Consider the following 59612-nt stretch of genomic DNA (forward strand, 5'->3'; position numbering starts at 1 on the left):
TACACACACACGCACCATAGTAACAGAGTAGAATGTCATGGACACAGAGGAATACATGAAATACAGCTTAACAAAATTTGACATTTTGGAAAATTAAGTTTCTTAAAGAGTATGTTTTTTTTAAAGTTTTTTTTGAGAGTATGTTTATTTATTTGCTTTTAAAATACAGTACCAGTCAAAATTCAGACACACTTTCTAATTCAATATTTTTTCTTTATTTTTATTGAGGGACACTTTATGTCTTAAAGCAGGGGTCACCAAACTTTTTTCTCTGGGGGCCACATTGTCATTCCTGACTGTGATGGGGGCCGGGGTCGGGTCAGCTATATCACATAGAATTGTATGACCCAGACAAATATGACCACCAGCAGGCCTCATTGTATAGTAGAGATTACTAGCCTGGCACGGCCATCCCCACTACTATATCCACACTACTATATCAACACTTGATTCCTGGCACATATTTGTTTATCTTTACTAGTGGTTTGCAAAAGTAGTAATCAAGTCCACACTTTGTTTTAATTTGAAATACCACTGATATTCCATTTATTTATTTTCTAATAAAAATAATATCAAAGCTGTCAAGGTAAGAAACATCTGCCTATTTGAGGTGATTGACACTGGCAAAGGTGAGTGGAAAATTATAAATTGTAGGTAGGCCTGTTGATATTATTAATAATATAAATAATAATTGTATGCAGCACTTAATAAAGGTCAAATAAATAGGCCTATAAAATAAATACATTTTAAAAAACAGTGAAAATATAATAATATGAGCAATAGATCAATAGATCACAGCAGTTGTGCTGTGTCCTGCACGTCATTGCTCTCATCCATGGCCAAAGCTTAAAACTCGAATTCTGACGCTTTCTCATTCAGCTGGTCATACACGTTGTCCCCCAAATCTTCGGTTCGCCTGGTCATAGTAGGTGCGGAGAGACTCACCGCGCTGAGCGCATCCTTCTTGTCGGGACACACCTCCTCGGCCACAGCAAGCATGCATACTTTAACAAAGTCCCCATCAGTAAACGGCTTTCCATGGGTAGCTAGTAAGTGAGCTACCTTATAGCTAGCTCAGACAGCAGCCTGGTTGATCTGGGTTTGGTGAAGGAATACATTCTGTTGTGCAGCCAGTCCACATTTCATCCTCCGAATCCTGTCTTCTCTTATTTGCCCTCGCAAACTAGCATACTCTTTGTGGCGGGTTTCATAGTGACGACGCAGATTATATTCTTTGAAAACCGGCACACTTTCTTTACATACAAGATAAACTGCACGGTCCTTACACTGAACGAAAAAATAATCGGTGGTCCACTGTTCTTTAAAAACTCTGCACTCTCTGTCAGCTTTTCGCTGACCGCTAGCCATTTTGTTGTCCTGAACACTGACAGTTCTCTGCGCATGCGCTGCCTGTCACTGCTTGATCGCGAGCATATGACGAAAATTCAGAAAATATGAATAGTTCATTTTATAACTAAATATCAATTTTAATTGATAAAATCAACAAAATACAAGATGCAGACATGTTATTATTTGCCAAAAATCAATTTAAAAAAATAGGCCATGACCACTTTTGGGGATTGCCTCATAGGGCCGGTTCAAGTGATGGGGCAGAGGGGCTGGGGGGCCGGTCAAAGGGGGGTGGCGGGCCGGATCTGGCCCGCGGGCCGTAGTTTGGTGACCCCTGTCTTAAAGTAACGATGGATGCCATTTCTCTTTACTTAGCTGAGTGATTCTTGACATAATATGGATTACTACAGTTGTGGAATAGGGCTATTTACTATATTTTTATTATTTACTATTTACTGTTTAATCTGAAATGCATTAAGAAGGTACGAAATTCCACAATTAACTTTTGACAAGGCACACATGTTACTTGTAAAGCATTCCAGGTGACTACTTCATGAAGCTGGTTAAGATAATGCCAATAGTGTGAAAAGCGTCATCAAGGTAAGTGGTGGCTACTTTGAGGAATCTAAAATATGAAACATATTTTGCATTTTTAACTCTATTTTGTTTTCCACATAATTCCATATATGTTCCATTGCTTTTTGTTTATTGTTCTACAATGTAGAAAATAACCAAAATACAGAAAAACCTATGAATGAATACCATGAGCATCATGGGGAACCTGAGGGAAACAGTATTTCAATGCACTGTATACAATACTTGTATATGGACATATTGACAATAAAGCTCCCTTGAATCTTGAATGAGTAGATGTGTCCAAATGTTTGACTGGTACGGTATGTATATATACAGTATAAACTAAATGGCCAAAAGTATGTGGACACCTGACCATAATGTCCATATGTGGGTCTTCTCCAAACTGTTGCCACAAAGTTGGAAACACAATTGCCTTGAATGTGTTTGTATGCTGTCGCATTAAGATTTTCTTTCACTGGAACCAAAACACCCCAAACATGTTTCAGCATGACATTGTCCCTCTTCATAAAGTGAAGACCATGAAGACATGGTTTGCCAGGGTTGGTATGGAAGAATTCAACTGGCCCTCTCAAATCAACTGAGCATCTTTGGGATGAATTGGAATGCAGAGTGCACTTAAGGCCTCCTTGCTTAAGACCAGTGCCTGACCACATAAATGCTCTTTTGACTGAATGGGCACGAATTGTCACAAATACCCTCCAAAATTTCATAGAAAGAATTCTCAGAAGAGCGGAGACTATTATAGCTCCAAAGGGGTGCCTCACAGAGATGGTTATCTTCAGGTATGGAATAGTACTGAGGGCCCTTATCATCCTGGAGTTGTCGAACATCTGCAAAGCAAGTTTATTCCTGTTATATACAGTATCTATTTACAGTTGTTCCCTCAACAATTTTACTTTTTCACTGCTTCAGTCAGGGATGAGTTTCTTCAGACATGCAAGTTAGGCATCTCCGAGTTAAGAATTTTCAAACAACATGCTTGAAGAGTTCTGTGGAATGCGATATCATCGTCTCCTCTCCTAGAACTGTCTCCATTGTGTAGTCAAAACCTGTCTTGTGTTATTTGTGAGGGGATGAGATAAAAGATGACCCTCTCCTGAACTCTCCATCACACCAGCATGGCCACACCTGAGTGCAATCTACTACTGATCGTTGGCTCAACTTGTTAACAGCCTGTCACAGTGGTATCTGTATAAAAAGCAGCATAGCATACGGAATGACAGTTTGAGATCACTGATAGGGCATGTGACCTGCTCATTGAGTCACATTGAGTCACATGTCATGCAAGTATTCATTCATAGTTATGCATTCAAATTCTATTCTTTGTCATGAATTCAGGTAACATACGGCTGTTTATTACAGGCAGGCTGGCAAACAAATCCAAATCGTGACGCAAAGTCAGGGTCAATAAACAGGCAATGGTCAGGTGAGGCATAAATAGGCTATCACAGGCAGAGACAAAGAGTGTAATTCAAAGTACAGAACAATATCGTCAACCAGGAAGTCAGCATGAGTACAAAGGCTCGGTAAAGTCAGGCAAGGGAATACTGAGCGTTTACTTTGCAATGTGTGTGTGTGTGTGTACAGAGAGTCCTTATATACACAGTGGTGATTAGATGAGAGTGGGAACAGGTGTGGCAGTAATCAATATTCTGGAGATAGAGAGCGGTGTGGTGCAGGTTGGTTGTCATTGTCCATGGTGGCCATGTTTAGAGGTTGCTGCAAACTCTGGGAAGTGGAGTTTTGAGTGTGAGCAGGTGCAGACGTGACATTCTGCAATCACAGACCAACAACAATCACAGCACAACATTAGCTGAGGCACTTCAGTAAAGGTCTTAACTGTTCAGAAACATGAAAAATTATCATTGTCACAACAGAAATTTCACAGTATATTTTAGGAGCATTGCCTATGTTTGTCATAACTTATGATTGACGGTGTGTCACTGACTCCATTCTGCTGTAGGTTTTTTTTTACATTATTGCACATTTTCATAATAGATAAACTGCTGCAAACTAGGCTGTACACAAAAACTGCTTTCACTGCATCTCAAATTACATGGAAACCTGTCCATCTATGGCACAAACATTTAAGTTGGATAATTGATTGATTTTAAAGAGTGGTAGGCATCAGCATGACATAATGACTGTACAGAAGTAACCCTTCAAGGTAATTGTCAAGATTCTACAGATACTTCTGTCAAGAGCAGAACTGATGATCTTAACCTAAGCTCTGAAGTTGGGGCAACCTTGAGGCTATGATGTTGCAAACTCAAGGCTAAATATACACTTGTGTTCAAAATAATAGCAGTCCAACACGACTAACCAGATCAATCACTGTTTTTGGTGGAAATTATATTACTACATGGCAAATAATTTACCAGTAGGTGTAGTAGAGTCATAGAAAACCAACAGACCCAACATTCATGATATGCATGCTCCTGAGTCTGTGTAATTGAATAATTAAGTGAAAGGGACGTGTTCAAAATAATAGCAGTGTGGAGTTTAATTAGTGAGATCATTCATTCTGTGAAAAAACAGGTGTCAATCAGGTGGCTCTAATTTAAGGATGAAGCCAGCACATGTTGTACATGCATTTCTCTCTGAAAACCTGAGAAACATGGGTCATTCCAGACATTGTTCAGAAGAACAGCGTGCTTTGATTAAAACGTTGATTGGAGAGGTAAAACGTATACTGTAAAGAAGTGCAGAAAATGATAGGCTGCTCAGCTAAAATGATCTCCAGTGCTTTAAAATGGACAGCAAAACCAGCGAGACGTGGAAGAAAACAGAAGACTACCATTCGAATGGATCGAAGAATAGCCAGAATGGCAAAGACTCAGCCAATGATCAGCTCCAGGGTGATCAAAGACGGTCTGAAGTTACCTGTGAGTACTGTGACAATTAGAAGATGCCTGTGTGAAGCTAATCTATCGGCAAGAAGCCCCCGCAAAGTTCCACTGTTAAAAAAAAGACGTGCTGAAGAGGATACAATTTGCCAAAGAACACATCGACTGGCCTAAAGAGAAATGGAAAAACATTTTGTGGACTGATGAAAGTAAAATTGTTCTTTTTGGGTCCAAGAGCCGCAGACAGTTTTTCAGACGACCCCCAAACACTGAATTCAAGCCACAGTACACTCTGAAGACAGTGAAGCATGGTGGTGCAAGCATCATGATATGGGAATGTTTCTCTTACTATTGTGTTGGGCCCATTTATCGCATACCAGGGATCATGGATCAGTTTGTGTATATCAAAATACTTGAAGAGGTCATGTTGCCTTATGCTGAAGAGGAAATGCCCTTGAAATGGGTGTTTCAACAAGACAACGACCCCAAACACACCAGTAAGCGAGCAGCATCAGGGTTCAAGACCAACAAAATGAAAGTTATGGAGTGGCCAGCCCAATCCCCGGACCTTAATCCGATAGAAAACTTGTGGGGTGACATCAAAAATGCTGTTTCTGAGGCAAAACCAAGAAATGCAGAGGAATTGTGGAATGTTGTCAAATCATCCTGGGCTGGAATACCTGTTCACAGGTGCCAGAAGTTCTCAGAAACCGTGGTTATACAACTAAATATTAGTTTAGTGATTCACAGGAATACTAAATCCTTAAGATTTTTTCAGTTTATACAGTAAATATTTGGAGTTTGTAATGAAAAATGCAGACACTGCTATTTTTTTGAACAGCCCAATGTTCATTTTTCTTCATTTTCTGTAAAGTAATTAAAATATTGATACATTTTTCTTCATGTTTTGATGTAGAATATAATGTGCATTGTTCCCAATGCATGGAAATAAAAACTATTATAAGGATTTTGAGCTTTACTCACGTTTTTAAACACACTGCTATTATTTTGAACACAACTGTACTTCTGCCAAATTTTTCCTTTGTTTTATGGGACATTAAATTACACAAGTCAAACTCAAACTATGTGCCCAGTCCATGTGCACATTAACTTAGGTGGATGCAGTCTCCAGCCTACCACACTTCCATGTCCAACAGGGAGAGATATTTTATGGGTAATTTAAAGAAGAATGTGTTCCTGCAGAAATAATACTGTTCATATTTGAGGCAGAATACTTTTGCTAATCAGTCAAATGCTGCCAGTTTCTCTCATATGAACCTCATATAAGAATATTAAACAAAAAGCAGCAGCAGTGCCCACAAGATGTCAATCTTCAGAATGAATGAATGAGAGTTTCATTTTACCAAGCCATTAAACAGGTTCTACAAAGAAAATGATATCCCAACAAATCCAGAGCATGATATACCCTGCTACCGTTACTGACTGGAAGCGTGGATAATGGAAGGGAACAAAGTTTACATATGCTACAGAGCTTTAACCATCAACTCCCAGAAATTTGATAACATGAGAAATGCTAATCTTTGACAACACAGTTCCAGCTTCATTTCTACTCTCTGACAGTGAAATGGACTTAGTTTGGTTTTGGCCTTTTCACTGAACCCTAAAATAAAATTCTACTACATATACTCTTTGTTCGAGCAAACACATCAGCTTCATTTTTGAATGGCTGAAGAGGAGCAAGTGAAAGGCAGTAACCCACACAAGCACAGTGGGGAATGAGAGAAACTGAGAAAAAGGAATAAAGAAAAGAGAGAAAGAGCTTGCTGTCACCTAGACATGGCTTTACGAATGCTAATTGCAGAGGCTTAGAAAGGGTCCTATTGATGAATCAGCACAATGAAGAAGGCCAGGAGGAAGCACTGGAATCTCATTATTAGATTTTCCCCCCTCAGACCCCTTTTTCTGCATTGTTTATCTGCTGTTGTCTTTGGGAGGGAAGGAGAAGCTGATGACAAAGTGATTATTGTATGTTACTTCCTGAATCAGAACCAAATGGTTGGTCCAAGCAGAGTGATACCATAGACATCATGGCCATTGAGTTACAAAGAAAGAAGAAAAATCTGTCCTTGTTGAGATTAATAAAGCAATGGGAATAGTATACATGTCAACTATATGTGAGATTCAACTGTCCACTGAACTTACATTCTTTAATAACAATGAGTTAATCCTCAGATCAAAATTTACTCTGTAGGGATCCATACCTAACGAGTGATGTGCTGTATTGTCAAAAGTGTGTTGTATTTCTTGCTGTGGGTTTGTTTGAATTAAATAACTTGATGAACATTTTTAAAAATGTTTAAAAATCAAAAGGCTTCATGGAGTGTTGCAATAAAACATAATTGTGCCATATACTAGTTGTTGTCTTGTCATATCCAGAGTTCAGGTTTCTAAATACACACAACACTGTATCATGGTATTTAATTAGAAAAAGTAAATGCAGCACAATTTTCTAATTTATTTTGAGACTGCATTCTTGTTTGTAGATTCTTTTGCCTGACTAAACACAACTTGTTGTCATTAGTTGTATCATTTAAACATGTAAAGGAATCTGCTCTGAGATTCTGAGCTCAGTTACTGATTGGCTATGCTATAGTGCCCATAGGTGTGAATGAGTGCATGAATGTTGTCTGGCGATGGACTGATGTCTTACATGGGATGTGTTCCTGCTTTGTACCCAATGTTCCCAAGGTAGACTCTGGAACCACTGAGACCCTGACCCAGAAAAAGCACTTTTAAGATGAATGGATGAATAAAACATAAAACAAATTGTGTTATAATAAAATTATTTGATTGCATTTCATTACCTTTAAATAATGCCAATATTTGCCTTGCATTCAGTAGCCTGTATTTTTAGTGCCATTATTAAGTTCTGAGAAGTGATGAGAGGAACAATGGGAGTTTGTCTGAATTAAACATCTGGAACAGGGGATGGACTAGCCTACTGTGTGTGAGAGAGAGAGAGAGAGAGAGAGAGAGAGAGAGCATCCTACTGATATTGGATAGAAACTCTATAACTGTATGAGCTGAAGTGGCTCAACAGATCAACAAGCAATTTATTTTTAAAACAGCTGAGTACTTTTAATTTAGGACTTTAAAGGAAGAGTGACAGAAGACAGCAGGCATAACAGGTTTGACACAATATTCTGATTAGCTGTTATATGTATTTATTAAATCAGTACTTAGTGTAATATCAAAAGTAGCTGTCATGAATGCATGTACATTGAATTTTGCATAAAAACTAGCTACATATTGGACTTAAAATGGATTTTAATGTAGATAATTGTCATTTCATCACTTTTTCATTTAAATCTAAGGTGAATTGTTTGTGTTGGAACCTGCATAACAGTATACTCTGTAGACCTTAGGTACCACTAGAATGAATGTGGATATTGTTGACTTGCAACCACTAAAGGAAATTTGTTTTATACAGGAAAAGGTACGTGTAATTATGAACTGTGCAGCTTTTATAGTGGTGACTACCAGTTTTCTTTCTTGGACTGATGCAGTTAATCTCTACAACAATAAAGGTAATGTTAAAGCTCATTGGAATCATATGAGAATTGTTGAAATATAAATTCTTAATTTTCTTTATTTTGCCACATGGCTCTAATTTTCAGACAAAGATAAAGAGCTGCAGTATCTTATGGAACCACCAGTGTATGCTGAGATAATAGCACACCGAGGAAAGAATGCAACCCTGCCATGCGTTCTTCGAACTGTACCTTCTCACTACAGAGTTAAGTGGACAAAAGTTGAACCTCTTCATACAGGAATGGAAAATATTATTCTCATCAGTAATGGGCATGAGGTTAAGCACTACGGCACATGGCAGTCTAAAGCAAGTCTTCGACGTATGCATGTTTTGGATATCTCTCTCTGCCTAACTAAACTAGAACTCCAAGATTGTGGTCTCTACCAGTGTGAACTGATCAATGGCATTGATGATGAGAGTGTCACCATTACTCTAAGCATTGAAGGTATAGGGAAGCAATGTCTAAATATCCAGTGTATCAATGCATTGCATATGCTAAAAAATCCCCCCCCCCCCCGACCTTAACAATATAAAACACTGTTTATGTTTCAGGGGTTGTGTTTCCTTATCAAAGCAGCCATGGTCGTTACAAATTTACCTACTTTGATGCCAAAAAGGCTTGTGAAGAACAGGATGCAACACTGGCAACATACACACAGCTTTACAAGGGTGGGGTAACACCATTTATCTAACATGTAAACCAATAATATTCTCTATCATATCTACTGTACACAATTCAAAGCTCAATCTTAACCTATGAGAAAGGAAAACAGCTGTAGTAACATTTTGTCACTAAATATTAGAGTGACCTGTAATTGCACTTTCTTCCACTGATGAGCCTACGGTATGCATAGAATGGACAGAAGGTCTGGAGTGGTGTAATGCTGGATGGCTAAATGATGGGACTGTCCACTACCCCATTCTGAATCCACGGCCAACATGTGGGAAAGATCTTCTTCCAGGGATCCGCAGCTATGGGCCCCGGCACAAGACCAAGGACCATTATGATGCCTTCTGCTTCACCTCTACCAATGAGGGTCAGCAAATGCATGACTCTGCAGATTATTTTACCAATTTGAATGCACATGGTACTAATATAAGAAACTGCTTGATAGTGAGTTAAAGGTGTGAGAACAAGAAAAGCATTTAACTGTTTGCTGCAGGACCCAATGATGAAGTTGGAAAAAAACACGAGTTGGTAATTTTTCAATATACTTTTTGTATATCATGCAGTCTGCCTTATTACTCTAACTTACTCTATCTTGCTATGCAAGCCAATTGTCATTTCTAAAGCAAGCCATGTCCTTATCCCAAATTTCCCTTTCTGGATCAATAAAGTCCATCCATCCATCCATCCATCTATCTATCTAGTGTTTCAACTTCTGCAGGGAACGTGGCCACAGAAATCAACTTGAGGATGACATGCAGGAGATATGATGGGCTCAGTAAGGCGAGGAGAAAGATAATGCACTGTTGTTTGAGTAGACAAGAGAGAATCCATCCATCCATTATTTGTCACTGCTTATCTTGTAAAGGGTCACAGGCAAGCTGGAGCCTATCCCAGCTGACTATGGGCGAGAGGCAGGGTACACCCTGGACAAGTCGCCAGATCATCGCAGGGCTAACACTGAGACAAACAACCATTCACATTCACACCCATGGTCAATTTAGAGCCACCAGTTAGCCTAACCTGCATGTCTTTGGACTGTGTGGGAAACCAGAGCATCTGGAGGAAAACTGGGTAGACACAGGGAGAACATGCAAACACAGAAAGGCCCTCATTGGTAATGAAAACGAGACAATAACAAGGGTCTAGAACACGATAAGGCAGGCAGAATAACAAGGCCTGGTATGACAGGCAAGACACTGAACAATACTTCACATCAAGTGAGTGTGAGAGAGGTGTTTATATAGTGTGGGTTGATTAACCAGGAAATGAGTGACAGGCGTAATTAATAGACAGGCGATAGAGGGCACTGTGGTTCTTGGGTGTTGTAGGTCAGATCACCCATGTTTGTAGTCTGACTGGAAGTGGCACTCTTTTGTGTTACTGACAGAACCCCCCCTGAGGAGCTCCCTCTAGGAGCTACATTCTTCCTAGAATGCCCCCTCCTTCTGGGTGCGGGCTTGTCAGGGTGATGGTCATGAAATTCTTGATTAAGGAGAGGGTCTAGGATGTCCTTAGCTCCTACCCGGCTTTGTTCCTCTGGTCCATAGCCATCCCAATCTACCAGGTACTCTAGCTGACCTCTTCTTCATCTAGAGTCTAGGATCCAATTTACCTGGTAGATGGGTTCTCCTTCTGGGCCAGGAGACGGGTGGTTGGGGGTGGGCATGTTCTCAGACATGGGACCCTGGATGGAGGGTTTGAGGCAGGGGACATGGAAGGTGGATGACAGACGACTGTGAGGTGGGAGCTTAAGTCTATAGGAAACCTTGTTGATGCGCTGGAGCACCTTGTGTGGGCCCATGTAGCATGCCTGTAATTTTTGGCATGTGTTGGTTTCCTAAGGTCCCTGGTGGACACCCATACCCGATCGCCAGGAGAGTACTCGGGGTTGTTGCTCCGGTGCTTATTGGCGTATTCCTTATACTTGGCATTAACTGATGTGATGTGTTGGTGAATTTCCTCCTAAATTGACTGGCTACGGGTGAACCAAACTTCATAGCCTGTACCCGTGCTGGAGAGTCGTCCCAAGGAAACAGGGGAGGTTGGTAGCTGAGCATACACTGGAAGGGTGTAAGTTGTGTGGTTGAGTGCTTGAGAGAGTTTTGTGTGTATTTGGCCCATGGGATGAATCGGGCCCAGTCCCCTAGATTTTGCATGCAGAAGATTCTGAGGAAACATCCTATTTCTTGGTTGGCTCTCTCTACCTCATCATTTGACTGGGGATGATATCCCGAAGTGAGGCTCACTGAGACCCCTAGCCGCTCACTGAGACCCCTAGCCACTCCATGAAGCTGGCCCGCAGATGAGAGATGAATCGAGGGCCATGTTCACTGATTATGTCTTCTGGGATGGTGAAGTATCAGAACACGTGCTGGAACAATAATTCAGTGGTCTGAAATGCTGTGGGTAGGCCGGATAATGGGATGAGTCTCAGTGCCTTGGTGAAGCAGTCAGTGATGACCAAAACTGTGGACTTGCCTTGGGATGGTGGCAGGTTGGTGATGAAGTCAATTGCCAAGTGGGACCATGGTCTCTGAGGCACAAGAAGAGGGCATAGTTTGCCAGCCGGAGGAGTTTGAGGGACCTTGGCTTGAGCGCATTCAGTGCATGAAGAAATGAAATGAATGATCTCAGTCAGCATATTCTCCCACCAGTACTTGTTTCGCAGCAGTTGGTAGGTGCAATGGCTTCTGGGATGACCAGTGGCAGGAGAAGTGTGTGCCCATGTGATGAGCCTGCTCCTGAGATGATTAGGGACATACAGGTGGCCTGGTGGGCAGTTGACTGGAGGATTCTGTGGTTGTGAGTCCCTTATCTCCTTGTCAAGGTCCCAAGTGATTGCCTGGACAAAGCATTCAAAAATGTCAGGATGGGATGAGGTTCCTGGTCATGAAGAGATGGGCTGAAGATGCATGACAGGGCATCAGCCTTAGTGTTTTTGGTGCCAGGACGATAGGATATCGTGAAGTTGAAATGGGTGAAGAACAGTGCCCATCGGGTTTGGTGTGGGTTCAGTCTCTTTGCCTTCTTGAGATACTCAAGGTTTTTAATCATCAGTGAAAATGACAAAGACACTGCAAAAAAATGATATCGTAGCAAGTGAAAATATCTTGAAAATAGTTGAAATGATCTAGCATTTCCTGTTAGAAGAATACAAGACACCAATTCTGAGGTTACTGAACCTAGTACTAGATTGCAACCAACTTATTCTAAGATGTCTTATCAAGTAAAAATATCTGTCCATGCAGCAAGATAATTTCACTAGTATTAAGTAACTTTCTCCTCAAATTCAGTTTTCAATTTTTTGCAGTGGGGGTGTATGGCCCCCTCCAACCAGTGCCTCCAGTCCTCTAAGGCGAGCTTGATGGCCAGTAGCTCTCAGTTCCCAATATCATAGTTTCTCTGCTGGAGTGAGCTTTTTGGAGAAGAATGCTACCAGGTGGAGCATGGGTCTTTCTCCAAAGCACTGGGAGAGAACCCCTCCTACACCAATCTTGGAGGCATCCACTTTGACCGTGAAAGGGCGGGTCAGGTCCGGATGCTGAAAGATAGGGGCTGTGGTGAAAGCCGTTTTGAGCCTGTCAAAGGCCTCTTCGGCTGTGGGGTTCCAGTGGAGGTTGGTCCCTTCTTCAGGAGGGAGGTCAGGGGCGCCATGAGGGTGCTGAACCCTCTAATGAAACAACAATAAAAGTTTCCAAATCCTAGGAAATGTTGGTGCTCCTTCACTGAGGTGGGTATGAGCCAGGAGGTGACTGCAGTTACCTTGGAGGGGTCCATGCTGACCCCCTCAGCACTGATGATGTACCCCAGGAAAGAGATGTTACGCATGTGAAATTCACACTTCTCAGCCTTGACGTAGAGATGGTTCTTAGACAGGTGCTTGAGTACTGATCAAACATGGTTATGATGACTCTCTTCATCAGGGGAGTAGATCAGGATGTCATCGATGTAAGCTATGACATACCTCTCCAATATGTTTTGCAGCACATCGTTAATGAGGCACTGGAACATGCTTGGCGCCGAAGGCATGATCCGGTAATCAAAATGGCTGGCACTGGCACTGAAGGTGGTCTTCCACTCGTCACCCTTGCAGATGCGGACCAGGTTGTAGGCACTATGTAGATAAAGCTTGGAGAAGATTGTGGTGCTGTGGAGTTGTTCCAATGTGGAAGGCACAAGTGGAAGTGGATATTTCACTGATATCTGATTGAGTCCTCGAAAGTCGATACACGGATGAAGTCCGCCCCCTCTCTTCTCCATGGTAAAGAATCCCTCTGATGTTGGTGAAGTGGACAGATGTACCCATGTTTGAGGGCCTCCTGTATGTACTCTTCCCTAGCAGCTTGCTCGTTCTGGGGCAGAGGGTAAATGCGGCTATGTGGGGGAGAAGTACCAGGCAGAAGGTCGATGGCACAATTGTATGGATGATGTGGGGGGTAGGCCGCACGCTTTGCTCTTGCTGAAGACCTCCCCTAGGTCCAGGTAGCATCTGGGGATCCCTTCCAGAGAGTCAGGGTGAGGACGGTGGAGGAAAGATTTAACTGAGGATGTTGGAGGCAGTTCTGGAAACATGTCAGGGACCACTGAAGAATCTCCTTGTTCTGCCAGGAGATGAGTGGGTCGTGAAGCTGTAGCCATGGGTAGCCCAGGATGATGTTGTGATGCTTGGTAGCTGTGATGAGGAGTGAGATTTGTTCAGTGTGAAGAACTCCCACCTGAATATGTACAAGAGTGGTCCAGGAGGTGACAAGGCCCTCCCCTATGGGGCCTCCATCGATGGACCGGATGCTGAGCAGGCTCTGCAGTGAATTTGTGGACAAATTGAACCTCCAGATGACTGAGCTGGCAATGAAGTTTCCCTCTGCCCCGAGTCGATAAACGCAGACAGCACATGGGTAGAGGAAAACAGTTTCTGTAATACTGGAAGTTTGAAAGATCAAGCTCTAAGTGATCTCATGGGACTCACCAAATTAGCCTTGGTCTCCTTGGAGCTGGTGCTTGGCAGGCAGACTGGACACTGGATGATAGGATGACTGGAGTTCCCGCAATAGAAGCACAAGCCCTCCTTCTTTCTCCGATCTCTTTCAGAGCATTTCAGGTGAGCACAAGAAACTTCCATGGAAGAGGGAGAATCAGAGGTCATGGCATGCTTGGCTTCCTCTTGGAGGGATGGGTGGCTGGATAGCAGATGGTCTAGTGATCAGTGAGAGTGTCCAGAGTGAGACGTTCATCGCGGCATGCTAGTTCACTCAATACTGAAGGGTGAAGTCCTTGGCGAAACACTGCCTTTAATGCTGACTTATTCCATCTGCTGGTGGCTGCAAGAGTCTGAAAATCTAGGGCATAATTGGCGACTCTTCTTGAACCTTAGGTGATGGTGAGCATGCTTTTGCTGACTTCAATTCCCTCCAGTTTGTGATTGAATACACGCTTGAATAACTCCAGAAAGCTGTCATAGGAGGTGGTGTGTTCGCCTCCGCTCCTCCACACTGTGCTGGCCCATTGTAGCACTTTGCCAGTTAAAAGTGAAAGAAATCCAGCAATCTTGCATTCATCTGAGATGTGCGAGAGCGAGAAGTACATGGAACACTGAAGCAGAAACCCTTTGCAGCTGAATGCTTCCCTGACATACTTCTCGGGGCATGGAAGTGGGAGCGCGGGACTCAGAGGACCTTCAGGGTGCATTAGGAGGGCTTGTGGCATCATAACAGTGAGCTGAGCCATCTTGGTGTTGAGATCAGCAAGCATCTGCTGATGTTCTCTTAAGAAGTACCCTTGAGCAATCAAAGCAGCCTGCCGTGCCTCCTCTGCTACATCCATATGCAGCGAAGTATCCTGTCAGGATGCAGACACTTACGGATGTATGTGCAAGGGAGAGTGGGGAATGCAGACTGGCAAACAAATCCAAAACGCTAGGCAAAATCAAAGTCGAGGGACAGGCAGGGGTCGATCAATCAGCAGACAGAGTAATAAGGGCTAGACTAAAGAGTAACAAGAACAAGACAATAACCAGGTTTGAGAACACGATGAGGCAGGCAGAATAACAAGGCTTGGTGTGACAGGTAAGACACGGAATGATTCTTCACATCAAGTGAATGTGGGAGAGGTGTTTATATAGCGTGGGCTGATTAACCAGGAAATGAGTGACAGGTATAATTAATAGGCAGGTGATAGAGGGCGCTGTGGTTCTTGGGTGTTGTAGTTCAGATTGGCCATGTTTGTAGTTTGACTGGAAGTGACGCTCTCAATCGTGTTACTGACAGTTTTCATTACATTTATAAAAAGAGACTGTGCACAGTATATCCTAATTATTTCTGTTTTTTTTAAAGTTGAATGTATGTAAAAATGTATGCAAGTCTCCACCTCTACACTTAAACTGAGTCTCTTTTTACTTTCTGGTTCATGCAGGTTCAGTATTCTATGTCCCAGGGTCACTAAATTTTTTGGAAGCATCTAGTGCCTGTAAGGCGAAAGGAGCAAGCCTGGCCCGCGTGGGACAACTCTACTCCTCCTGGAAGTTTCTGGGGTTGGAACGCTGTGATGGAGGCTGGCTACAAGATGGTAGTGTGCGCTTTCCCATCATTACCCCTAAGCAGCGCTGTGGAGGAATCCCACAGCCAGGGGTTCACAGCTTTGGATTCCCTAAAAAGAGCATTAGTCTCTATGGGGCATATTGTTACAGGTAAATATCAACATAGGAATAAATCATTATAGATACTCAAGGTCTACACCTGTACAAAAGTCTGCAGGTGCCACTCTAACAGTTCCCATGCACCTTGGGAATTATTACTTTTTCCCCTTAGCAATATGAGATAACATTTTGACGTGATATTTTGGCAGGTACAAAACTAGACTTGTTCAGTGGGAATGTAGGAATTTGTGAGCCAAATATTTCAACGTTCCACAGACTTCTGTGCTGATTTTTGTCTTTAATTATGAGATCAGTGAATACTGTTTGAAGGTGTTCCTAGAATTAGTGTAGAAATAATTAATAGAGTTCTGCACCACCAGATATTTCTTAACTGACTTTGTAAATAATTACCAGATCTTTATGGTTTTCATAACATTCTATAACACTTAATAAAAATACTTGTATTATAATACTATACATGCTTTCACATGCCCATTAAAATGTAGATCTTTATGAATACACTCATGCATTATGTGTGGACAGACTTCTAAATGAACTAAAATAACATAAGGACAAACGATTGTATAGGTGATACTGTTAGTAAAATTTGTTTTATTATCATTTTTTAATAAAACTCCAGAACAAATATAGAATCCTAGAAACTGTAGTAGTATGGCACCATATACCAGATGGCTTGACTTTTTTTTTTTTTTTAACATAAACACAACAAAATGAGCAGATAAATAAAAATGTCTGTGAATTTTTTTTGTGAAGTTAGTAGTTGTAGTCTTTGTTTTATTTCTTCCAGGGTCTATTTCACACTTTATTTCCCAATGGAAAAACCCATTCACAAAATAAATTACCACAAATGATTCATTTACAAAATCAGTAAAGTGCTTCACAAATCTAAATGATGGACCTAGTGGCACTGATTAGTATATTAGTAACACATTCACAGATCTATGCTTGACAGCCAATTAGATTTAGTAACATACATCCAAAAGTCTTAATTTTTTTTTTTATTTTGAAATCATCCTAAAATCTAACTTTACTAGACCTTATTTTCCCATCTTTAGTGAGGATAATGGATCTTATACCAAGTAAGACAAATTTATAGATTTTTGTCTTATAAATCTGATTTTTGATGAGAATTAAATCAATTCATATTTCTGAACAACAAACATTTAAAGCATTAAAAGAAGAAAGATATGTACACTCAAAATGTGTAGAATCAACCAGTATGTAATGTCACAAAAAAAGCAGAATAAAGAAATAAACTCTTTAGGTCTGTATAAACATAGTTAGTTCCTATGATGTTAGGAACAGATTTCATAAAGAACTGATTATTTCCAAGAGCAAATAGGAGACCTGAAAAAAACTGAGCACCAAATTACTTGAAAATGTAAAGCTTGTGTTTCACAGCCAGGCACAAATGTATGCACACTTAGAAATTTTACTAGATTTACTTAGATATCATCTCACTGTATCTAAGGGTGCTTATTTGTTAAAGAATCAATAAAGGGCTTGTTGTTGACATAAAGCTTGGACACTGAAATATCAAGCCAGTTTTTGGTTTTGTAAGAATAGAGGCTCTCAATCAAGAGATGTATATAACCACAGTGAAAGTAGCATGCTGTTTGGGAATCTGTAGGCCTGATTTGATGATCCCTGGTCAGAGCTTTAATTAACTGAACAGTATAGTGAAATACTAGAAATTGATTCTTAAACACCAAACGGGCTGATTATAAATGTATTCTGCGTGGCTGAGGAGCACAGGTTTTACTGTGTGCAAACATCAGAATGACAGCTGCCAGAGAGTATTAGTAACCTCATTTCCGCTAGTGGATTTAAATGAAGTAAGCCAGGGCTTGCCACTGTTAACTCTCCTTTCCCACATTTACTCAGATTAAAGTATAGAACCTATGAATTTTACTGAATCCAATTTAATGCTAAAGGCATAGTTTTGCTGAAAGGTCAAGTTCTGTGGATGTGAGGATTTAACAGTCAGAGGCTACTAATAAACAAATGTGTCTGTGACTATAAATCACTGAAGATGAGCTGTTACTTTTTTAGTTTCTCATTAGACTGATTTCAGCAATGGGATGTTTCCTCTCTGCTTCCCTGTTCACCCTGGCTATGTTGTTCTGCCTGCTGGTGGCAGTAATGGGAACTTCCAGTGCAATGAAATGAAGCCTTCATGAGACAGTGCCATCAGTTTAATTCAGACCAGCTGAGGATAAATAGCATTTGCATTTTGCAGATTTTGCTAGTGCTTTAATATATACCTCTATTGTTTGGAAACTGTGATCTGTATTTACTTACTGGTTGTGTGAAAGTTATGGGTTTTTTTGTGTCATAGAATTACAAAATAATAATTCAGAGTCATTTTCTACAGAAAAACAGAAAAATGTATGAAAGAAACTGATGACTGGAGTAGAACAACGCAAGTGTGATGTACGAAAGCATTTTTGCCTGAAACACTAACAGTATGAATGAGTAATGAAGGTGTCTTAAAGGAAAGATAAAGCATAGATGGAGGAAAGATGGAGCAAATGAAGAAGCTGGTTGGTTTAAAAGCTCTGGTTTAAAACCATTGTCCTTTTGCTTTTTCTGTGGCTTCCTGGTTCTTTGTAGAGGGCAATGTAACTTGTTTTCTATTTAAATCCACTGCTTCTGTTGAAAAACAAAACAAAGTCGGAAGTCATTACCAACAGTATTATGTACACAATACATGTAGTTTTGCATAATGATAACAGATTCAGGTGTAAAGAGTTGTGAAAGAAATTTTGAATATTAGACTAAGAGTCATTACAAAACATTTTTACTTATCCAATTATTCTCTGAATTATTATTTTGTACATAATCTTCTCAATAGTAGCCAAGATTGGTGAAATAGCCATCACTGGTGAAACAGTTTCTTACTTGGTGTACAGGTGATCTGTGGCTCCTCCCACTGTCCATTGCTTTGGCATCTGATGATGGGGTTGTGCCTCTGAAGGAAACCTTCCTCACAGTGGTAACGCACCTGAGCCTTAATCACGTATCGAGCTCGTCGCTCGCCAAACTGTTTAGCATTCAAGACAAGAGGTGGCTGGCCACAAACAGCTGAGGAAAAAGATAGATATAAAAGTAAACAATTTGCTTGTAATTACATAACCAATGAGTGTGTAAATAAGTTAATGCTTATTAGTACAGTGTGCTCATAGGATCTGTATTTTCAAGGACTTGTAAGGAATAGTATGCCTTCTGTGCACACTCCCTTATCTGTGAAGAATTAAAACTGAATTACCCATTTATTTGAAGAGACAAACTCTCTGATGCAAAGTGTTGTGCAACTTCACTGGGTGGCATACTCACTGGTGCCCTTCTTGCAAGTGTAGGACAGATGGTAGTTACAGGGCACATCACTCCAGCGCCCATCATCATGCCAAACCATCACCACACAGTCCTCTCCTGATAGGAAATAACTATCAGGCTGACCACGATACCAGTTCTCATACAGCTGAGACAGAGAAGAAAAAAAAAAAAGGTTAATATTCACTCCACTGGTAGCACCATAATGATGAGCCAAAGTTAGTCATCTTTTCCCATCTGTTGTGGATTTCAGATTACATGAAAAAAGTGCCTTAGATTAAGATCACTAATTTAAGAAAGCATGTTTAAAATGTAAGACAGAGGAGGTATGTAGAGTACAAAAAAAAAAAAAGTCTGTCAGTCTGTGAGAGAGAAATTATGTGCCATCCTTTTCAATTTGTGGTCTTGGCCCAAAGCAAACCATTCTCCATAAGTCGCTTTTAAGCCCAGATTTTCAGGAAACCATTTTACCAATATGCTGCTAGGTGCTGAAAGCTATAAAACACATTTCTAAAAGCTTTTCAGAGTGTTCTGGAGTCAAGGTCAAAAGCTGAGTTGGATGTTTTTGTATGCAGTTCATAGCTTGAAACTGTTTTGCAAGGTTTCCTGACATCTACATTTCCAGTTGTACTTTTCAATGTGACCTTGGCTACAGGCTATGTTAATTGTTGGCTATATGACAAACAATGAACACTCACTGATATTGTACATGCTTGAAGACCTGAAAGTAGCGCTTGGGATGTGATACAAGTTTACTAAACACTTTAGGTGAAATGAGTGTTACTTGTATATAGACTGATCAACACTGCAAAGACTGTTGCCACAACAGAGCACATACCAGACGTAACGGACAATATCCAGTCAAGTCAGTTTAGTCCCCTACAACTGAGCTAAAAGAGCACAAAAATGGTAATTTATGTTTTTTATATGCATTTTTTTAAAGTCATAAAGACGTGTATTATAAATCAGTATGTGTGTGGTTTTTTTAATATGCATTTTTTAAAAATCACGAAGACGTGTATTGTAAATCAGTATGTGTGTGGTTTTTTTTGTTTATATGCATTTTTTAAGTCATAAAGACGTGTATTGTAAATCAGTATGTGTGTGGTTTTTTTATATGCATTTTTTAAAGTCATAAAGACGTGTATTGTAAATCAGTTTTTTTTTTTTAAAGAAGGTAGCAGAAAGGAAAGTCAAACCAGCAGTTTCTGGCAATATTATAAGACTAAATGAAAGCTGCTACAAAGGATCTGGGTTTTAATCCAACTTTACAATGTCTAACCCTTTCAGAAAACAAGCTAGCCTATAGAAACAACAGTTTATAAGCACCTTTCCCAGCACACTGTAATTAAGAGAGAAATCTGTAAGCTGCACCAGTGGATTACCATCACAATTCTGTAGGAGTTTTTGCTCTACAAAGCTTACCAGCGGGTTTCCATCAGACCAACGGAAGTCACCCTCAATGGTCCTGTCATTGAGACCAGTCCACTGGTACTCCTTATACTTATCTGTGGAAGAAAGCCTGGATGTGAGTCACACAGCAAATGCTTGATCATCATCATGCTTTCCAGGCCTAAAGACAATACTGCTTCTAACTCTGGGTTCAAAGGAGCTTTTCGGCATCATCAAGCACCCGTGGTTGCTTGCAGACAGGATAGTGGATCGTTTTTGGGAATGAAAATGGAATAATTTTGTTTAAATTCTATAAGGTCGGACAAGTCAATCTGAATGAAATGTGCCAAACTATTATTAACTAGGCTGTTTTTTTCTTGGTTAAAATCACATTTGCAGTATGGTAACCTTATAATTAACTCATTTACAAATCAATTGTGCATTACTGAACACGTCCAACAATTTGTGTGACTGCTATTCCACCTACACATTTGCCTGAAACTCCTATCTTACATACATTCAGTTCCATAAGCTTAACATAAAATATAGTAAAAGCAAACTGATGTTTGATGTCACTAATGTAGCTGTGTGTATCATATACTAAAGTGATAAACTAACTGCAATGTAAATACAGTGTCTTGCAAAAGTATTCATCCCTCTTGGTGTTTGTCCTGTTTTGTTGCATTACAAGCTGGAATTAAAACTGATTTTTGGAGGGTGAGCACCATTTGATTTACACATCATGCCTATCACTTTAAAGGTACAAATTGTTGTTTTATCGTGACACAAACAATAATTAAGATGAAAAAACAGAAATCTGGAGTGTGCATAGGTATCCCCCCCCCCAAAAAAAAAAGTCAATAGAGCCACCTTTTGCCGCAGTTACAGCTGCAAGTCTCTTGGGGTATGTCTCTATTAGCGTAGCACATCTAGCCACTGGGATTTTTGCCCATTCTTCAAGGCAAAACTGCTCCAACTCCTTCAAGTCAGATGAGTTGCGTTGGTGTACAGCAATTTTCAAGTTATACTACAGATTCTCAATTGGATTGAGGTCTGGGCTTTGATTAAGCCATTCCAAAACATTTAAATGTTTCCCTTTAAACCACTCCAGTGTAGCTTTAGCAGTATGTTTGGGGTCATTGCCCTGCTGGAACGTGAACCTTCATCCCAGTCTCAAACCTCTGGCTGACTCAAACAGGGTTTCTTTCAGAATTGCCCTGTATTTAGTGCCATCCATTTTTCCTTCAATCTTGACCAGCTCTCTTGTCTCTGCAGATGAAAAATATCCTAACAGCATGATGCTGCCACCACCATGCTTCACTGTAGGAATGGTGTTCTCAGGGTGTTGGGTTTGTGCCACACATGGCATTTCCCATGATGGCCAAAAAGATCAATTTTAGTCTCATTTGACCAGAGAATCTTCTTCTATGTGTTTGGGGAGTCTGCTACATGCTGTTGGGCAAACTCCAAACGTGCTTTCTTCAGCAATGACTTTTTCTGGCCACTCTTAAAGTGGTCCTATGGACAGATACTCCCATCTCCGCTGTGGATCTTTGCAGCTCCTTCAGTGTTATCTTTGGCATCTTTGTTGCATTTCTGATTAATGCCCTCCTTGCCTGGTCTGTGAGTTTTGGTGGGCGGCCTTCTTTTGTTAGGTTTGTAGTGGTGCCATATAATGGATTTAATGGTGCTTCCTGGGATATTCAAAGTTTGGGATATTTTTTATAACCCAACCCTGATCCATACTTCTTCACAACTTTGTCCCTGATCCGTTTGGAGTGCTCCTTGGTTTTCATGTTGCTTGCTCAGTGTTGCAAAGAGAGGGTCCTTCCAGAACAGGTTGATTTATACAGACATCATGTGACACTTTGATTGCACACAAGTGGATCTTAATCAACTAATTATGTGGCTTATGAAGTGAATTGTTTGGACCAGCTCTTATTTAGGGGTTTCATACAAAAGGGAGTGAATATCTATGCACAATCCAGATTTCTGTTTTTTCATCTTAATTATTGTTTGTGTCACAATAAAACAACAATTTGTACCTTTAAAGATGTAGACATGTTGTGTAAATCAAATGGTGCTAACACCCCAAAAAATCCATTTTAATTCCAGCTTGTATTCTGACAAAACAGGGCAAATACCAAGGGGGATGAATACTTTTGCAAGACACTGTATGTAATTAAAAAAGTAGAAACAGCCAAATTAATTTCACAGTAGGTACAGTAAGCATTTTCTTATGCCAGTTTAGACCTACGGTTGATGAAATACTGCTCTTCAGGTGACATAACAGAGACCAGGTGACCACCACACATCCGACAATGCTGCTCTGCCACCTCCCAGCTCTGACGTTTTGAGAAGTGCTTATAACAATTGCCCTGGAACTTTTCCCAGCCTGGCTCACACTGCTCCAGATCTAAGAAGGACAATAAAAAGAGGTTTTATTGTAAAATTTCAGATTCAGCATTCATAGTAAGGAGCTTGTCAATATTCTTCCTCTTAGGTTGGTGACAATGAAAAATTCATCTTCAAAAATATTGCCATTGGATATAGAAACTGGATAAAAATAATTGACCATATGCAAAAATTTGGTCATACACAACTCACCAGTTTGGCAGAATTCTCCCTCATAGGTTGGCAGACACAGGCATTTGACAGTAGTACCAGTGTCTACACAGGTGCCTCCATTAAAACATGGATTCTCCAAACAGCGATCTGAAAATGTACATTTCCCACATTTAAATTGACCAGTTGCATCCAGTATTGCTACAGAATTAATGTTATAACTGAACCACTTTGGTTGAAAATGTGCACATAGCTTGCAGTTACTGGTGAGCTGAAAGGAGAGCTAAGTGTTGGTTTGTCCACTAGGTGGAAACATATAGCTGGTGAAACTGTGGTAAAACTGCTAGGATTGTTGCAAAAAGGAAGAAAGAAATTTCTCAATCAAGGTAGCCACCAGTACTTCATGTTATGTAGGTTTTTTGTTGTCTTGCTTTTCACAGGGAGTTATCGAAGTTACTGTAATTAACCTAACATTTAATTCCAGAAAGAGGAAAGTGCTAATGTAAATTTTAAGCATCTAGATGAACAAGCTTTTCAATAAGCTACTGTTACCCAGTAGTATATTGTGAAAGTAGCCTGAAAATAACTAGGAAACACCCATCCATCCATCCATCCATACCACTTATCCTCCAGGGTTGTGGGAGAAGCTGGAGTCAATCCCAGCTGACTTCAGGCAAGAGTCAAAGTACACCCTGGGCAGGTTTCTAAACTATCGCAGGACTAACACTGAGACGAATAACCATTCACACTCACATTCACACCTGTGGGCAATTTAGTGTAGCCAGTTGACCTAATCCACATGTCTTTGTGTGAGGAAACCCACACAGGCACGGGGAAAACATCTAAACTCCACACAGAAAGGCCCCAGGCAGACATGAGGTTTGAACCCAGAACCTTCTTGCTGTGAGGTGACAGTGCTAACCACTGCACCACCGTGCCACTCAGTAATATATTAAATTATCAACAAAACAATACACAAACACAAAACTAACAAAAAATTTGATTCTAATTCTCATACCTGACATGCCTGTTCTGTCCAACACTCTGTCTGCCAGTCTGGGAGGTTGGGTTGTATGTTGTATCAGGGTTGTCAGTTCAATCTCTTCCTTGTTGTTTGGAGATTCTGTGGTGGGAGTCAATTCCTGATCTTCATGGTCTTTGTCAGTGGTTGCCATGGAGAAGGTCAGACTCTGGGTCTCCTCAGGGTTCTCAGTAGTGGGAACTGCAGTAGGGTCTGACTCTGCTGAGGTGTCAGAGTCATCTGCACTTACTGAGGTGTCACCACTGATCTCCACATCTGCCCTGAACTCCTGTGGTGGGGTAGGAGGGGTCATTGTGTCCCAGATTGGTGTTAGGGTCATGTCTGGGATCAGTGTCACCTCCACAGTAAAATGAGTGGTGCTGGAAACATTTTCAGTATCATTAACCTCTGTTGTGTTCAAGAGAAGCAGGTCTGTGGAGTTGAAGGGTATGATGGGAGTAGCACTGGGATAGGGGAGATCTGGGTATTCTGTGACTAAAGCTCCTGAGCCAGAAGAATTTTCTGTTCTTGATGAGTTATCTTCATGGCCAGTGTTGTCTTTGCTTGACACTGTCTTGGCCTCAGTGAGTGAATTTGTTGGTGTGGTATGGAGGCCAGGTGCTTTCTCCACCCTCACCTGCTCAAACTGCTTCACCTCCTCCTTTATGATGCTGACGCCAAATGTAGTACTGCTCTCTGTAACAGTAGCATCCAGCTCCTGAGAGGAACTAGGTTCTACATCCAATGCCTTTGACAAAATGGATGTGCCCAACAAGTGAGATGCAGGTGAGGTCAGAAGAGTCAACAGTAGCACATTGTCATCAGCACCAGAACCATCAATGGACTCAGTTTGGTTCTCAGATAAATGTACTGGTGTCACAGTCATTCCTGAATCATGATCACTGTCGTTATCAGCTGAACTGAGAGACACTACTAGAGATTCACCTGAAGAATGTCCTGTTTCTTGCTCCACTTGATCTATAGTACTGGAAACATCTGTTGCAACAGACTGCTCATGACTTTGTTCAAAGCCTGTAAAGTGGCATTTTAAACAGTTTTAATCATTAAGTCATTTAAATGTATTCCTGAGGCTTTGTTAATACAAAAGAGAGAATACAAAAATGTTATCTCACTCACATTTGCCAGTTCACTAATATTCTACTTGAATGTAAAAAGGATAAAATGCATTTTATTTTTATTTCCACTTACTCAGTGTAGGCTGACTTAGATCTTCCAGCAAGGAACTCTTTGTGGTGGTTTCAGATGAAGAATGTTCATACAAATCTTCTTGACTTGGGGTGGGACCAATCTTCTCTGTGAATGCTGTAGTCAGTTCTCTTCCTGAGCCCTCAGTGATTTCTGAAGAAGTGGTCTGAGTTCTGAAGTCCAGACTGATATCTGATTCCAATGCCACAGTGATGCTACCTGCTTGTGCTTCTATTACAGTGGGATGCTCATCCACATGGCTTTCATCGATGGTCTCTGGCATGGATTTAGATCCTCCAATTTCCCTAAACTCATACAATGACTCCAAGGTGTCAACTGTTGTGTTTGGTTTACTCACTGTAAATGTTTTGTTTTCTATTTGCTCTTCTGGCTCCATGTTGGTGTCTGGTATTGGGTGATAGTGTGTATAATTGTCAGTCTTCACTTCTGAATCAGCTGTTCTATTAATTTTATCTTGCTGTTCTGCTGACTTTGGTTGATTCCAGCTGGGCTCCAGGTGTATATTTGGTATGGCCTCAGAGTCAATAGGTTTGATGAGCACTTCTTGCCAGGAGCTCTGAGTCAGCTCAGGTTTCTCTCCATATATTGCTGAAGTGGTGAGGACATGTCTGCTAGCAGTGGTTGTATGAACTTTATCAAATGGTGATGGTGTATAGTCATGCTCGTTTGTCTTAACTGTGTGTATGCTGGAGAACGATAAAATCTCAACAGCCCCTTGAGCCTCTTTTTCTGTCTTCTGAGTCACAAGACCTGGACTGAACTCTTTCTCTGTGTCAGCTAAGGTCACAATGTCCTGGCTAATGTCCTCTGGCTCTGTGGCCAAGAAATTAAAAGGGTTGACTGTCTGAGAATTAAGGTCTGCTGTGAAACCCCCCCCACCAAAAAACAAAAAGAACAATGAAATTCAGATACTATATAATTGCATCAAAACTCAACAATGAGCAATATTTGCAATTGCTGTATTTTGAAACAAAACCCCTAAAAATATAAAAATGAAGGCATGTTTGTTACCTCTAAAGCAGTAGGCATCATAGCGGGTGTGAGGTTCAGGAAAGCCTGTCTGATTGCTGTAGCGATAGACTGTCTTAACGCCAGGTTCAGGCCCTCCACACCGCTCACGTGGGTTTACAATAGGATAGCGTACACTACCATCAGCTAGCCAACCTGGGCTACAGTGATCAAGACCATCATTCCATGCAGCGTAAAGCTGGCTTGTGCTGGCTAATTGTGCACCCTGTTGCTCACAATATGCTTTAGCCTCAGGCAGTGTGAATCGCTGTGAGGTAGATCCATAGAACACTTTGCCTAAAGTAAAAACAATGGCCTCAAAATAGAAACTAGAAAAAAGCATTTAAAAAAACAAAAAAAAAACCTAAATAACATTATTTACCATGGATATTCTCTATGTAGCAATAAACATCATAAAGCTCATCAGGTTCCATCATGCCATAGTTCCGGACCCCTGGCAGGCCATCCATATCTCCAAAACAGCCCTCACGAGGTATATGGATAGGGTATCTGAGTTTTTGTTAAAATTTTATTTGTTTTTAAGTATACTGGTACAAAAATGCTTTGAGATATTAATATTGTCCTTAGAAAAGAAATACATTCATGATGAATCATTTCATTCATCACCAAGCTAAACAGCAACACAGAACAAAATTAGTTATATGGTAATCCACTGACCTGACAGATCCATCTGCTAACCAACCGGCATCACACTGCTCATAGCCGCTGTGGTATGCTGCTAGAAGCTGCTCTGGAGTGGCAATCTGAGCTCCAATGTCTTCACATGCATTCTTGGCCTCACCAAAAGAGAACGCATAACGGCTGGAGGGATGTCGATAGTGAAACACAACGCCTAAGGATATTTAGATATCAAATGTTAAAAACAGAGACTTGGCTAAAGTGTTCTGAATATTAATGGTATCAATTATAATCCTAGCTTTAGGTTTAGCATATACAGTGTAGCTCACAAGGTCTGATGAAGCACAGAAGTAGCAAAGCTTTCTACTGATTGAAGGCCAACAAAACTATGTGCAAATCTTTTTTTTTTTTTTAATTAGGTAAAGATATTCATAGAGCACAATTGATGAGCCTTTTTTATGTTAAAGGTGTTATTTATTTATTTATTTATTTAACTTTTATTTGTTATAGAGGGACATTGTACATTAATTGACATTTTACAGAGAAAATGTAAATGCACCCAATTATAGCCAAAAGGCTAATTTCCATTGGTAGTCCCCCTGCCAGAAGGAGCATGGCAGTTACCTATCAATTAAAAGAATAAATTACAAAAGGAGCAAGCAAAAAAATAAAACAATTACAACAAACAGCACCCCCCCCACACACCCATTCACACACCAGAGATACACAACACACACACACACGCAATAGAGGAGCCTGAGGTACTCACATACACACACACACACATCTCCACAACACAGCTATATGCACCAGAGGCTCACACACACACACACACACACACATCAGAAGTACACACCCTCCCCCCTTCCTCCCCATCCCCCTACACACACACACACACACACTCACTCATACTGATACAACATCTCATAAACTAATGCTGACAGACTTGATTGTCTATCAGCCATTTCTTTAATCTAAATTTAAATAAACTATAAGAACTGTACTCTCTTATACTTTGTGGGATTATATTCCATTCACTAGCTGCTTTATAAGTGAAAACTGCCTGACCAAAAGTTGATTTCTTGTAAGGCACTACACAATCACCTCTAGCAGCCCCTCTAGTAACACTGGTTACAGATGATCTAAATTGCAAGAGGCAGCAAAGTGGTGGTGGGGCTAAGCTTTGTCTGATTTTATATACAAGACAACAATTTTTAAATAGAACAAGATTATTCCAACTCAGAAGCCTATATTTATTAAGTATTATACAGTGATGAAAGGATCTTGGTTTTTTATCTAGAATTTTGACAGCTTGTTTATATAGAGATATTATCGGCTTTAATGTTATGGAGTTTGCAGTACCCCATGTTGGCAGACAATAGTTAATGTGTGATATTATAAGAGAAAACATATACATCTTTGCAGCCTCTGTTGACATACAATTTCTAAGGTGCCTAAAATTTGCAAGTGTGAAGTTTATGATCCTTTTCACCTTTTTAACATGATGCTTGAAGGTCAGGTTACTATCCAAAATGATACCTAAATATTTATATTCATTAACTATTTGAATTCTTTGCCCTGAGATGAAAACGTCAGGCTCAATGTAAGATTTTTTTGTTTTGGCAAAGAACATGGCAACAGTTTTTGAAGTATTAAGTTGTAAATGACAATTATTCAACCAATTTGAAACATTAATCATAACTTTTGTAAGCTGAGCTGCAACCTCAGAATGATTCTTACCTTTAACAAAAATTACAGTATCGTCTGCATACATAAGGATCTCACAGCCTTGGCACACAGATGGGAGATCATTTATATACAGACTAAAAAGAATTGGACCCAGAATAGAACCTTGGGGTACCCCTGTTATAAGATCCTTAGTGGAGGATTTTATATTTTGTATTTTAACACATTGTGAACGATTAACAAGGTATGATTTAAACCAATTGGATGTATACTGAGAAAAATTAAACTGAACAAATTTTGACTGAAGAATGTTATGGTCAACCGTATCGAACGCTTTCCGTAAATCCAGAAATATTGTCCCAACCACCCCGCCACTGTCTATTAGAGACTTAACTCTTTCAATGAAATAGACAGTTGCTGTTTCCGTTGAGTGGTGTGCCCTAAACCCATGCTGCATCGGATGTAGGCATTGGCTAGAATTTAGATAACGCACTAGTTGGTCTGCCACTAACTTTTCTATAACTTTAGACATAACAGGGAGAATACTTATTGGTCTATAGTTTGAAACTAACTGCGGGTCATCGTTCTTAAAGATGGGAACAACAACTGCAGGCTTCCAATATTGGGAGAAGCTCCCTTGAGTCAGAGAGATATTTACAATATGAGTGATTGGTTTTATCAATGGGCCTGCACACTCCCTGATCATTGCAGAGTCCATTTCATAGATATCTTTTGAGGATTTAGGTTTAAGTGAATCAATCACTTTAAGTACTTGTTCTTCAGAGACTCTTTCAAAATTGAAACTGCGTCCTGTCTTTGATTCCTTGGCATCATATTGCTGGTGCAAGGAAAAACTATTGGCAATAGAAGCTACAGAATCTACAAAATAATGATTTAATGCTTCAGCTACATCTATTGCCTCATTTGTAAGAGTATCATTAATCATCAGTTGGATCTGTTTTCTAGCATCATTTTGTCCAGATAGTTTCTTTAATTGCTGCCATGTAATTTTAGAATTTCCCTTATTAGTTGCTATTATGTCAAGAAAGTAATTCGCCTTAGCTTTTCTAAGTTCCTTTGTCACCTTATTCCTAATTGATGTAAATTTAAGCCTGTCAGTTGTCAATTTAGACTTCAGTGATGCTTTTAGGATCTGATCGCGTTCTTTCATCATTTGTAGTATATTCTCATTTAGCCATGGGAGGGGAGCCCTTTTATTTTTATTTCTAGTCTTTTGTGAGAATTCTTTAATTAGTTTATGCAGTTTATCCACTAAATACCGGCTAGTAAAATCCAGATTATCTGATTTCATTAATTCATCCCATTTTATAATCTGCACAGCTTTTTTAAAATCTTCCTTTTTATTATTTGGTATCTTCCAATACTCCATGCTCTGTGCAGAACCAGACCCCATCCTTCCATTTACTTTTCTAGCTAATAAGATCAGATTATGATCAGAGAGTCCAGTCATAATGTTATACGATTTAATTATTCTTTCAGATTTATTACTAAAAATTAAATCAATTTGTGTACTAGAGGAATTAGTTATTCTAGTTGCTCCACTAATCACTTGTGTTAGATTAAAACTGTCAGTTACATGTTTCAGTTGTTTTCTTGCAGACTTATCTTCCCAATTCACATTTAGATCTCCTATTACAAATCACCTCTCTATTGAAGTCACACTGCTGCAACATGTCTCTAAGTTGTTCATAGAAACCAACATTTGATGAGGGCGGACGGTAGATTACAATTAAAGTTAATGACATTTCTGGCGAGAGTACAATATTTAAACACAAACATTTAAGTTCACATGGTATATCTTTGATTACATTACATCTAATTGTACCTTTTACATAGCACATAACTCCTCCACCTTTTCCATGTTTACGATCATTTCTAAAAATGTTAAAACCAGACACATTAATAGCCGCATGTGGCGAGTTGTCCTTTAACCAAGTTTCAGATATTGCGAAGAAATCCATATTTGAATCCTGTAAAACATGTTGTATTTGTTCGCATTTAGAAAGAATACTTCTTATATTTATGTGACCACCTAAGAGTCCTTTTGGTTTACTACGTGCGTCCCAAATTAATCGAGAGTTGTTTACGGTGTTAAAAACTTTCCATTTACGATGCTTAGTTATGGCTTTATTTATTCGTCGTTTTGACCTAGTTGCCCGTAGGACTTCAGTTACCACATCCCCATGATTAACGATATCCTCCAAGCGCTGCGTTGTTGTTTCATTCTCCGTCTGTCCAAAGATGGCTGCTGCGTCGGCCTCTATATTTCCCCTCCACGAGCACCTCGACTCTAGAAGCCAGTCTTCAGAGGCACGTTCAATCCCGTCTGCTCTTCCGATCTTGACCTCGGCCAATGTCTTCGCATCTCCCATGGATTTTAAATCAGCAGAAATATCCGCGTTAGTTGAAATGCAACCAAACCCGACGGAGGAACCCCGCTCCACCGAGCTTACCTGAGGGATCACCACGGTGCTCATGATGTTGTTTTCAGGTAGGCCTGTTAGTCGTCTGCTTTGCTGGATTCCATGTTGGTCTCTCATTTCACGAATGGGAGATGGACCTGGACACCGATGTATATCCCCGGACATCAGAAGGCAGATGGCAATTATAGCTGCCTCGAAGCTTTGGCGTTTAGATGCGGTTTTGATCGTTTTCCTACCATGACGTTCAGAGGCTACCGCTTGCCAACTAGGATACACTAAAGTGGACAGCAGCGTGAGGTTGCCATAGCCAAAATGTTTGTGATTAAATTTACCGAGTTTACTCCGTTCCTGAGAGAAACATTGATTAGAATACTGTCCTGAATCAACAAATGTTGTTCCAGTATCTACAAACTTTAAAAGCAGACAATAAATCAATAGAGTAAGGAGTATTCCTGAGCGACCTGCACCTGAACTACCTGTTGCGGCCATCTTGAAAATCAATGGGATGACAATCCCATTACTTATAGCTCTAAGTGTCCATGTCAGGTCAGTGGAATACCTTTCACTTTGATCTGAGCCAGATCATGAGCATCCTCCAATCCCTGCTGGACCTCACAGCGGTAAAATCCTGTATCATTGTGCCTCAGGCTGTCCAGCTGGAGAGTGAGATCATTCGGAGAGGAGGCATAGTTCGGCAAAGAGGCCCGACCTTTATAAGGGTCACTTATTTTCACCCTCTCCCCTCGTGCCACCAGGATCTCACTCTCTCGTCCAACAGAGAGCATGCTCCACTTTACCCGTGGCATAGTGTGCTCACCAAGATGCCCCAAGAAGGACGGGGGTGGCAGAGACACAAGGCACTGCAGAGTTAAGGATCCTCCCAGAACGGCCGACACGGGAAGGCTTTCAGGGATCATAACTTGTAAGAGCCTGGTTTCATCTGAGGAAAAGATATAATGTAACTTGGGATATATGATAACACAGAAAATGACTAATGACTCAATTCTTGTCATCAATTCCTCAAAACCCCCATTTAACCCATTTAGCAAAAAAATTCTATACGCATCCAAGAGGAAAATTATAATATTTAGAAAATTATCATTTAGCTGACGCATTAAAGTTGGAGAAGATCTAGCCAAGTGACTGGAAGAGCATCAGTTCATTAAATGCACAGCTCATTCATTCATTCATTCATTCATTCATTCATTCATTTTCTATACCGCTTATCCATTGCAACTCATGGGTGAGCTGGAGCCAATCCCAACTGACATTGGGCGAGAGGCAGGGTACACCCTGGACATGTCACACGCAGCTGATAAATGACAGTATTCAGCCCTGACCTTGAACTTCTTACTTTAGCTCCTACTGTGAGAAGCCTTAAACATATGTTATATATTATAGCCTCCGGAGAGGCAAGGCAGGAAGATAGTGGTCTGCACCCCCAACACATTATGTGTTGTGCCTCATTAATCGTAGCCTAATCAGTATGTGGAGCTGACACACCTGTTCCTGGTGTAGGGACAGCAGAGGACAGCAAGACAAAGGGACAGATGGCACACAGCAGTAGAGACAGGAACATCATTGATCTGAGAAGGGAACAGGGAAGAGCAAAGATAAAGTCAGTAACTTTCACAGAAAAAGTAGTGCCTGCTTATTGTGGATGAAAACAGAAAGCAATTTTATTGAATATAAAAAAATGTAAAGAATAATTAGGTTACTTAAAAAAATGGAACTTCAAAATAAGATTCACATTTTCAGAATGAGACAAAGGGTGCAAACATATTGATTTGTTGGCATTTATTAACCTTGGTTCTGTTCTAGTTTGTAGTAGAGTTTTGATTTCAAGAAAGTGAAGCATGCTTTCACATGCATGTGTCCAAAGTGAGAGAGAAAGAAAGAACTAAAGAGAGCTAAACTGTCCGTTATTTGTCCCTTTACTGTTGCCAGGTTGGAGTAATTCCTAATCTTCATCTCCTGTAGTGTATCTTACACAAATCAAGAAAATTAAACTTGTATCATTTAATAATTGTATTGTATTAAAATGAACACTGAACTATGCAGAGATATAACCCTTGGCTTAAGTGAAACAAACACTTGGCTCAAGACATTCATTCATTGGCTCAAGTCATTATATCAACCCTCTTCTCATAAGGTGTGTTTTTTCTTTACAGAAGCAAATTCTGAAAAGTTGTCAATTATGTTGAATCATTTAATGTGTTTAGCTTTACTTTGAAAGCTTTGGTCTTGGGTAATTTTCACATTTTATATATGGCTGTTGGATTAGCAGTTGGGGATTACTGGATAATGAACCTGGCAACCCTGTGGGCTTTCCAGTTGGCATGAGCTAGGACTCAGTGGGCTTTTGGTGCTCTGGGGTGTGATCTGAATTCTGATGATGAAACTAGTTTTCTGTCTTTTACCTGTTATTTGGCTAAAATCTCTTTATTCTCTATTCTTCGTGCAATTTCTACTAATACATAAGTTTATCTTGCATCCTTTAATGTACACCTTTAAATGAGTCAGAGGGGAAATTTAAATCAGACATGGGTAGTTGCTACAGAAGACTGGACGAAATGAATAAAGAAAGGACCACCTGCTAGACCGAGCACACTAGCATTTGTAAAAAGCAAATGAACTGCATGGTTATGCTATAAAGGGAAGTGCTTAAAAAACAAGTCAGACTTTACCCTTATGGACATGCAATCTCTTTTAAATGTTTGTAGCATAAGCCTGCATAAAGATAAAGAATTTCAAGTATGTTAATTAGCAGATGTTTTGTTATTACATTCTGTAGATAAATAACAAGGTAGTTAATGGGTAGGTAGGTAGTTTGTTTTAGCAGAACATGCACTGCAACATTTATAGTATGTACATTCTCAGATTATTACATTTGTCTACATTTCCATGTATATGAAGAACATACACTAACAAAGACAGGTCAGTCTGCTTAGGCTTTACTTAAACTGAGGATGAATATACTCTACAGCATAATTACAACAGTGTATAATAATTATAGTAGCATGTAGTATAATTATAGAAGTCTAATCTCTACTCTTCTGACTTTTTTCTTTCTCTTGCAGTCTTGCAGTCTTGTACAACTAACCAGATGTGAAATTAAAGACTTCAGGGAAAAGATGAGCCAGTAGAATGAGATATTGCAGTATAATATTACTCATAGACACTGGACTTAAGTTCAGTTTAACGACCTAAGTTATAATTAATAAAAAGATCTGCAGCGATACAAAGGGAGATTGTGATAAATAACATATCCCACTTCTTACTGCTGATGTGTGGTTAGTGCTAATGCAGTAAAAATGAATCCCAAACTTTTTTTTAATTATTTTTTTTTATAGACCTAAAATGTTGACTCTGGTTTTATGAATGACCTAAGCATCCAATGTCAAAGACAAAACCCCTTTAATATGATTCTGCTTCTGCTAATAGAGAAGTGATTTTTTTTTTAACCACAAATCCTTATAGTTGCACTAACATTTCTGCTTTGAATTACAGGACAGGACTTTGCCACAGTTTAAAAAGCCAGATACAGGGCTCTGTATAAAGGAAAAAAAATTAAATAAATAAAATAAAATAAAATAAAAACCCAGAGGAACTCACTCTATGTGCGTGAAAAACCTCATGCACAGACTAGCAGGACGTCTTGACATCATACTGCTCTTTACAAATGATGTGAATAAACCAGGTCAAAAGAGTGGGGGTAGACAGCAGGGCGGGAGTGGATGTCTGAGAGCACTGGAAACTGGCATTAACAAAGTGAAAAAGAGAAAGTGCTGTTCTAAGCAGAAAACCATTGGGTGTGTTATAGTCGTCCTCACCAGAGTGAATCTTGGACTTAATTTCCAGCTTGGGCTTGGGGGGAAAATTAAAGAGGAAGCTGTAATTTTCAGTGGCAGTTACCAGAAAGCCTCAGAGAAAATGAAGGCAAACCAAATGCTGGGAGAGACTCACCTAAACTTACAATCAAGCTGCCAGCTCTCTCCCCATTCATCTCAATTTCTCTCCCCAGAAAATGTGCCGCTTCCTCTGCCTTTCTTTCTTGGTCTGTCTAGCATTTACAAGATTGTCTGGTTCTAAAATGTTAAATGAGAGCTTTGGGGCAGTCAGCTTTGATCTGCATTTCTGTTCCTTGAAAGTCATTCCTCCCCAATGCTCTCAGTGCATGGCCTATATCCATGACCACATTTCCATAATCCAAGGGGAAAAGAGGTAGACTGCTTGTTCAGAGGGTGAGCAGGAGAAAGCACAGTCCAAAAACCTCAGGAGCGTTTAAACAGAATACTGAATGACTTCGGGAAACTGCAAGTCAATGATAGAGGACAGGCTTTCCTAAAGAGTCATATTGGGATGAAGAGGAAGAGCAAGATGAGCAAAGAAATAAATAGGAGTAAGGAGAAGTGTTGCAGTACCATTCCATCAGATACAACACTTTTAACTGTTACACCAGGCCATGAGACAGTTCTCCCCGGCCTTATATCCCAAGTTGAATATTATGGTTAGTTCTCTCAATGGAGTGTTATAAAATGCAGCACATGAGTTCTCCACATGTCATTAACACTGTGGAATTAAGCTTTGTCTACTGCTTTGCTAGCATTCTCAATCTCAATCTATCCTTGCCATGGAAATTCTTCACAAAACCCTGTCCACCCTTTCTAACCTCACAGCACTAGCAACCCTTTAAAAAAAAAAGACTTAGAGTACTTGAAATTACTGTTTCAGTAATATGATACTTTTCATTTTACTGAAGAGAATTAAGGTATGATTCTGACCTGTCTATTTTTTTGTATTCTATCATATAGACCCATTTTATACTGTTTACCCTTTTCTTGATTTGAACCGTTTAGGATTTGTGACATTCTTCAACAAAGTCTACAATGCATGATAAATGGGTCCTGAAACATACTGCTTATACGAAAGAGGTTATAAGAGTGAAATACTGAAAATTATGAAATGTGACAATAAGAAATTAGTTTTCATTACATTTAGCCAAATATATGTATAAGCAGGGCTTTGTGAAGACAGGTACGCTTATGGTGAAAACTTTGTGGACACTTGACCATCACGTTTATATGAGCCTATTGAACATCCCATTTCAGATTTAGTTGCCCTTCTGGGAAGGCTTTCCAGTAGATTTTGGAGTGTGGCTGTGGGGATTTGCCCATTCAGCCACAAGAGCATTAGTAAGGTCAGACACTGATGTCGGGTGAGGAGATCTGGGGGACTGTCAGTGTTCCAGTTCATCCCAAAGGTGTTCAGTGGGGTTGAGGTCAGGGCTCTGTGCAGACCACTCGAGATCTTCCACTCTAACCTTGATACACCATGTATTCATGGACCTTGCTTTGTCTACAGGGACATCATCATGCTGGAAGAGGTTGGGCCCCTTAGTTCCAGTGAAGGGAAATTGTAATGCTACAGCATACAAAGACATCCTGTACAATTGTGTTTTGTGGCAACAGTTTGGGGAAGAATTACACATGGGTGTGATGGTCAGATGCCCAAAAATATTGTGCCATATATCGTGCATATGGCACATGAGGATGAGGGGAAAATTATATTTTTAATTTTTTAAAATTAAAATAATAATAATTAATACAGTAATGGGGGATAATAAAAGGGAAAAAATGACAATATAAACTGCAGTTCTTATATTTATAGAAGGAGGAGCTGACTTGTGTCATCAATCATAATGGCAGCCTTGCATTTCTTCAATCATATTTGCATCTTTTGTTTTTACTATGAAGATAATCTGCGAGAGCATACAGATATCAATGTGGAGCTTATGACGCATGAGACTAGTTTAGAATATGTGTTGATCTGAGATAACTGACAGTTACATTGTTCACACAATCTCAGTTACATGTGTAACTAGCCATATAACGATGTTACAGTTTAGATTAACAGTTAGAATGACTGGTTTGCCCCTTAGTAAGAATCCACTGAAAAAAAATCTATGGAAATAAATCCATCATATCCAAAGTGACCATATGGAAACGAAAAAGGGGAAAACAGTATATTGAAAAAAAAAGTCTGTTGGATTTACATTTAAAAAATGTACATTGGTTGCACATAATACATTTGTTTTTATAATAATTCAATATATTGAATGTAAATAAACAATTTTGAGTAAAATGAACTTTATTGTGTGCAAACATTGTGCATACTTCTTTCATGTTAATCCAACAGACTTTTTTTTCAGTGATTGGTCTTCATGATGTTATTCACAGGAATACAGAGCAAACATGCAAGCAGTGGATAGTTTGGACAAATGAATCTGGCTTCAGATTTTTTGGACAGCTTTGAAGAGCTGGCCAATCTATGTAAGGTTGTTTCACTCTCAAATGTCAAGAACAGATGACCTCTATCTAAAAAAACTGATTCTGAGCATTTAATCATGAGCAAAACTGACAGGCTCTCAAATAGCCTCCACACTATGACCTATATAAGCGAAATAGAATATAAATAACCCAAACACTGCCTAAATCTTTAGCAGTGTATCAAGGAGGCACAGAGGGAAGAAAGAGGCTCTAGAGGGTAATGAATGCTTATAAAATGGGATAGCAATTCAGAGTAATTACAATAATGTACAAATCACACACTACCTTACAACAGGAGAGTATTTAAAAAAAAAAACAGACACACAAGCAGAAACACCATCAAGTGTAAACATAATGTAAATATATAATAATCTATAATATTATAAGCAGGCAGACCTAATGAGAATAATGTGAGTCAAAACAAACAAACAAACAAACAAACAAACCAAAAGCCTACCAAATTATTTTGAAAAATATTAATAAAAATGTGCTATATTGTAATGGACTTGCGTGTAGGTTACTTAGACTACAGAGTGGATCAGGAAAAAAGGAAAAGGACTCAGTTACCTACCGCATCCCTATACAATCTGCATCAGAGTTATGATGTTATAATCTTGATGGAGTAATGTGCTTTTCTGTAGTAGAAAGGAGAGAGAAGGCGAACCTGTGTCCTGTGTGTGCACAACCCGGAGAGTGAGAGCAGAGAAGAGAGAGGGAGGAGAAAAGAGCGTGCAGGAAAAAGTGTAGAACAGCTCTCTCTCTCTCTCTCTCTCTCTCTCTCTCTCACTCACACACACACACACACACACACACACACACACACACACACACACACACACACACACACACACACACACAAAGACAGAGGAGATTCTAGAGTCTTTTGTGGCCCCAAGCAAAAATTTCCAGGGGGCCCTACTGACCAGTGCTCATCACCAATATGTTATAAATAATCTGACACCAACGAAAAATGTATGAAACCAAAGTTTTTTTTTAATTCCATATGTGAAAATACAATGGTAAAGAACAATAAAAACAATAAACACAATAAAAAACAAAATAAATAAGCCCTCAGGCCCCGACTCTAGGGAGACCCCTGGGCCAGGGGGCCCCAAGCAGTTGCCTGCCTTGCCTGTTCACAAGCTGTGCGTCTGCACAAAGAGAGAGAGAGAGAGAGAGCGAGAGAGAGAGAGAGATCACTTTTTATTCGACCCAAGGGATGATGAGGGAAAAGAAAAGTAGGACAGTTGTGGATTGATGCAAAAAAGGCTGATTTTAAGAGAGCTATTTTCTGGCAGGTGAGCTCATCCAGTCAAAGTGAGTGATGATGATGATGATGATGATATTCGAATAGATGAGGGAAGTTCAGAAAGCGCATCCTCGTTCCTGCTGATGCTGACTCTCAGACACAATAACAGCACATGTTCACATCACACTACTCTGGACGGCGCATAATCAATTCCGCTGTAATGCAATATTGAATACTGCTTTAAAAACTTTGACCATACACTTCATACATTGGGTTAACCAGTACGTCTTCTGGGTTTTTCCTCCTTTTTTGTGTGCCTGGCATCTGTGACATCTAATCAAATTTACGCGAATGCAAATAAATACTCGCCAGAGATTCTCTGTAAATAATAAAATGTCGGTAATTAGTAGAACATAGCCTACTGTTTTGCAAAATAGTGGAAATATTAACTTCCATGAGGAGTTGCGGTTGTTCTGCAAGTCAAAACAGTGTCCCCATCCCTGTCTGGTTGGGGCGGCTGGCTCTTACCATACTGCAGTTATTTATTGTAAATTGGATAAAAGATTGTTTTTTACAGCATTATTTTTTCATGAAATTACCAAACTAGTAAGGTTTTTTTTTTAAATTCATTATCAATATCAATGTTTCTTTCCGAATGGGGTAGCACGGTGGTGTCGCCTCACAGCAAGAAGGTCCGGGTTCAAGCCCCGTGGCCGGCGAGGGCCTTTCTGTGTGGAGTTTGCATGTTCTCCCTGTGTCCGCGTGGGTTTCCTCCGGGTGCTCCGGTTTCTCCCACAGTCCAAAGACATGCAGGTTAGGTTAACTGGTGACTCTAAATTGACCGTAGGTGTGAGTGTGAATGGTTGTCTGTGTCTATGTGTCAGCCCTGTGATGACCTGGTGACTTGTCCAGGGTGAACCCCGCCTTTCGCCCGTAGTCAGTTGGGATAGGCTCCAGCTTGCCTGCAACCCTGTAGAACAGGATAAAGCGGCTACAGATAATGAGATGAGATGAGACTTTCCGAATGAGTTAAAGTTGTTTTCGCCCTACGCCTGATCTGGTGCACATGTCCCTAGATTACTGGCACTCACTCACTTATTCCAGCTTGTCCCACTTATGAGTGTGGGGTCGCTGCCATGTTGACCCTATTGATCCATATGTCATATTAATCGGAGCATATGCCCTTCCTGCCGCAACCCTCCCATTTCTGGGCTTGGGAAGCAACCATTCACACTCACATTCACACCTATGGACAATTTAGAGTACCCAGTTAACCTAACTGCATGTCTTTGGACTGTGGGGGAAACCGGAGCACCCGGAGGAAACCCACACAGACACAGGGAGAACATGCAAACTCCACACAGAAAGGCCTTCGCCAGCCACTGGGCTCAAACCCAGAACCCTCTTGCTGTGTGGCAACAGTGCTAACCACTGCACAACTGTGGCGCCCCCCTAGATTACTGGGACTCAGAGAGCTTTATCAATGTTATAGCTTCCTTCGAAGGATCCCACATGGCAAAACAAGCACATTATTGTTATCCATCAAACCACTTTTTTTTTTGCCATTTTAATTCCCCTGCAATTTTTAGTTTTTGGAAATATTGACCCCAGACCAGGTTCAACTCATCCATCCTGTGACCAAATAGTGTCCTTTGTATACAGCTTTTGGAAAGACACACTTGTTCTGTCAATTTTCTTTCTTTTTTTTCAATCCACAGGAATACATGGAGTTTTGGAAAGTTTTTCTGCTTGGTCACACTTCATCAGAAAACCACCAAACTTATGACACCTGAGGACAGCTCACTCAACACATACAAGAAATCATGAATTGACCTGCACTCATCTTTTTCTTGCTTTTCATCAATCCCTTTTTCTCCTATTGGTGGCAATGCATTTTTGGGCCTATAGAAATACACTGACCATCAGAACCTGAGTTGTCCCACTCAGTCATGATTCATTCAACAGCAATCAAACTTCATAACTCATCCAACGCATCCATCTATCCATCCATACATCTTCATACATACTCATCTTTTTTGTGTGCTGTGGTGGAGCAATCATGCACATTTTCTTCAGGAAATGCATTTGTCTATTTAAAAATTGCAGATAAAAACACATCTGCGTTCTTGGCATGGTAATGATTAAAAATTCATGTAGGCTCTGTCAGTTTAATTATGAAGTGAATATTTAGGGGACAATCCAGCAAAATCAAAAATATTGTTTAGTTTCATTTATTTAACTGCAAGTCCTTCTGAGCAATGACAAGCACTAATTATGTTAATAGCCCCCGTAGATCACTCACAGTGAAGTAAAACTTGACAAAAAAGGCCCCCTTAAATCTCTGCCATTTCAAAGTCTTTTATTTATTATATGCACAGAATGTCAAGGAGGGCGGCACGGTGGTGTAGTGGTTAGCGCTGTCGCCTCACAGCAAGAAGGTCCGGGTTCGATCCCCGTGGCCGGCAAGGGCCTTTCTGTGCGGAGTTTGCATGTTCTCCCTGTGTCCGCGTGGGTTTCCTCCGGGTGCTCCGGTTTCCCCCACAGTCCAAAGACATGCAGGTTAGGTTAACTGGTGACTCTAAATTGACCGTAGGTGTGAGTGTGAATGGTTGTCTGTGTCTATGTGTCAGCCCTGTGATGACCTGGTGACTTGTCCAGGGTGTACCCCGCCTTTCACCCGTAGTCAGCTGGGATAGGCTCCAGCTTGTCTGCAACCCTGTAGAACAGGATAAAGCGGCTAGAGATGATGAGATGAGATGAGAATGTCAAGGATGATTGCACATTGAAATTCTTGTGGCAAGGCTCAACAAAAGATATGCAAAACACAGACTTACAAAACCTGGGCAGCTAAAGACTGGAAAATGACCAGGTAACATTTTTCCAATCTTCGACGCTCCAGGTTTGGTGAGCCTGTGCCCACTTTAGTTTTATATTCCTATTCTTGGCTGACAGGACTGGTCTTCAGCTGTTTGGTGTGCTGTGCATTCTGGGATGCTTTTCTGCCTGGAAAACTGCCACTCACTAGATATTTTTGTTTTTCCAGCAACTCTGTGTAAACAGTAGAGACAGTTGTGCATGAAAAATCACAGAAGATAATCAGTTTCTCCAGTGGTTCTTGAAAGTTTGTGAACCCTTTAGAATTTTCTATATTTCTGCATAAATATGAACTAAAACATCATCAGATTTTCACACAAGTCCTAAAAGTAGATAAAGAGAACCCAGTTAAACAAATGAGACAAAAATATTATACTTGGTCATTTATTTATTGAGGAAAATGATCCAATATTACATATCTGTGAATGGCAAAAGTATGTGAACCTTTGCTTTCAGTATCTAGTGTGACCCCCTTGTGCAGCAATAACTGCAACTAAACGTTTCCAGTAAATGTTGATCAGTCCTGCACACCGGCTTGGAGGAATTTTAGCCCATTCCTCCATACAGAACAGCTTCAACTCTGGGATGTTGGTGGGTTTCCTCATATGAACTGCTCGCTTCAGGTCCTTCCACAACATTTCGATTGGATTAAGGTCAGGACTTTGACTTGGCCATTCCAAAACATTAACTTTCTTCTTCTTTAACCATTCTTTGGTAGAAAGACTTGCGTGCTTAGGGTCGTTGTCTTGTTGCATGAGCCACCTTGTCTTGAGATTCAGTTCATGGACAGATGTCCTGACATTTTCCTTTAGAATTCACTGGTATAATTCAGAATTCATTGTTCCATCAATGATGGCAAGCCGTCCTGGACCAGATGCAGCAAAACAGGCCAAAACCATGATACTACCACCACCATGTTTCACAGATGGGATAAGGTTCTTACAGTGGTGCTTGAAAGTTTGTGAACTCTTTAGAAGTTTCTATGTTTCTGCATTAATATGACCTAAAACATCATCAGATTTTCACACTAGTCCTAAAAGTAGATAAAGAGAACTCAGTTAAACAAATGAGACAAAAATATTAAACTTGGTCATTAATTTATTGAGGAAAATGATCCAATATTACATATCTGTGAGTGGCAAAAGTATGTGAACCTCTAGGATTAACTGTTAATTTGAAGGTGAAATTAGAGTCGGGTGTTTTCAATCAATGGGATGACAATCAGGTGTGAGTGGGCACCATGTTTTATTTCAAGAAAAGGGATCTATCAAAGTCTGATCTTCACAACACATGTTTGTGGAAGTGTATCATGGCATGACCAAAGGAGATTTCTGACGACCTCAGAAAAAGCGTTGTTGATGCTCATCAGACTGTAAAAGGTTACAAAACCATCTCTAAAGAGTTTGGACTCCACCAATCCACAGTCAGACAGACTGTGTACAAATGGAGGAAATTCAAGACCATTGTGACCCTCCCCAGGAGTGGTCAACCAACAAAGATCACTCCAAGAGCAAGGCGTGCAATAGTCAGCAAGGTCACAAAGGACCACAGGGTAACTTCTAAGCAACTGAAGGCCTCTCTCACATTGGCTAATGTTAATGTTCATGAGTCCACCATCAGGAGAACACTGAACAACAGTGGTGTGCATGGCAGGGATGCAAGGAGAAAGCCACTGCTTTCCAAAAAGAACATTGCTGCTCATCTGCAGTTTGCTAAAGATCACGTGGACAAGCCAGAAGGCTATTGGAAAAATGTTTTGTGGATGGATGAGACCAAAATAGAACTTTTTGGTTGAAATGAGAAGTGTTATCTTTGGAGAAAGGAAAACACTGCATCCCAGCATAAGAACCTTATCCCATCTATGAAACATGGTGGTTGCAGTATCACGTTTTGGGCCTGTTTTGCTGCATCTGGGCCAGGACGACTTGCCATCGTTGATGGAACAATGAATTCTGAATTATACCAGGGAATTCTAAAAGAAAATGTCAGGACATCTGTCCATGAACTGACTCTCAAGAGAAAGTGGGTCATACAGCAAGACAACGACCCTAAGCACACAAGTCATTCTACCAAAGAATGGTTAAAGAAGAAGAAAGTTAATGTTTTGGAATGGCCAAGTCAAAGTCCTGACCTTAATCCAATCGAAATGTTGTGGAAGGACCTGAAGCGAGCAGTTCATGTGAGGAAACCCACCAACACCCCAGAGTTGAAGCAGTTCTGTACGGAGGAATGAGCTAAAATTCCTCCAAACTGGTGTGCAGGACTGATCAACAGTTACCGGAAATGTTTAGTTGCAGTTATTGTTGCACAAGAGGGTCACACCAGATACTGAAAGCAAAGGTTCACATACTTTTGCCACTCACAGATATGTAATATTGGATAATTTTCCTCAATAAATAAATGACCAAGTATAATATTTTTGTCTCACTTGTTTAACTGGGTTCTCTTTATCTACTTTTAGGACTTGTCTGAAAATCTGATGTTTTAGGTCATATTTATGTAGAAATATAGAAAATTCTAAAGGGTTCACAAACTTTCAAGCACCACTGTATGCTGGAATGCAGTGTTTTCCTTTCTCTAAACATACTTACTTACTTAATCCTCTTTGCCCTGAGTGGGGCATAAGGCCAATAACAAGTGCCTCCACTTTTGATGGTCTTTAGCAAGATGTTGTGCCTTACCCAGGGGTTAAATTGGGATTGGTTATGTGGGGGGGGCTCTGCCTCGTACCCGCCCCTGCCCCCGCCGCCCTGCCCCAGTATACTTTTTGGAAAATAACCCTCTAATTTGATAACCATATCATATTGCACAGAGATATACACCTTATCTGTGTGTTGTAGGCCTATGTGTGTCTTGTAGTGCCCCCCTACACATTATGGCAGTTTGAATGTAGATTGGTTGGCCAATGTAACAGATTGTACAGGTTGTTGTACATTGGTTTGAAGGAAATGATTAGTGGGGGGTCTGGGGGTCCTCCCCCAGAAGTTTTTTATTATCATACATGTTATTTGCTGAATTCTGGTGCATTTTAATAAGTTGTTAGCTGACTTTACAGAGGTAGGTTGAGCAATATCATGTTAAATCTTGTCACATGCCTACAGGTGAAAAATGTGAAGGAGAAATGTTCAGTGAGAAAATTTGAAGGCTTGCACAATCTTAAACCAAAACAGTTGATTTATTTTGGAGGATAAATGTTAAATATGCCAAAACACTGTCAGTCAAATTGTCAGTCAAATATATTCATGCAGTGAATGCAACCAAATACAAACAACACTATAACATTGGAAGCATTTATTATTATTGTTATTATTATGTATTCAATTATTTATTTGGCATGTGGTGCTTTTTGTATTGTCTAGAACATACATAAGATGAGCATATTATAGCAGCAAAATAGAAGCACAATCATTTGAATGCAGCAAAAGTTTTGCTGCATTCAAATGATTGTGCTTCTATTTTAAAAGGGGAGACGGTGTACGGAGAAAATTATAAACAAGTCACAACGCTGAAACACAAGCCCCAAAACCCGCAAACCACGACTTCTGATTTTTTTTTAAAGCGAGCTCACAAAAAAAGAAACCCCAAAGTCACTTATAAAAAGCGGAATTGGCAACCCACGCAGTGTTCCAGAAACCAGAATCTCTGATCGCAAGTTCTGTTCTAAATAGCTTTGACAGGTCGTCTTGTTATCAGGAAAACTATGATCTATCTCATACAAGTCATGGGTTTATTGATTAATAAAACGATATTTAATTATTCAGAACTGAAAATCGTGAAAAGGGTTTGTTGCTTTTGATGTGTGCGTGATCATATGCCATCCGCTCCGAGCTTATGTGCCGGGGCTCAGCCCCGGACAGCCCCGGCCCAATTTAACCCCTGGCCTTACCCCATGATAGATTTAACTCGGATAGCTCAGAGGTGATGGTTCTTCTCCAAGTGGTCTTAGGTCTTCCAGGTTTCTCCCTTCCAGGGGGTGTCCACATTAGGGCAACTTTGGGGATCCGCTGTTGGTCCATACGTAAGACATGCCCAAGCCATCTCATGCATCGGTGTTTGATTTCATCAACCACGCTGCAGCTTCTGGTCTTTTTGTATAGCTCCTGGTTAGATATTACTGCTGGCCAGAAGATACCACAAATCCTTCTCAAACATCTATTGTGAAAAATGTCCAGCTTCCTCATGTCACTCTATACCAATCTCCAACATTCTGAGCCATATACAGTAACAAAACTAACTTAAAGCATATACGCAGAGCCATGGCCTCACTTTCATTTGCAAATGTCTTGAGACCTCAAGAATGGCACAGGAATAGTTTTAAGCATTAACAATAAATCTAATATAGTAATTTTTATGATTAAAGTGATTTATATAGGTAGCGGTCTGAGTGAATGACCTCGACGTCCGTAACGTCATAACAGGAAGTTTATCGGTCTCATCGCCATTTCTGTTATACTATGGTAAAACACAGAGCTGACTGCATCTCTGATCCTCCATTTTGAGCTAATTTATCGCCATGTCATGTAGATGTGTTTTTGGCTGGTGTAGCAACACGACAGAAGCTGGATTGATGTTGCATTCATGGCCCAAGAATGTTCAAACTGCAAAGATTTGGACGCATTTTGTGAGAAGTTCATGGGCACATCAGGCGGCTATGAAGTGGTCTCTCCTCTGCTCTGCACATTTTACTGAGGACTCGTACGAAACCTCTGATCTGTTGAGGAGTGTTGGCTATAAGCCCGTATTGAAAGGGTGCAGTACCAACAATTAAAGGAAAAGAAAACTACAAGAAAAGGAAAGGATTTATTTTATTTATTAATTTTTTTTAAAAGGAAAGTAAGTTCAGTTGCACCAGTCCTCCCAGAGTGAACCGAGGGTTGTTGCTAAAACCTGGGATGGAACGGGACAGGACATATCGCTCGGGTAGTTACCTCCCTGCAGTTGCTGCTAAAACCGGTGACATTCCGTTCTGTCCCGGGTTTTAGTAATTGCCTGAGCCCAGCAGTAACGGCGGACTACACAGTATGAAGAAAAGTGAATGAGTGGAACAGCCATCTTATTTCTAAACTGGATATTGCTGCCATCTCTCCCTTACGTGGAAGAAACCTCGGGGCGACACGGTAGTGTAGTGGTTAACACGGTTGCCTCACAGCAAAGGGTGGCATGGTGGTGTAGTGGTTAGCAAGGTCATCTCACAGCAAGAAGGTTCCGGGTTCAAACCCAGCTGCCGGCGAGGGCCTTTCTGTGTGGAGTTTGCATGTTCTCCCCATGTCAGCGTGGGTTTCCTCCGGGTGCTCCGGTTTCCCCCACAATCCAAAGACATGCAGTTAGGTTGACGTGGGGCGGCCTTGGGCTGAAGTGCCCTTGAGCAAGGTACCTGACCCCTGACTGCTCCCCGGGTGCTCTGGTGTGGCTGCCCACTACTCTGAGTGTGTGCGTGTGTTCACTGCTTCAGATGGGTTAAATGCAGAGGATGAATTTCATTGTGCTTGAAGTGTGCACGTGACGAATAAAGGTTTCTTCTTTAAATGCAGAGGATGAATTTCATTGTGCTTGAAGTGTGCATGTGACAAATAAAGGTTTAAAAAAAAAAGAAGTGAATGAATGGAAAACTGAATAAACAACTGAAAGTCAGATTGTTTCAAAAACAATCAGCCTTCAAGAAGTGAGAACACAGACAGGTAAGCTTCGATTCTCATTTGGATAAAAAAAACCAACACGTTGTTTACCTGCATTTAGATTAATACATGTAACTTGTATTGTGTATTTAAGTTACCGGTATAAGATTATTTAATTTGCTTCAGAATGTGATTGTCTCAGTTCATCTGATTATTGAATTAGCCTTTTACGTTTTATCAGTGAAAATGCATGCATGTACATGTATGTTGCATAAGTTCTAACACCTATCCTGTTTTAATGAGAGTCAACCCACAATAAGTGAAGTCAAATCAGTCTTAGTTGAGCAAGTCAGTAATGGTATTTCTTACTTTCACCATAAATTTTTATTTATATGACTTTGGTCTATAGCTGTCAAAGGCCTCGGCCTTAAAACCGGTTCCTGCTGTGACGTCATGCACTCAGGGCTGGCTGGCTCAGTGGGGCAGCTCAAATGCCAACTTTGCGGTCGATTTTAACTCTCAAAAATATATATTTTTATTCCCATTTATGCAGCATACAAGAGTCAAGGATACTATCCACTCAGAAATTTATTTAAAAATAAAGGCTCTGCGTATCTCCTTTAACATTGCTGTTATATATTCAGATCTTTGTGCATAGACTGTACTGTTTAGACTTCCAGATGGAACGAAGTGCAGCAAAAGCACATTGTGCCTTTCCAAGGCGTGCAGTGATGTCTTTGCCGGCTGCATTATCGGAGCTCACAATACTGCCCAGATAGGTAAATTCATCTACTCCCTCAAGTGGTTTGGCATTTACTGTGATGGGCACTGCTGTGGTTGGGTTGATATACATGGTTTGTGTCTTGGTGGTATTTATGTTCAGGCTAGTCTGGTTTGCAAAATTTTGCAGTCTTTCAGTCTTCTCCTCTAGATGGTTTTGATTGGACGACAAAATGGCTAGATCATCAGCAAAATCCAGATCTTCCAGCTGGGAAAGTAGAGCCCATCGAATACCTCTTGGTTTGTCTGCTGTGGTGTTACGCATAATCCAATCGATGGCAAGGTGGAAGGGCATAGGCGAGATGATACAGCCCTGTCGCACACGAGACTTCACAGGGAACCACTCAGATAGGTTTCGGTCAATGATGACACTGTATTCGAAATGTTGGTAGAACAACTCTATCAAGGAAACCAGCTTGGGAGGAATCCCATATGACCTTAAGATCTTCCATAGAGTATCATGATGCAGACTGTTAAATGCCTTCTTAAAGTCAATAAAGTTGATGTAGAGGGGACAGTTCCATTCTAAACAATGTTCAATGATATTTCTCAGCGCGAATATTTGGTCCATACATCCTGTACCCTTCCTGAAGCCGGCTTGCTCTTCTCTCAGCTTGCTGTCAATAGCTGCGTTAATTCTGACCAGAAGGATTTGACAGAACACTTTAGATGGTACAGACAGCAGTGTGATGCCTCGCCAGTTATCACAGATGTGGAGGTTCCCTTTCTTCGGGAGCTTTACAATGAGGCCCTTAGTCCAGTCTTCTGGAATGGTGTTTGAGTCCCAAACAGAATGGAAGAAATTTGTTAGAATCTTAGTTGAGGTATCTATATTGGCCTTTAGCATTTCTGCATGGATGCTGTCAACTCCACAGGCCTTTCCATTCTTCAAGGATTTGATGGCTAGCCTAACTTCTTCTTCACAGGGTGGCCCAGTGTCAATGTCCAAGAGAACTTCTGGTGTTCCTATAGTGGCAGGATTTTCCGGCTCTGATCTGTTAAGGAATTCACAGAAATGTTCCACCCAATGCGCTGCTTGTTCACGTTTGGTAGTGATGTTATTACCATCCTTGTCTTTCATGGGGGGGGAGTGGCAGCTCTTCTTGCCACACAGCTGTTTGGTGATCTTATAAATAGTACTCAACTCCCCTCTAGCAGCAGCATGCTCGGCTTCTCTTGCAAGTTCATACACGAAGGACCTCTTGTTGCTCCTTGCACTTCTCTTCACCTCGCGATCTTTGGTCTTATAGGCCGTCTGGGCCTGCTCTAAGAGCCTTGGTGATTTAGTGCTCAACAACTTGGCCTTCAGGTCTTTCCTCTCTCTGACTTTTTGCCACGTTCCTGGTGTTATCCATTCCTTGTTCCATTTCTTTCTGTAGCCGAGAATATTTATTGCCGTCTCAACATAAGTGTTCTTTATGGTCTTCCACTTAGTATACACATTGCTTTCATCGTTGGTATCAGCGAGAGCTGCAAAGCGGTTCTTCAGTTCTATCACAAATTCTCGGTTAGTCTTAGGGCACTTTAGTCTGGCAATGTCTAGATGTTTCCTTGACGATCCTTCCATCACAGTTTTGCGCAGTTTAAGCTTGATGGTTGTCACTAGGAGATGGTGATCGCTATATACATCTGTGCCGCAGCATATTCTCACATCTAGTAGGGATCTACGCCACTTTCCGTTAATTGCAATGTGATCAATTTGGTTAGATGTTTTACCATCCAGCGAGATCCATGTAAGCTTACAAATGTTTTTATGTGGGAAGATGGTTTCACCAATGAGGCAGTTGTTTTCTAAGCAAAATTCAGCGAGATGCTTCCCATTGCCATTCATCATTCCGCAGCTGTGTTTCCCCATGGCTCTTTCAAAGTTCGTATTGTCAGAGCCAACTTTAACATTCATATCCCCCATGATCAGAAGCATATCATGTGATTGAACTTGAGAGACTGCAGCCTGTAGCTCTTCATACCAGCTGTCTTTGTCTTCTTCCTCCGCTTCATTAGTTGGTACATAGCACTGAAGGATGGTGAGCTTAGAGTTGAAGCGGGCTCTGATCAATCTTTTGCTAATAGGTTCCCATTCAAGCAAGATCTTGGTTTTAGCTTTAGAGACTATGATGGCAACACTGCATTCATGACATTCTGAATGCCCAGAGTACAAGATAACTGATCCACCACTTGTCACCTATTTACCAGCTCCCATCCAGTGACATTCACTGATGCCGAGAATATCTAGTTGGTACCTCTTCATTTCATGTAGGAGTTGGGCTGTCTTAGATGTTTCGCACATGGTGCGTACATTCCATGTGCCCAAGACGGATCTTGGTCCTAGGCCCGAATAGATTGTCTATCATACTTCTGACTTCCGTCTGTGGGCTTTCATCAGTAGTGGTCATACTGCCAGATAGTTGGCTTGAATCCACAGCAGGGCTGTCAATAGCATTAACGGTAGTATTGGTTTCTGTAACAGGTTGATTTTTTACAGGGTGGGGTTGTTGACCCCACACCTAACCCCCAACCTGGAGGACCAGGGGGCTGAATTTTGTCTGACATCTATTCCCAAGACCTGCCCGACATGGTAGAACGTTCCAGAGGCAGCACCCCTGTCGGTATGGACCCTTTTCACGTGACGTCACGACAAACGCGGCCGCCATTTTGGACATGTACTACCAGTAGTCTACCACAGCCAACAACGAGGAACGACGGCAAAACATCGAAAGGAATATAGCCATCAAAGAAAGTTTTTACTTTCAACAAGACTTCCATCATGCCATTATATTGTTGTGCACCTGGATGTAGTAACCATCAACACACAAGGCAAGATTTATCATTTTATCGGATCCCGACAGATGCTGACCGACGGAGAAGATGGATGGTCTCTAAAATATTGGCAAAATGATGTTTATTGACATAGCAATCGTGTGTAACGGGAAGCATTTGCATATCCGAAGTGTTGTGTTTACATCAAAGATAAAATAAACCGATATGACGACTGCTGCTGCCAGGTTGGGGACACAAACTAGTAGAAAGGAAGTGTGCCAACAGACTTCCTTTGTGGTCGATTCTGCTTTAAGGTAAGATGCATTTAATTATTCGTCTGCTGTGGGTTTGGAATCGGTAGCCTGACCGATTCGTTCATGTTTGTGGTGCCATTTGTTTGTTGACGCGTGTTGAAATGGAAGATTGGTTGTTGACATGATTTCCAGTGATGCTTTGGTGCTGCTGTGGATCAGATGTGTTGAGTAGCCTGACTGTTTTTTTTTTCTTGCGTGTGGTATCATTGTTGACGCGAGGTGGTTTTTTGAACATGCCAATGCGGACACGATTTCCCCTGATGAGTTATGACTTCAGACGCGATGCGTGTGTGGAGGTGTGGAGTCTGCGTGATATGTGCGTAAGATAGGCTTCTCATATGTTTGGAGATCCGCGCTCTGAGACAAGCGCAAGCACCCCCCCCAAGGGAAAAAAAGGGACCCCCCGAAAATATCGCCATAGTTCGAACACTGGGTTGGAGAAAGTAATGGCAAATAGTGAGTGCACAAACCATAGAAGGTAAACTGTACACAGCGCCAGGGCAGTGTGATGGTATGTCTACTTTTAGATTGTGTTAGCTTATCAATGAACACACTTTTCACTCAACGAGTTTCACGTCTTTACGACGGATACTTAAATGTGTGTTAGGTATTATTGTTGCAGTCTAAGCAGTCATTGTAGCAGCTAGATGAGCGAGAACCGAAAGGGTCTGTGCCATAAACCGTTATTTCTTCATGTCCAAAATGGTGGTCGCGCTTACGAAGGTCACGTGAGTGAAAAGGGTCTATAGCTCTCAGGGGTCACTGATGCAAGCAAGCCCCCCCCCCCACCACAACAAGGTATAAGCACCATGGGGAGGTTTCTCCAAACATAACACTTCTCATTTAAACCAAAAAGTTCTATTTTGGTCTCATCTGTCCACAAAACATTTTTCCAATAGCTTTCTGGTTTGTCCACATGATCTTTAGCAAACTGCAGACGAGCAGCAATGTTCTTTTTGGAGAGCAGTGGCTTTCTCCTTGCAACCCTGCCATGCACACCATTGTTGTTCAGTGTTCTCCTGATGATGGACTCATGAACATTAACATTAACCAATGTGAGAGAGGCCTTCAGTTGCTTAGAAGTTACCCTGGGGTCCTTTGTGACCACGGGCGCAGATAGAGGGTGGGACGGGTGGGATTCGTCCCACCCAGATTTAAATTCACCTCGTTCGGTCCCCCCCACTTATAGGGAGGAAAAACCGTCTATGCTGTCTTTCTTTGCATATGGCAAACCTCACGGAAAAATCAAAAGACTAATTACCATTCGGTTTATTGAGGTGCACAGCAGTACATACATAGTTGAAACAACTCACATAAAACAAAACAAAGACTGATATTCGGTTGGTTGAGCTGCGCAGACTGCACAGGTTGCGAGCTCAAACTTGGTTGCTATGGTTACCCACAACAAGTTTGACAGGCATATCGGGGACAGCTCCTAGTTCAGGACCCCAACACGGCATGATGAAGGGTGCCAAACCGAAAAGGCAGAAAACGATTGCATCGTTTTTTTCAAAAAACAATGACTGTAAGTAAACTGTGCCTTACTTTATCATATCACCTTGCAATTTTTTGATAGTCTGTTCAAAGTAATGTCATAGTGAAAGTAAAATCATACGGAGTAGAGATGCCTTTCTGGTAGCCTCCTCCTTTCGGTGGTAGCCTGTAGATACAGTGCTCAGAAGGCAGTTTTAATGTTTAATCTGGCGTTCCCTGCCATAATTTCAGCGAGCATATTGTTTCATAAGGAAACTTTGCGAAGAGTTGTTGACTGACTGCGGCTCACGCAACACACAGGCATAGTTAGAAAGTCAACACATGTTGACAACACATGTTGGGGGTGGGGTTGGGGTTGGTTTGCTGGCAGCTTTGTCCCCCCCAGTTCAAAAAACGTATCTGCGCCCCTGTTTGTGACCTTGTCGACTATTACACGCCTTGCTCTTGGAGTGATCTTTGTTGGTCGACCACTCCTGGGGAGGGTAACAATGGTCTTGAATTTCCTCCATTTGTACACAATCTGTCTGACTGTGGATTGGTGAAGTCCAAACTCGTTAGAGATGGTTTTGTAACCTTTTACAGTCTGATGAGCATCAACAACGCTTTTTCTGAGGTCCTCAGAAATCTCCTTTGTTCATGCCATGATACACTTCCACAAGCATGTGTTGTGAAGATCAGACTTTGATAGATCCCTGTTCTTTAAATAAAACAGGGTGCCCACTCACACCTGATTGTCATCCCGTTGATTGGAAACACGTGACTCTAATTTCACCTTCACATTAACTGCTAATCCTAGAGGTTCACATACTTTTGCCACTCACAGATATGTAATATTGGATCATTTTCCTCAATAAATAAATGACCAAGTATAATATTTTTGTCTCATTTGTTTAACTGGGTTCTCTTTATCTACTTTTAGGACTTGTGTGAAAATCTGATGATGTTTTAGGTCATATTTATGCAGAAATATAGAAAATTCTAAAGGGTTCACAAACTTTCAAGCACCACTGTATAATACTCAACCAGCCCATCTGGTACCAATATCAATGCCACAGTCAAAGTCACTGAGATCACTTTCTAATTTGATGTGAACATTAACTGAAACTGTTGACCTACAGCTGAATGTTTTATACATTATGCTGCTATTACATGAATAGCTGATTGGATAATTACATAAATGAGCAGATGTACAGCTGCGCCTAATAAAGTTGCTGGTGAGTGTATATATTCATTCATTCATTTTCAGAAATGATTTTATCCTGATTGGGATCACAGTGAATATGGAGCCTATTCCAGCTTATCCTGAGTAAGGAAGGAATACACCCTGGATGGGATATTAGCCCATTGCACCATGCACTTAAACATTCACACACTACCTACCAATCCATGCATGCATGTTTTTAGGAGATGGGAGATAACCAGTGAACCAGGAGGTAACCCATGCATAACCCAGGAGAACACAAGAAATGCAACACACACATATCCTGGGCTCAGTAATATGAACTGGAGATCCAGGAGCTGTGAGGCCACCTGATGTGCCACCTTCTCCTCCTCCTCCTTCTTCTTCTTTTGGCTGCTACTGTTAGGAGTCGCCACAGTGGATCATTATGATCCGCATATTTGATTTGGTATTCATTTTTTACACTGGATGCCCTTTCTGACGCAACTCTCCCCAATCTATCTGGGCTTTGGACCAGCACTAAGTATGCACTGGCTTGTGCAACCCCAGTGGTTGGGTATTTTTTATCTAATTTGCATATCTTTGAATTGTAGGAAGAAACTAAAGCACCTGAAGGAAACCCACACAGACATGGGGATAACATGCAAACTCCACACAAAAAGGTTCGAACCCAGTGTGCCACCATGCTGCCCTAATTGCAGTCCTTTTGAGCTACTGCAATTGTGACATTTAAGGTTCCTGGTGATCTACAATGACATAACCTATGAAAAAAAAGGTTCCCCTTAGAGGTCTGCCATTTCTTTTATTTGTCATGTGCACAGTATGTCAAACACATTTGTTCATTGAAATTCTTGTGATACGGCTCAGGCAAATTGCTACAGGAATATATTTTGATATAAGCAGAATATAAGCACAAGGGCAACAAATATCTAATGTAAATAAAAAAATATGAATAAAGCAAAATACAGCTGAAGTGGTTTCTAAGCAGGTAATAATTTGTAAGTAGAATAAAGTTTTACGGTACTATTATAGTGCAAAGAACAAGGCCAAGTAACAGGATCTGTTTGAGGATCTCTGTGACAGCGAGTAATAGTGTATTTGTCTTTTTGGTCAGGACTACGATGATGTACAGAGTGGTTAGACACAAATCTTGCAAATGCCTAACACATCACGTAAATACAAGAGAAAACCAGTGCTTGTCAGAAAAAAACACACAAACGCTGACCATTACATCTACATGAAAAGAATAGGTACACTCCAAGATTTTCTTGTCCACCTGCCCTACCAAGCTTAAAAAAACAAAAACTAAACCAAACAAAACCCCAGGTGAACAGAAATCTAAAGCATGGGGAAACAGAAGCATGTAATCCACTGATCTGTATATAATTCACATCCATACGGATACCCAGCAGCTGACTCATTTGTGATTCAAGTCTGCAAACATGGAAAAAAAGAAATCCATTTGTGATTCATGTCTGTGGCAACGGAGGAACTGAGGTATCTAGTGGCAAATAGAATGAATGAGACAGCAGGATGAATCTGCCTTGCTGCAGCTGGGTTGTCCCACAGAGAAAGAGGAGGGTGAATACAGCTTTGTATCCTTAATCTTGCAGCCTGAATATCAGACACTAGAGGAATTTAACATATAGGTTAAGCAGAATCAGACAGGAAGGCTAACAAGCACAGGGAGGCTTCCTGGCCAGCAGTGCCCTTAACCAGGCTAGGCAGCCAGGTGCAACACTCTGAGGAGATTATAACCTATGCTCTTTGAGGCTGGAAAAACTGGAGTATTATACAAGGTTTCTTGAGAAATGGAATGTTCCAGACAGAAGTCTTCCAGCTGTGCAAGCAAAGTTCTTCTGAACTAACTGGTCAAGAGCTGAAAATGATTACTGTTCAGGTTTCTTCCAGCCCATTTAAGGAATGACATTCATTATTTTTCCTGAAATAAACAGTACCAAATTTATTGCTATACTTACAAATAGGGCGGCACGGTGGTGTAGTGGTTAGCGCTGTCGCCTCACGGCAAGAAGGTCCGGGTTCGAGCCCTGTGGCCGGCGAGGGCCTTTCTGTGCGGAGTTTGCATGTTCTCCCCGTGTCCGCGTGGGTTTCCTCCGGGTGCTCCGGTTTCCCCCACAGTCCAAAGACATGCAGGTTAGGTTAACTGGTGACTCTAAATTGACCGTAGGTGTGAATGTGAGTGTGAATGGTTGTCTGTGTCTATGTGTCAGCCCTGTGATGACCTGGCGACTTGTCCAGGGTGTACCCTGCCTTTCGCCTGTAGTCAGCTGGGATAGGCTCCAGCTTGCCTGCGACCCTGTAGAAGGATAAAGCGGCTAGAGATAATGAGATGAGATGAGACTTACAAATAGATATATTAACAATTTAGAGTGGCATAGTGACACACAGTTTCAGGGTCCCTAGTTAAAATTCTGAGCTTCGGTCACTTTCTATGCAAAGTTAGTCATTTTATCCATGGGTTATTTCTGGGTTCTCCAGGTTTCTTTCACCTGCAAGTTTGCATGTTTCAAGTTTATTTGTCATGTGCACAAAATGTCTGGGACAGTTGTACATTAAATGCTTGGTGTAAGGCTCAGGTACTCTACAACTGTGCAATACAAAATATATCCATATATAAATATATACACGCATGTCTAATACATCAGGTAAATATGGCTGGAATATGGAGGATTGGCCAGACTAAAGTTCCCCTAGGTGTGTGCGTGTGTGTGTGCACACTGTATGGTGAGATGGACTGGGATCCCATCCAGGGTATATTTCTGCCTCGCACCCAGTGTTCCCAGGATAGGCTCCAGATTTACCACAACCCTGGCCAGGATAAAGTGGTTACTGAATTACTCATTTAACCATTGTTGCTAAAGTATTTCACCACTGGGAACAATAACAAAAAAAAAAAGTTACTACTTACATCTGAAGTGATGGGTGTTCTCAAATGATATTGAACCTTTAATTTCAGTGACTTTGTTACTACAATTTAAATGCATCACTTCTTGTTTGGCTGAACCATTTATTTTACTTTCACTGAAAGATTAATATTTGGAAAAACAATCCCCAGAACATTATTTCTGCCCCAGCCCCCTTTACAGTTGGCATTACACATTGAGGTAGAATGTGTTTACCAGGCCTCCAACAAAACCAGACGTGTCCAGTAGATTGTTGCAGAATGAAGCACTAGACCATTCATCAGTCTAGAGAAAGTCTTTCCAGTAGTTCAGTGGCAATGATTTACACCACTCTAGTTCACGTTTGGAATTGTGTATGCTGGTCTTAGGCTTCTGGGCAGCTACTTAGCCATGGAAACCAATGTTGTTTAAGTCACAATGAGCATTTATTTTGCTTATGCTGCTTGCACAAGCTGTTTGGAACTCAATATTGATTATTTCAGCAAGGTTAGGCAAATTTGCTCTGGACCACTTTGTGGCGAAAATGTTGTAACTCCTACTAGTCATTTATAATGAAAATAACATCAATTATTGTTGACCATATGCCGCACTATAATAGATGCATGGTTTAAGTTACTGAGCTCCCCATTTTATGTTATTATTATAATTACTATTTTTAAATTAGATGATATGTTAAATCATACAATATTGTTTCCAAAAAAACTGGGACACTGTGGAAAATGTAAATAAAAAGAATAATATGATGATTTGCAAATCATGGAAACCCTAAATTTCACTGAAAACAGTGCAAAGACCATACATCATATATAACACACACACACACACACACACCAGCACTGAACTTTGGCACTGCATTAAAAACAGAAATGATTCTGTGTGGAAATCGCTGCATGGGCTCAGGGACATTTCCGAAAACCATTTTCTTTGAACACAATTCATCACTGCATTCACTAATGTAAGTTAAAATTCTACCATGCAAAGAAGAAACCAGATATAACCAATATCCAGAAACACTGACATCTCTCAGCCTGAGCTCATTCACGATGGACTGGGGTAAAGTGGAAAACTGTCCTGTGGTCTGATGAATCAAAATTTTGAATTTTTTTTGAAACCATGTCCTCCGGACGAAAGGAGAGGAACCGTGCAGCTTATCATCAGTGTGCAGTTCAAAAGCCAGCATCCTTGATGGTATGGTGCATTAGTGCACATGGTATGAGTAGCTTGCACATCTGGGAAGGCACCATTAATGATGAATGATATATACAGGTTTTGGAGCAACATGCTGCCATCCAGATAACATCTTTTTTTAGGGAAGGCCTTGCTTATTTCACCAAGACAATGCCAAACCGCATTCTGCACATATTGCATGGCTCTGTAATAAAAGAGTCTGGGCGCTAAACTGGCCTGCCTGCAGTCCAGACCTGTCTTGTCAGGCAAGAATGGGACAACATTTCACTTTCAAAACTACAGCAACTGGTCTCATCAGTTCCCAAACGTTTACAGAGTTGTTAAAGATAGAGCTGAGGCAACACAGTGGTAAACGTGTTTTTGAAACATGTTGCTGACATCAAACTCAAAATGAGCATATATTTTTCAACATACAATATAATTTCTCTGTTTCGACATTTGATATGTTGTCTTTGTACTATTTTCAATAAAATATAGGCTTTTCATGCTTCGCAAATCATCGCATTCTGTTTTTATTTATGTTTTACACAGCATCCCAACTTTTTTGGATTTGGGGTTGTAATGCACATTTCTACTGTGTGATGTTCCATCCCAGATGCCACCAAACCCAGTGAACTTAACGGCACTTCCGTCCAGTTAATATAAAGCTTCCGTTTTGCACAGTAAAGTTTTCACAGATATTTGTAGACGTAACTCCGTATTCTAGTCCTCGACAAAGGTTTGCCAAAGTAATCCTGACCCCATGTGTTTATACCAGTTCTTGATGCAGTGCCATCTGAGGGATCAGAGATCATGGATGTTCAGCTTAGGTGTGTGCCCTTGCCCTTTAATTCCTCCAGATTCCTTGAATCGTTTAATGATATTATGCACCACAGAGGCTGAAATATTGAAATTCCTTTGCATCTTTGAGGAACACTGTTTTAAACATTTCAATTATTTTCTCATGCATTTGTTGAAAAAATGGAGATCCTCAGCCCATTTTTGGGACTCAAAGACTAGGCCTTTCCTGGATACTGATTTTGTACCAAATCATGATTACAATCATCTGTTGACATCACCTGTACCAAATCACATCATTATTTAATTGGTTTACCTCATTCCTAGCCCCAAATTGCCCTGTCCCAACTTTATTATTATTATTTTTTGGAATGTGTTGCAGGCCTAAAATGTAAGAATGAATGTATGTTAACAATTGAAATGAAGTTGACCAGAAAAAAACATGAAATATTTTGGGTTCATACTGTCTGCAATGAAATACAATTCTAAGTAAATTTATACATCACTGCTTTCTTCTCTTTTTTTTTTTTTAATTTAGTTGCATTTTCCATACCATCCCAGCCTTTTCTGATTTGGAGTTGTATTACAACTGCATGGCTCCATAGGAAAAGAGTCTGGATGCTAAACTGGCCTGCCTGCGGTCCAGACCTGTCTCCCATTCAAAATATTTGGTGACAAAGGAGACCATGAACTGTTGAGCAGCTAAAATCCTATATCAGGCAAGAGTGGGACAACATTTCACTACAAAGCTACAGCAATTAGTCTTATCAATTCCTAAATGTTTACAGATTGTTGTTGAAAGCAGAAGTGATACAACACAGTGGTAAACATGCCCCTGTCCTAATTTTTGGAAATGTATTGCTGGCATCAAATTCAAAATGAGCATATATTTTTCAAACAATAAAATTTGAGTTTCAACATTTGACATGTTGTCTTTGTACCATTTTCAATTAAATATAGGGTTTCCATGATTTTCAAATCATTGTATTTTGTTTATATTTTACACAGCATCCCAACTTTTTTGGGAACAGGGTTGTGTGTAATGTAATCAGGAATGGGTGTACATTAACAGCTTAATTAACTAATTTCCATTAAGACTTCCTTGGTAATGTATACCTTTGGCCATGTAATGTATTTGATGAAAGCCC

At 40.6% G+C, this 59612-nt stretch overlaps 2 protein-coding genes across 2 annotated transcripts; one reads left to right on the plus strand and one right to left on the minus strand.

Moving 5' to 3' along the window:
• The first annotated feature begins 8262 nt into the window (after positions 1–8262).
• Positions 8263–15702, plus strand: hapln2 (hyaluronan and proteoglycan link protein 2). The gene is made up of 5 exons (XM_060920572.1): positions 8263–8341; positions 8432–8791; positions 8899–9015; positions 9201–9383; positions 15425–15702. The coding sequence occupies exons 1-5, from the start codon at positions 8263–8265 to the stop codon at positions 15700–15702; spliced, it is 1017 nt and encodes a 338-aa protein (XP_060776555.1).
• A 2512-nt stretch (positions 15703–18214) lies between these two features.
• Positions 18215–37954, minus strand: bcan (brevican). Its single transcript, XM_060920821.1, is given in 14 exon segments — positions 18215–18320; positions 18570–18752; positions 18984–19149; positions 20427–20509; positions 22651–22809; positions 23001–23108; positions 23977–25011; positions 25189–26067; positions 26218–26511; positions 26597–26724; positions 26893–27067; positions 31543–31923; positions 32487–32569; positions 37884–37954. Coding segments are annotated over 14 exon segments (3768 nt in total). The 5' UTR covers positions 37889–37954; the 3' UTR covers positions 18215–18231.
• Between the last annotated feature and the right edge of the window lie 21658 nt (positions 37955–59612).

The sequence above is a fragment of the Neoarius graeffei genome, chromosome 5 (assembly GCF_027579695.1).
Source record: "Neoarius graeffei isolate fNeoGra1 chromosome 5, fNeoGra1.pri, whole genome shotgun sequence".
NCBI classification, from domain to species: Eukaryota; Metazoa; Chordata; class Actinopteri; order Siluriformes; family Ariidae; genus Neoarius; species Neoarius graeffei.

Bases quoted from the DNA above. Each gene is read 5' to 3' on its own strand.
- hapln2 (XM_060920572.1), top strand. From the start codon at position 8,263: ATGAACTGTGCAGCTTTTATAGTGGTGACTACCAGTTTTCTTTCTTGG. The intron at 8,792-8,898 runs GTATAGGGAAGC...TTTATGTTTCAG, and splicing joins CATTACTCTAAGCATTGAAG to GGGTTGTGTTTCCTTATCAA. The intron at 9,384-15,424 runs GTCAGCAAATGC...TGGTTCATGCAG, and splicing joins CTTCACCTCTACCAATGAGG to GTTCAGTATTCTATGTCCCA.